We start from the raw sequence: 54441 nt of genomic DNA on the forward strand, positions 1-54441 counted from the left end.
AATGATATAATAATTTTAAGATTTAGAAAATCACAATAAACTACACGTCAAACATTTAAATTAATGGCCACAGATAAGTGCTAACACTGATTAGAAACAATCCACCCGGATAATATCTCAGAAACTTGCGCATGTTGGAGTCCATCACTGAATAGACGTTCTATTCCACTACATTTGTGAATCAGCAAGATAATTAATTTTCACGAGTTCAAATCAATAAATAAATTTTATAACATAATTGTTTTATCCTTAACGGTTGTTTTTACCATTCCGGTGGCAGTCGTATTACGTGACAAGATAGTTTCACCTAATTAGTGGGCTTAAATTCTTATATCTGGTAAAAAAAAATTCAAAAAGAAAATAATATTTGAGGTAACACCGGGAAAATTTTAATGTGTTTTATCTATTTTACCTTTGTAAATATTTAAAACAAACACGTCTTTTATAATTTTATTAGAAAATAAAGAAAGTAAAATGCTTATCGTTAAGAAAAATAAGATAGGGTGTGAATTGCAAAATAAAGCATACAAAAAGGTCCAAAATGCAAAGAACCCTCTAAAGATGAATCCGCGACTTTTGTAGGATAAAAATAAAAAGTTGAATCAAACTAACACAAAAAAAAAAAAAACATAAGTAGGTTTCACACACTAATTTAGTGCGTGAAAGGATCGAACTGCAAAAATAAAAGTTTGGCCTTTCAAGCACGAAATTCATGCGTGAATGAGGCCAACAAAAACTCATCCGTGAATAGTGTACTAAATTAGTACTAAATATGTCTTCTCCTCCTTATCGCTGGGAATTTACCAGCACCAGAGTTCTGGTCGGCCTTATCTGACGACCAAGTTTTTGGTGTGCTCTTCAGTGCACCCTTAGACCAGGACAAAACAGCATTCTCTAACTTGCTCTTTCGAGCTTCGGGGTCTAATGTATTATCAGCATTTTCTTTATTATCATTCTTTTCACCATCTAATGAAAATCTCAAATTCAGAGATATATCATGAATATCTCTCAACGAATCACTAGGTGAATCTGTTTCTGAATTTTCATCATCATCATCATCGAATCTCAGCCAGCGTGGTTGCCTTGGTTTGCAGCTAGCTATCCGGGAAAGATAAGTTTTACAGTGCTCAGGCCATGAGAAAAGGTGGATATTTTTAAATCCATTTGCCCTGCATTTAGCCCACAATTGCTTATCAGCAACCAACTTCAAAAGAGCATCAGCGATTGCCTGCTGATCATGGGGATCCACTAAGAGACCATTGTCAAGAACCTGCAAATAGGTCGAAGATCAATTTGAATCTAATTTGGTTGGAAGCTAGTCAGAACAGGATGGAAGGCATCAAAGGCAGTATATGACATAAATGCAACAGCATACCCTATGTATATCAACAGGTCCTCCATTTTTTGTGGCAACCATTGGGAGACCATAGGCTGCTGCCTGTTGCAAGGGAGATAAGTGCACAAGTCAATAAAGAAGACTTGCCAACTTATGATGAAGAACAACAATTTAGTACTAATTTAGTACACTATTCACGCATGAGTTTTTGTTGGCTTCATTCACGCACGAATTTCGTGTGTGAAAGGCCAAACTTTTATTTTTGCAGTCTGGTCCTTTCACGCATTAAATTAGTGCGTGAAACCTTTTTTTTTTTTTTTTTTTTTTTGTGTTAGTTTGGTTCAATTTTTTTTTTTTTCTTCCTACAAAAGTGACGAATTCTCTAAAGATAAATACTATATATTTTTCAAGATATTGTGAGTATTCAACAAGGACTAGGACACTCCTTTAATTTTCCTTTTATATATCCATTGATTAGTACTCATATGGCCAAATTAAAGTAAACATGGGGCTGGAGGATCAGACGAGCGAGGTGGACTCTTCCTATTGTAGAACAAATGGCGACGTTTTTCAAGGTACAATGGCTTTTTTTGCTACTATGAGTCTTTTTCTCCACAAGTGCATTAATAATCGCAGCAAGTTCCTATAATTTGTCAGATCGTCTATTTTATTATTTTTTCTTAACAATCACTTTTCCCTCTACATTTCTATGCGTCTTAATGGGTTGTAGATTGGAGATGGAAAGGGCACACTACAAGAAAAATGCGATTTTTCTTTTTATAATTTTTCATACTTTCCATTCGGTGTTTGAATTAGTCGGTACAAATTTCCTATGTCGCTTGTTGCAAATCTACGTTCTTCTTATAGATTATTTGGTAATTGGTATTTCCCAGTTTCTAGTTCCATGTGTTGATTATTGTTAAGGAAGCCAATTTTCTTGTATTATATCTTTAATTTTCGTTGTTTCTATTTTCTCGTTAATTTCTCTCTATGTTTTTAGTTTAAGTGTATTAGTTTTACTAAATATGAAGTTTAGGAAAATAAGAAAAAAATTTGAACCTTGTGATCTTAAACCAAAAATGTAATGTAATGTATCAAAATAATCTTTGAATCATGATCTTAAAATTATATCTTTTCAAGACGCTTTTAGTAAAAAAAATAAAAAAAAATTGAGTGTCTACACTAGTAATTACGCTTTTAAAGAATATTTATGATACACTTTTTTTTTTTTTTTATAAATCTATCTTTGATATTTATTTGATTTCTTTTTTGAGAAATTTCTAAATAAATGGACAGTAAATAAATGCCGACATCTCACGAGTAACGAGTGATAAGTCATGTTCCACCATATTCTATTGCCCACTACGGAGTAGTGTATTTAATTTATTTAGCATAAAAGTAGGCAAAAATCTAGCTCAATCTTTTCTCCAAAAAGTGTTATTTGTCTTCTTCTGTGAGCTGTCCACCTTTTGCTTTTATTAATAAAATAAATAAATAAAAGTGTATTATACAATCAAAGTTATCAAAGTTTTCTCGCATTATCTCCTTCTTAATTAATTACATTAATTTGACACATGTACCAATTGGCCAATTATTTCTGAACCTTTTTAATTAATTTCTTGCGCTTAAAGAAACATATCTGGATCCCACAAACCTTCGCCAATGCGTCGAAATATTTGCTTTTCAACCATTCTAATTAAGGGACATTAAGTAGCCGTTTAGTAATAGAATTGTTTTCTTCAAAACATTATTTAATTATATAACGAAATGATTTTTTGCTTGAGTTGAATATGAGTTTTTCAAGTTTGAAAATCAATAAATTTTTTCACTCACAAAATTTCAAACTTTTTATTCAATTGAAATATACAACTTTAGCTTTCAAAATTCATTCTTCTATGCATATATATATATATATATATATATATATATATATATATATATATATATATATATATATGTATGTATGGCAATTTTTTAACGTGTTTCTCTCTCTTTGGCAAGACAAGTTAAAGTTTTAGAGTTGATAAATATGAAGGTGGAAAATACACTGAGTATGTTGCAATGATCCAAAATGGAAAATGTGAATCCCATAACATGTTCTACCACAGGTTAATATTGAAGCTTTACTCGACAATTATATTAGTAACTATAAGGATGTTAATAAGTGAATCCTCATTATTAGCCAATTTTATTTTAACATGTGCTACCTGGTCTATGGAGTACTTTTCACATTAGGCTTGATATAAGAACCTGGAGAAATAACTTGTCATAAACGATTAAATTGCATTAATTGCACAATTTTTTTACACTATCAATGTATATGGCTTAAAATCAATGAAGAAGACCTAATTACCATTTGGTCCTCATATATTATTCACCTTCTCTTCCCGAATTTGAAGAGAACAATTGATTAATATCTATAAATGTATTCTCGCGTCATTTTGATGTGAGCTAATTGATAGATTATGTAAATATTTTGTAATATTTTGTAATCTCTTATTTAGGTTAGAATATTTTGTAATATTTTATACTCTCCTATTTTAGGTAGGATATTTTTGTATATTAACCAATTCAAGGAATGAAAGGAAACTACGGAAAATAATTCTTTCATGGTATCAGCAGTCTAGGGTTTTTTTTTTCCTCTCCTCTCTCCTCTCCGCTGCCCTAGCTCCGTCGGCTGCCACCTTTTTCCGCCACCATGTCCGCCTCTAAATCATCCTTCCACCCCGCTTTTGCCGTCTCCAACATCTGTAATCACATTCTTGTGGTTCTTGAAATGGAGAATGCACAATACGGCACATGGGCGGAATTGTTTAGAATCCACGCCATATCCCATAGGGTCATACACCATATCATCACACCAGAGAAAGGGAAGCAGGCAGCCTCTCCCTCCGATGACGACAAAGAACTTTGGTCGACCCTTGATGCGACTGTGCTCCAGTGGATTTATTCCACAATTTCGAATGACCTCCTTACTACTATTCTTGAACCTGGAGCAACGGCCATGGAAGCCTGGGATCGCTTGCGTGACATCTTCCAGGACCATCAAAACTCCCGTGCCGTTATGCTCGAACAAGAGTTTTCCACAACTAGGATGGAAGACTTCCCGAACGCGTCTGCGTATTGTCAAAAGCATCTCCGATTAGTTAAAAAATGTGGGGGCTCCGGTTTCCAATTCCCGCCTTGTTCTTCAGCTTGTTTCGGGTCTCACCGACGCATTTAAGGGTGTGGGAACGCAGATTCATCACAGAAAACCATTGCCTCCTTTCACCGAGGTGCGCTCCTCACTCATTCTGGAGGAACGAGAACAGGCGATGCAGGCGGCCCACTCTACTCCTTCGGCGATGGTGGCTGCCACAGGTGGTGAGGGTTCGACTTCTTTTTTTGATACTACTCATTCGTCTGGTCATGCTGTGAATAACAAGGGCAAAAACAACAACAACAACAACAAAGGCCACAATTCTGGTCGTCAGAACGGCGCTGGCCGTGGCAACGCTAGCGGCAAAGGCAGCCGTGGTTGCAGCCGAGGTCCCAATGGCAGAAATCACCAGCCACCGCCAGGCAGCTTCCAAATTATGCTTGGGGATGGATGCCACAATGGGCCGTGCCACCTTGCCCGTATCCATCAACTTGGCCGACGTCTTCGCAAGGGCCCTCGGCCAAACAGCCGGGCAATCTCGGCCCTGCTCCCCAGCCTCCGCAGCAGGCGTATGCTGCTGCCCCGTTTCAGCAGATGTATGCCCCGTCTTATGCTCCCACGGACATCGAATCGGCAATGCATACGATGACTATGAATCCTCCGGGCTAGAAGTGGTACATGAACACCGGTGCCACATCTCACATGACATCCACGAATGGTAATCTCTCGTCTTATTCTATTTGAGCAATCATCATCATGGTATTGTTGTTGGTAATGGTCATTCAATTCCAATTCACGGTTGTGGTCATACTCATTTGCCTCCCCCAAACCCTCCTTTATCGTTGAAAAATGTCCTCCGCGCCCCAAAACTCATTAAAAACTTAATCTATGTTAGAAAGTTCACTACTGATAACTCTGTGTCTGTTAATTTTGATCCATATGGGTTCTCTGTGAAGGATTTTCAGACGGGGATGCCACTAATGAGATGTGAGAGCCGGGGCGATCTATGTCCCATCACTACCACCATCACAAACACAGCCAATTCTCAATCAACCTTTGCTGCTTTGTCTTCTTCTCTTTGGCATGATCGTTTGGGTCACCCGGGAACGTTAGTTTGGAATTCTCTTAGGATCAATAAAAGCATTGAATGTAATAATTCTAGTTGCTCTAGTATTTGTCGTTCTTGCGTGCTTGGAAAACATATTAAGTTGCCTTTTGTTCCGTCTAATTCGAACACTTGTATGCCTTTTGATATTATTCATAGTGATTTATGGACTTCTCCTGTCTTAAGTTCCATTGGTCATCGATATTATGTTCTTTTCTTGGATGATTTCTAGAAATATTTGTGGACTTTTCCCTTAGCTAGGAAATCTGATGTCTTTGCTAAGTTTTTAGAATTTCGGGCCCATGTCCGAACGCATTTTGAACGATAAATAAAAAATGTCCAATGTGATAATGGGAAAGAATATGAAAATAATGATTTTTGGCGTCTTTGTGAGTCGAATGGGATGTATTTCCGTCTTTCTTGTCCTCATACGTCCTCACAAAATGGGAAGGTCGAAAGGAAGATTCGGTCTATCAATAATGTCGTGCACACTCTTCTTGCCCACGCTTGTCTTCCGCCTTCCTTTTGGCATCATGCATTGCAAATGGCAACTTACCTACTCAATATTTTACCAAGCAAGTTATTGAACCATAAGTATCCCCTCCATGCTCTATATCATAAGGAACCTATGTACTCGCACCTTCGGGTCTTTGGGTGTTTGTGCAACCCTCTTTTCCCGTCAACTACGATTCATAAGTTGCAGGCCCGGTCTACACCTTGTGTATTTTTGGGGTACCCATAGAACCATCGAGGCTACAAATGCTATGACTTATCATCACATAAGATCATCCTTAGTCATCATGTTGTTTTCGATGAGACTCAGTTTCCCTTTGCTAACTTTCCTACTCCTCAACCCTATACATACGATTTTTTGGATGAAAGGATCTGTCACGCCCCGAACCATGGCCTGGGCGTAACACGGCACTCGGGTCTTGCTTACATGTGTCCGAGCGAACCTCATGGCTTGTTTGTCAACATGGGCATCAAAACAATATAATCTATATGCTGCAATTTAAATGAATCATGAAAATGTAATTTGCAGAATAAAGTCTTGAAGTTATCTCATAGCATGAAAAATCATGAAAACGTAATAGTATGCACGCATGAAAACATAACTGACTCTGTGAACTAACATTTGTCTATGAAACCTCTAAAACATGTTTTAATACTAACTACCAGGACATGGCCTGGACTACCATAACTGAATACTAATGCAAACTCCATGTTGAACCCCGAGAGCAGTGGGGGTCACAAATAAGCTGATAGCTGAAGTGATCCTACTGCGCAGGTGTATGCTCCTGAAAACCGGTATCTGCACCGTGAAGTGCAGGCCCCGGGCAAAAGGGATGTTAGTACATGGTGAATAGTACTAGTATGTAAAACCTGCTGAAATGAAAAACATGGCATAACATAGGTATAGGACATGAACTGAAACTGAATGTAACTTGAACATGAGCATGAAATGTGAGTAAAGTCTGAAAACATTAAATCAATGGAAATGCATGTATGTAAAACTGCTTGTAACGTGGGGAACGCTATAATATAACCGACAACATGATTCTGGTACTTGCGTCCTACCAGCAGAACACTCACACCTTGCCAGGGGTATGAGATTTAAGTAATAATAAGCATGTAAGGATCCAAACTGCATAATGAAGGTGTTGCCTCCTTGCTGACAACCCTTATCCTACGGTGGCAACGTAGTTTCAGGCTATCTGAGCCTTCTCGGTTAACTAAGCAATTCCCAAAAACATGAACATGATATAGTTGACTAAGAAGCCCATGATTTTCGTGAAATAACTTGTAATCATGATTTCACGAAATAACTTGTAACATGGTTTCATGAAATATCTTGTAAACATGGTTTCATGAAATAACTTGTAAACATGGTTTCATGAAATATCTTGTAATATGGTTTCATGAGATAACTTGTCATAGTCTTGCAAAACATGTTCTTGATTCATGAGTAATAACAATAGTTCATAATTATATATATATAATTGACTTGAAAACATGCTTGTAACTTGCTACATAAAATCATAAAGTTTCATATAAACATAATGAGAACACATGAGGAAGAATTCATGATTCATGGATTAAGCTAGGGTTCCTAATAACTGTAATGGAAGATTAGGAATACAATAACGAATATAGATACAAAATTCATGTACATAAATACATAAATACGGGCTACCAATATGTTGGGTTTAATGCCCTAGGGTTTGAACTTCATGGATATCAAGAAACGGAGCATGGGGAAGAACGTAGAGATTCCCACATGTGGATGGAAGTTCTATATACCTTAATTGCTCCAAAACTTGAATTAGAGACTTGAGTTTTGAAGAAGATTTCCTAAATCTTGATTCTTGAACCTTGAGATGGGTTTTCTTGAACACCCTAGATTAGGGACAATAATTTCTTGCTTAGATTATTAGAATATATGTTAGAATTGAGTTGGAATAATTAGAGTGGGCTTACCTTGGTGTTCTTGATGATGGAGGACGGTACGAGGTCGTTCTAAGGCTTGAAGGAATGAAAAATAATGATGTGAACTAATACGGACGAATATATATTGTTCGGGAAAAATTGGATTTTCGGCCAAGTTAAATACTAGCCGTATTTTGAAATACAGACTACACTGCGTCTCTTCAGTAAAATGGTCATAACTCTTTGCATAGATGTCCGTTTGACCCCCATAATATACCGTTAGAAAGGTATTTCAAAGCTTTACAACTTTCATGAAGGAAGTTTTCCGAAATTCCAGATACGTTTTGAAATACGGACCGTATTTTTAAATACAGGCCGTATTTTGAAATACGGTCCGTTTTTAACAATGTAGCCTCCAAATGTCAAATTCCAGAATGCTCAGAAATCTTTGGTACTAGTTTACGACTTGAAATACGGGCCATATACTAAAATACAGTCACTGTTCATGGGCGTAAACCACCATCTTACAACTGAACAGGGAAATTCCAATTCCCACATTCTTTATCTGATTTTCTAAGTCTAGGATCATGGTCAAAGCATAGGTTAAAGGTACGGGGTGTTACAGGATCTACCCTTATATTTTTCATCACCTCCAAAAATCCGGACCTACCCCCTCCACTGCCTCCCCGTCTGCTGCCCAGCAGCCCACTGCTCCTCCACTGCCTCCCGTCACCGCTGCTGGTCCCACGGTGAGGCAGCCCCAGCTAGCCCGACTGCCAGCCCTCGTCCCCTTGCTACTGTCCAGCCGCCTATCCCCACTCCCCGTCCCACCATGGTCACCCGCAGCCAACGAGGTATTGTCAAGCCTAAACGTCAGTTTAACTTACATACCACGGTTACGAAATCTCCTCTACCTCGTAACCCATTGGCCGCTCTTCGTGACCCGAATTGGAAAATGGCTATGAATGATGAATTTGATGCTCTTGTTAGGAATAAGACGTGGGATTTGGTCCCCCGTCCACCTAATGTTAATGTTATTCGTTTTATGTGAATTTTTACTCATAAAGAAAAGTCTAATGGTGATTTTGAGAGGCATAAAGCCCGACTTGTAGGTGATGGCAAAACTCAGCAGGTTGGCATTGACTGTGGTGAGACGTTCAATCCGGTGGTGAAACCGGCAACTATCCGCACTATTATTAGTCTTTCGTTGTCAAAGCATTGGCCTATACATCAACTGGATGTGAAGAATGCTTTTCTTCACGGTGAGCTCAAGGAAACTGTGTATATACATCAACCTATGGGTTTTCGGGATCGTACACATCCTGATTATGTTTGCCTATTGCGTAAGTCTCTCTATGGGCTTAAGCAGGATCATGTGCTTGGTATAGACGTTTTGCAGATTTTGTGTTTTCCCTTGGCTTCTCTAATAGCAGGTTTGATAATTATTTGTTCATCTACCATGGGGGGACTGAAATGGCATACATTTTACTATATGTTGATGATATTATACTCACTGCATCCTCAGACGCTCTCCGTCGTTCCATCATGGATAGGCTTGGTTCCGAATTTGCTATGAAGGATTTAGGTCCTTTGAATTATTTTCTTGGCATTGCTGTGACCCGTCACAAGGGGGGGGATGTTCCTCTCTCAACGTAAGTATGCTGAGGAAATCATTGATCGCGCGGGTATTTCATCTTGCAAGCCCTCTCTCACTCCGGTTGACACAAAACCGAAGGTCAGTGCTACTTCGGGTGCTCCTTATGAAGATCCCACTCATTATCGTAGTCTCGCAGGTGCTCTTCAGTATCTCACTTTCACGAGACTAGATATTTCATATGTTGTCCAACAGGTGTGTGTCACACCTCGACTTTACTAGGGTGTGATGGGCACCCGACCCCATACTCGGAGCCGAGCGAACCCGCTGACTCTTATTACGTACTTAATTTCCTTAGACTCTTGCATTAATAAGGAGTGGAAAACATAGTAAAGCTTTCATTTTTTTTTCCATCGTACTCAATCAATATAATCTGTGATCATATGGACTTTATAACATAACATAAAATGACACATAGGCTAGTGGAGCCGTTCACAATACCGACATCCTATACCCACGACTCTGTCTGCAAAGTCTCTAACATTTATCGGACATCATGGTACATGTACTCTGACTCGGTAACACTCCAGGAACAAGTGGAGCTTGCCAACTCTGCTGGAATATCTTCTATATTAGCTTCAACTCACCTGGGTGTACCTGCGCGGCATGAAACGCAGCCCCCGAAGAAAGAGGGGGTCAGTACGAGCAATGTACTGGGTATGTAAGGCATGAATAATAACTGTATGGAACATAGAACATGTCATAACATAAAGAGTAACCTGTACATATGAGTGTCGCTTAGGCGGATGCCATGCATACTTACCTGGTCATATCATATCATATCATATCATATCATATCATATCATATCATATCATATCATGTCATGTCATGTCATAGCGCCGAAATACGTCGGCTCGCCCATATATCCCGCGTCCGGGCATCCCGCGTCCGGGACGATATCATGTATCATACTCCAACTGATCAGGTGGTTGTGCGTCTATAGCGCCTTACCTTTCCCCTTACCCCATATGCATATACATGTATCATGTTTATATATCAGCGTCTATAGCGCTCTGGCCCCTTTTTCCCATATACATATACATATATCATATGAGCAGCATACAGGAGAGCCCAAGAAATGCTATAAGTCTATCGGGGTGACGTAAGGTCGGTAACCTCCGATTATATTATGGAATAATCATAATCGCCATGTCTCACCTTGAAGGAACTAAAATTATAAGGCGAGGCTATCAATAAAGAGTAGCGTTAAGAGAAAACATATAGTAAAATCATAAACCTCATATTGCCATATTCATGGTAGGAACATATCGTCAACGTATCTATCGTAGACATTTTCTCATTTTTGACTTCATCATTGTCATTATAAAACACATCCATCATCATTGTTATAAAAGCTTACAAAACCATAAACCTTTTGTTTTGAAAAAAAATACGGACATTTTGGAAGACATTGACGGGTTATCGGAAAAATAATCATTGCCTTGGAACCATAGACTTCTAACCTTTAAAGACAAGGAAAATATGGAACATCTATAAATTCATAACGTTAGGAATCATGCCTTTGAAAGAAAGGGACGAGCCTTAACATACCTGCTCCACGTCCTATTAGCTACGCTTATGTGTCCGAGCTTGTAAGTCTACATTTAAGATAATTCACACTAATGTTAGCCTTTTCATCGTACACTTGTACCATAATTCAAATTATACTATTTTATATTCTGCCGAAAATCGGGCAGCATCTCCCCTGTTTATATGCCTAGCCCAAATTTTTAATTCAGCAGCCAATAACAACAACAACAATACCAACATCAATTATAATGTTTTCAACTCCAAAATATCTCATAAAACAGCCCACACGCTGTTTTCCAACTTTCATAACTAATTAACTCAGTATACAATTATTTAATCGCGTATTCTTCATAAATAAACCGGTATTAGCACAATTAGAAAGAGATTCATACCTTTCTCCCTTTAATATTGCTTAATCTCCACTTTTCCACGCTAAATTTAGGCCACCACACACTGTTATACGATTCTGCACCAATAATTATACGCTCCCCGGACTGAAATTTGGAATTTATACCTGGTTTGGGCAAACTTTTGGTGGAGGGTTGGGAGAACTCTCCAGATTTTTGGAGAGTTTTTGGGGTGTTTTTCGGGGTTTTGGGCTGAAAATGAGGGGGCCTCCCCCTCTTTATAATTGTTTTGGAAGCTGCCAGAAGCAGCTGGAAAAGTGTTCAGCGCGATCGCGCAGAGTTAAATAAATTCCTTCTGCGCGTTCGCGCCCCCTTTGGGCGCGTTCGCGCAGGGTTAAATTTTCTGACTGGATGTTCGTTCAGTAAAACGGTCATAACTCTTGATACCGATATCGTATGTGGGCCCACGACCTATGGTTTGAAAGCTCTTTCAATTATCTATAACTTTTATTTCTGGGGGTTTTCCCAAATTCCAAACTTATAATGCCGTTTTTGCCCTTACAAGTCAGATCATCCGAAAATGTTTCCTTAAATCGTCCTTTTGGAGGGCTTATGCCCATTTTTGGCTTATGGGTCCTTCTTAGGACTTACTCAACTTTCCATGTACTACTTGTATGTATCTTCATATGTCATTTATAAAACTCCGACATGTGGGCCCCACTTAGCCTGCAACAACGAGGACTTTTTGTCAATTAACATATGAACTAATTTACACTGTATGGTCTCCAAATGTCATATATATGCTATTATTACCTTCTTATAACACAACCTTCATTCCGAACTTGATTTTCAAATTTTTGTTCAGCGCGTTCGCGCCACGTGGGGGCGCGTTCGCGCTGTATTGGCCCTTTGGCCTTCTGCGCGTTCGCGCCACTCTCTGGCGCGTTCGCGCAGACCATTTTTCCTGGCTTGCCCATCCAACTTGTAATGTCCATATCTCCTTACCCCGATGTCCGATTGAGGATCCGTTTGTTGCGTTGGAAACCAGACTTCCTGAACTTCACTTCAAACTTTGTTTTACCCCAAAACTCTTAATATACTAGAACATTTCATTTCTTCCATTTAAACCAAAATTTTGTATCAAACATTGCCTAGCTTTCTTTCGAAGCCTCGCAAGCTTAACCTCTTTAATCCTGACGTAACTTTACTCTCCCTTTGGCCCATACTAAGCCGTCTACAGTTTTTGGTAACGCGAAATTTTTCCGGGGTGTAACAGTGTGCTTACATATGCATGATCCGCAGGACGATCATATGCATGCTCTTAAGCGGATTGTGCGGTATGTTCAGGGCACTCTTGATCACGGATTGCATCTCTACCCCTCATCGATCACCGACCTTGTCTCCTACACCGATGCAGATTGGGGTGGCTGTCCGGACACTCGTCGTTCTACGTCGGGGTATTGTGTATTTTTGGGTGACAACTTAATTTCTTGGTCGTCAAAGCGACAACCAACTCTTTCTTGGTCTAGCGCTGAAGCAGAGTATCGAGGTGTGGCTAATGTTGTCTCTGAGTCTTGCTAGATTCGCAATCTTTTATTGGAACTACATTGTCCGGTTCGCAAAGCTACGTTGGTATATTGTGACAAGGTGAGTGCCATATATCTGTCTGGTAATCCGGTGCAACATCAACATACCAAACATATTGAGATGGACATTCATTTGTGCGTGAGAAGGTTGCGCGGGGACAAGTTCGAGTCTTTCATGTCCCGTCCCGATATCAGATTGCAGATATTTTCACTAAAGGTCTTCCTCAGGTCCTTTTTGAAGATTTTCGAGACAGTCTCAGCGTTCGTAAACCTCCCGTTTCCACTGCGGGGGTGTGATAGATTATGTAAATATTTTGTAATATTTTGTAATCTCTTATTTAGGTTAGAATATTTTGTAATATTTTATACTCTCCTATTTTAGGTAGGATATTTTTGTATATTAACCAATTTAAGGAATGAAAGGAAACTACGGAAAATAATTCTTTCACTAATTAATGACACTTATAGTGTTATCCTATATTTTGAAATATCTAAATTTTCCTTAAAAATAAATTAATATTACCTGATTTAATTCTAAAAGACGATCAAAATACCCGCAACAAATCAATGAAGAAAGAGCTACTAGGATCGAAATTATATGTTTATATTAGTTCAGTGGGTTAAATTTATCTAATGTACAAGAAGATATCATTTTAAAGGCAATATTTAGCCCGCTAAGTTAACATAGACAAAGCTTAGAGAGTGACATAAAAAAAATGTCTTAGGTGCCAATAATCCTGTCTTAAAAGGTTAAGGGAGCTTCTGAACTGTGTGCTGAAGGAGAGGAACATTATTGTACCTAAAACCAAAAGCCAAATAAAATAATAATAACAATAATATTCTACTCAGTACTTGTGAAATAACATTATAAATAATTGAAAGATGTAAAACGAAAGGATCCTACTAATATTTGTCGTTGAATATGTCATGCATGACATAATCACCTCATTATAGAAAATAGTATTTTACCCCCATTATATATTGTACGAAGAAATCAAGAACATAATAAACTAGTAGCTAGGAAGCAACGAGCAAGGATCCACATGGTGATGCATATAATTATAAGGTTATATTATTTGAGGAATATATAGCAAGGCGGGGAATATGAAATTAAATAAAGTTTTCAGAGATTTCATCTCAATCTACATCTTTTTTTTTTTTTTTTGGTCTAGCTTTCAATCTAAATCTATTAACTCATATGCTTCTACTTCTAAAGAAGCCAAACTAATCGCTTGGTTTTTCCTTGTGCAGGAAAGATAAAGTTGAATATTGATGGTAGTGTCAAGACACGGCCTAAAGATGCTATTTTTGGAGAAATCTTTAGAGATGATCAAGGAAAATGGCCGTTGGGATACTCCGGTAAGGTGATAACTACGTCCAACCTTACTACAAAATTGTGGAGCATAAAGAAAGGGCTAAACGTAGCTAAGATAATGGGCTGCCAAGAAGTAAAGGTAGAAACTGACTGTCTTCTCAAGTTTATTAAGGATGAGAACATTTAACATCATCATATCAGGGCTATCATTGAAGATTGTAGATATTTATTGAATATCATCAGGCCACTATTAAACAGATCTAGAGAGAGGCAACCAATGTGCCGATTTTCTGGGTATGAAGGACACAAAGCATGATGGAGATTTTATAATCCGAAAAAATGCTGCGCTCAAGAATGTGAAGTTTCTTCTCCTTGCAGACTTAAGCGGGTTGCTTTTGAAAGATTGTAAACCTCATTAGTTTTTTTTTCAATATACCAAATAAACAAATCTTGTATGTTAGATTAATTCTTCTTTTTTAAATCTGAAACTCGAGAAAGAATCAACTAAAACACTCTCCATGATCCTGTTAAGATCATCAAATAATAATTTAGTACTAACAGAATCCACGCATTCTCATTCGACTACTAGGATTACATGTCCATTGGCTTAATCAGAACCAAGTAAATCTACATCTTTTTCTTACGAGTTTTAAGTGCGTGACCTACATTTGTACAGATTTTTCATATTTATCATATTAAGTTGATCTTTATAATAAGTAAGTTTAGGTAGTAAACCTAATATGATAACTTGAAAAATAGGATAATAACCTACTATTAGAGTAGTCATATACCCAAAATAAAAACCTACTATTCCAGTTAAATTGCATTAATTTTGTAAATTTCTTTTTTTTCCACATTTATATGACTTAAAACTTTTTCTTCTTCCATACTAATTTATTACCTGAGTTATTGGTTGCCCATGCCCTGACACCCCCCCCCCCCCCACCACCCCCAAAAAACGCACAAGCCCTTTTAGAATCATCTATTGTATTTCCAAAATATGTTTTATTCTTACACATAGTGCTTGCTTTTTACAGCATTCCATGCTTCACATCGGTGGTCAGATGCGTTAAACGAGAATACAGTAAGCGTTCAATATATGTGCACCCGATTTTGTATAATTTTGTTTTAAATAAAGATGAGTATTAAATCAGGTCTATAGAAATCCTATTTTAGTAACCTAAAATACCGCAGTAAATAATATTGTCCCAATCTAAGTCTATGACACGTATTATCGTCAGTAGACCCCTCGAATTTGTCCATTGGGCTACACCACTATCGAGCCCGAAAGCGCGCGTTGTTGGGTGTGCGAACAAAGTACCACATTAGTAGCTGAAAAGAAAAACGAGCTACTTATAAGGAGTTGGATACTTTTAATGATGTGAGGCCTTTTGGGGAAAACAGTGCGGGCTTGACCCAAAACGGATTATATCACATCATGTTAAGAGTATCTTTGGGCCGTTTTAGCCCAGCAACTTTGGCGAGACGAGTAGGTAGATGGTGGAGTGTGGCATGGAGCCTGACTTAGTGTCTTTGCCCGTCTATGGGCAGGTTTACAACCTTTACCCGTAGCTTTAAATACGCATACACAACATTTGGGCTTCGGTTACGTACCACATTGGTAGCTGAAAAGAAAAATGAGCTCTACTTATAAGGAGTTGGATACAAGAGTATTTTTGGGCCATTTTAGCCCAACACGCGTATCATTTGAACTTGTGTTAAGCATGTGTAATAAAACTCTTCACTTTCCTTATGCATTCCGATTTGGTACTATTTGTCCAAGGTATTATATGCTCTCCTTCTTTACAAGTTTGGCAGCGTAGAAGTTTGTCGGTCCTTCTTTGTAACCCACGCTTGCCTGCCCTCCCACCGTCATGAGCATCACAAATCTGATCTAACGGATAAAGATACTACATATGAATTAATATAAAAAAAAAAAAAAACATTTGTAAATTGTATGCAAGTTAGATCAAAAAATAATCATGCTTCATATTCTCGGTTACCATGTAGTACGAGATATTTTGTCTTTGAATTCGGTGTTGTTGCCTATCAAATAAATTATTACTCTATAGTCTATAATATCGGACAAACGAGTGTATAATATATGGCACTTCGATTTTCAAAACCCAGTCAAACTTTTATTCTCTAGACAGTGATGAAAACTGAAAATGCATATATCCAGAAAACCTTACACCAGGAAAATGAAATATTCAAATGCTAAAAGTATTACTTTGGCGAGGGTGGGCAATTGAAATTAAATTAAAAGGAATATTTATTATTTGAGAAGGGGTATTGATAAAGTCTCGCTAGTCGATTGCAAGTGAGTGGCGGACCTACGTCTATGGGTATGGGTGCTAAGTGCTTCGTCACCCATTGGCTTTGGCCAAAATATTTTATGGTAGGCATAAATAATAATTTAAAAGTTTACGTAGTAGCCATCAGCACCCATTATGAAGAAGTCTTGGTGGGTGCTTGTGGATGCAAAGCTCTCTTGCATAAAGGTTATTTACGTATATACTTTGCATGTCTAAGCTATTCTTTTGTAGGAAGTTCTTATTAGTTTTAAAAGATTGATATATAAAGTATCCCAAGAAGTTGAATAATTGAATTAGAGAAAAAATATATTTAAAATGAGCTTTTTTACTAGATTAGCTAATTGACAGACACGAAAAAAATGACAGGCGCATTTTCCAGACCTACGTATTTAATTGTCTTCTGCATTTACTCAAATATTATTTGAATTTGTTTTATGATCGGTTTGTCTACTTATAATAAAACATCCTAGTAAAAGATTTGATTTTTATGAAAAGATTGATGGATCCAACCTTAACGAGTACCCATGTTTGGTCTTAGTGACCACCGTAAAATTTATACTAAAATTAGTTAAGCACCTATAAGTTGTAAATTCTGAATCCGTCACTGAAATTGCAAGTGTTGTGTGTGGACTAAAAGTGAAAAAAGATCAAGGCAAGGGCAAATTAGTGTTGGAGTTGTAAAATTTTATAATGATACAAAGCAAGAGTGAACTGTATATTCTCATCTGGTTGTTGAAAATATTTATTTACATTTGATGTATGTATTAAATATATAAATACATTAAGACATAATATCATTTATATATATGTTTCATCACTTAACTGTGCTAAATAACATAATATGTGTTACACATAATGTATACTATAACAAAAATCAAAGAAAATACATTTGCAATACTTATTTTTGCTTTTTCATCATAATAATGCTAAACTAAAAAGTACGAAAACTGGTGGCAAGTGCATCTGAAAAAGGGTGTTTAATTGTATAGAACACTCCGACATTTACTTTTCTAGGACGCCTCGTAATGGAAATTAATTAATTAATAATTAATTATAGTTTATGCCTGTAACTGTGTTGCAACAGAAACCATTAGCTCAGTGGCCTCTTGGCAATATGAATTAAGCAACGTTTAGCCAAGAAATCTAGCTAATTCAAGTAATTACTTTTACACTTTTACTAGAAGGACGACGCTAGTTGACATAATTATTGGTAACTACTATTTGGCTACAAATCTTAAGAAGATTTTGATTTGTTTAAACATAGTGGAGGCTCCCACTAATATTATTTTAAGAAAATATCTTTTTTATATTACAGCTTCAACATGCATCAACGGAATATTGCCATCTTACCTTAAGCTGACAAAAAATAAAATTAAAATGCAATTTAATACTCCTTTTATTTCAATTTAAGTGGCGATTATTGACTGAATACGGAGCATAAAAAATGAGAAATATTTTTGAAAGTTATATTATTTGACATGTCGTCATATGTCTTTGTTAAACGAAATCAACAGGAAAAAATATCACATAAAAAAAATATACAAGCTTTGTTAATTTCTTATTTTTCTTGATTGTGGGTCGTTTGGTAAATCATTATGCAAGCATTTATATGTTCGATACAAAAATTAAACAAAAGATACCGAGACAGAATATATAAGGGTTCACACTTTGATAAAACAAATCAACAAACAAAATCAACCTTTCTATTCTTGACGCACCTGAGCTCTTTTTTCTACAGTATATAATTTCTCAGTCAAGATTTCGAGATTTATCATTTCTTATTATAGTAGTACCATATAATAAAATAATCCCACCACCATTCTTCTCTATCTCTTTATTACCAATTTTCAACGCACCCCTTCCTCACAAACCCCCAATCTTTCCTTTATTAAAACTCCTCCATTTCTGGACCTTTTCTCTATTCTTCTTTCTTCTTAAAACTTATACAATTTTTCATTCTTGATCCATAGCAAAGAATATATCATATCTAATGAAGATCCAGTGTGATGTGTGTAACAAAAATGAAGCCTCTTTTTTTTGTGTTGCTGATGAAGCTGCCCTTTGTGATACTTGTGACCATCGTGTTCATCATGCCAATAAACTTGCTAGCAAACATCAACGTTTCTCTCTTCTTCAACCTTCACCTAAACAAGTCCCGGTCTGCGATATCTGTCAGGTATAGTATATAATCAGAACCGGATTCAGAATTTAAAGTTAATTCTATTTTATTTTTATTTTTTTGAATCTTTATATCTATGTTCCGTGTCAAAAATAAGTTCAACTCAATTTACAGCTTTGGTCTAGAGATTAATTATTATTATTTTGGTGTTTATTTACAGGAAAGGAGAGCTTTTTTATTTTGTCAACAAGACAGGGCAATTTTATGCAGAGAGTGTGATGTTTCAATACACAAAGCTAATGAACATACACAGAAGCATAACAGATTTCTTCTAACTGGTGTCAAGATTTCAGCAAATTCTGCCCTTTACTCTTCATCAGAATCACCATCAGAAACTTCATCTACCAATTCTTTGACTACGAAAAATCAAGATTCAACAAAAAAGCCTTTGCCTTTGCCTATTTCTGGTTCTGTTTCCTCTAGTACTGTTCATCAAGAAACGGTAGTGGCAGCTAATATTGGGGAAGATAGTTTAACAAGTAGTATATCAGAGTATTTAGAGATGTTACCTGGTTGGCATGTTGAAGAATTTCTGAATTCCTCTAATATTCCTACTAATGGTTTTTGTAAGGTTTGCATTTTATTCACCTTTCATTTCTATTGCTCAATTGTGTGAAACTTTGAAGTCCAATTGTCTGATCTATTTTTTTTTTTTGGTTTTGTAGATTGGTGATAATGATGTGTTTCCAATTTGGGATACTGAAATTGAGAGCACTCTAAATTCATTCTCACCAGAAAGTATAGGTATTTGGGTCCCTCAAGCCCCTCCAGCTCCTACTCATCAGCAAAATCAGACACAAATTTTTCCTCAAAATATAAACTTTGGGGGGCAAATTGAATTCAAGAATTCAAAGGAGGTTACAAGTAACAAGTCTAGTAGAAAGTGGAGAGATCTTGACAACTCTTTTGCTGTTCCACAGATCAGCCCATCATCTTCCACTTCCTTCAAAAGATCAAGAACTCTTTGGTAGTTAGATCTAATTATCTTTTTCTTTAATTTTGGGTATTTTTGCCTTTTGTTGATTTAGTTTGAGCAAAAAAAAAAAAAAATGAAAAGAAAAAAAATTGAACACCACTTCTCTTTTGTTCTCAATACAACTTGGTTTGTTGTGTTCTTGAAATTATTGTGCTAGTGCAAAGGGCCTCTTTTGCGTTGTAAATATCTTTTATGTTTTGTTGAATCCCATGAAGTGGAACCATAAAATATGTATCAACGTTGGACTGGACCTACAGACACAATCACATGCATGTCGTATTTCAATGATCTTCCTATGATTAGTTATAAGCTACAAAAATCGCAATCTTGTGTTAATATTTTATCGATCTCGTTTGAAAAGCCTTTTACAATGGACTAACTGATCTCCACTAGGACAATCATGAAAGTCTAATATGTTTATATGAATGAGTCAAAGAAGTGACAGTTAAGAAAGGCACTTAAAGAACTTTTAGTTATCCCTTTTGGTCTGGGAATAAGACCAACAAGAGCTTCCAAGAGGGTGATAGTGTACTGCAAAATGATTGTTATCAGATAAGAAGGCCAGACTGGCAAATTCGGATGGATGTAGCGGCCATGTAGGGACTAATAATATTGGAATTCAGTAAAATTAGTAACTTTGGTCCCAATATTTAGATCCCTTTTTCGACTTTGGACCCAAATCCATTCTCATTATTGGACTTTATTGTTAGTCCGGTTACTGGCTGCATCTTAATTAGGGGTGTGTGTGTGTCTCTGTGTGGAGCATTTAGAGCAAGTTGAAAATGCAACTGCCAAATGTTAAAATTTTGTAAATAAAATCTGTTATACTACTGCTAATTCTTAATCAGTTTTACCTACAACTTGCATGTCAAAATTTTATAGAGAGGTCGCAAATTCAAGTATTGTCTAAATTCTAATTAGGAGTAGTAAACTCGAGCAAAATCTACACAATTTAAGGTAAGTAATCTAGACAAATACAATTCAACTTGGAAATTAAAAATTAGAAACGAGGGTGAGTCAGTATGTCACGACCCAACCGGAGGGCCATGACGGGCACCCGGTGCTACCCCACCGGACACCTCCTATCGTACATTCATATTCACAGCCTACTCATGATTTTTCATACATCAACATTACTAATCACATCGGGCAACGACACATTTCTATCATCATCAATAACAATGCCCATGTCCATGTACACAAGCCGACGAGGCTAACAAAATAATATACAAAATATGAACCGACAAGGCTACAACACATCTAATCATACACAACTGTCTACGAGCCTCTAATAAGAGTATGTAACATCATATAGACGGGACATGACCTCGCCATGCCCATATGTATGTACACAAAAGAATAATACCAATAGCTGTAGCTCCGGATGAAATGGAGCTCCTCTATGCAGTCCCTGAACAAGAAATCTATGGATCAAGTTTGTCTCCCTATCCACCTGCGGGCATGACGCAACGTCCACAAACAAAAGGATGTCAGTATGAATGATGTACTGAGAATGTAAAGCATAAGCAACATCATAGTAGGAGCATAAGAAATAGCATAAGATAGAAGAATCGGGAGGTAATAGAACCATTTGTACCTCTAGTGGCCATCATCGTATTTACTTACTTGTCTCTCATAGGGACCTTCTATTTCTAATGCTTACTTATGTACATATACATACATATATATATATATATATATATATATATATATTAGTATCATACCCTACCATGAAGGTTCAGTGCTTCACGTACCCGGCCATGACAAGGCTTGGTGTTATACATTGATACGCTCAAATTACACCGATTAATAGTATAACGCGGACGTTGTCAAATATAGTAACCCAACGAGGTTGGGGTCGAATCCCACAGGGAATATGGTGTGAAAAGGTTACTAAAGTCGTAAATGCTAAGTTCTAGGTCTAATGTCTTAATCCGATAATTTGTGTAAAAGTTGGGTTTTCTATGACTAGTCGCTAAATTATTGGTTTGGTGACTATTTATGGTAAAAGAAACTAAGGTTGTGTCCCCGTTAGATAGAGTGTATGATCATGGGTATTGATCTTGATATACTTGTAATGGATCATTATATGAATGCACTTAATCTCTATGTGAATATCTACTATTTCCCAATAAATAAAGATTATATCTTTCTATGATTTTCCCAAATATAAGAAAGTGATTATGAAGAACGATTAATCATGCCAAGTAAATTCCTCTTATTCCTAAGTGAATTTATTAAACAAAGTTTAAAGCTTTGAGTTCTTGTTAATTATTCTTACCAACCCTAATTATTTTTCCAAATAAATTTAGGGTTTATGGCTTTAATCAATGTTTGCAACCATTAATTATGAATGAAGAATGAAGAATAACTAAACCCTAATAATCCATTATTTGTATATCAATCACAAACTCAATCACAAAACACCCATCATTGGGTTCACAACCCTAGTAAGGGAATTTAGTTACTCATGACGAAGAACAAAAAATAAGAAATTGAAGAATTCATAATTGCTTACTTTGGAATGAAAAAGGAATTGAGAATACTTGAATTGATGTTTGAATCTTCAAAAACTAGAGAGAATTTAATGTTCTAAGTCAAGAGACAAAAATATACTGAATGTTGTCTATTAAAAACCCTACAATGACTATTTATAGGTTTTGGAAATTCACAAGTTACAGATTTGCACTTTGGTCCCGTCATGGTGAAATACGGTCCGTAAACTGGTTTACGGACCGTAAAGTCAGTTCACGACCCAGTCGTCCTTCAGTTGTGACTTCTTGCTTCTTTTGAAATACGGACCGTAAAGTGATTTACGGTCCGTAAACTGCATGGTCGTATTTCAACATCCAACACTTTGACTTTCTGCCAGATGCTCAACTGGTTAAATACGTGATGGAATACGGACCGTAAACTGAAATACGGTCCGTAAACCTAGCTCGTAAACCACCATCTTCTCAGCTTGACTTTCTGGTTCTGTTATCCTTTAACACGACCATGGAATACGACCCGTATTGTAGAATACGGACCGTAAACTTCAATTTACGACCTGGTTCTGCACTTCAATTGTGATTTTGCCGAATCTGTTCCTTTACCTGAAAAAACACTAAAAACCACGTAAAATCACATAGGCTTGCTTAAAAACAAGTAAAACTTATAGTCAAAAAGCATCGATTGTGGCGTAAAATCACGCCACATCATACATACCTGGCCCTACCAAGGCTCAGGGTTATCCGTACCCAACTGCAGAGGTGCGCGCGCGATAAGTATCATATCCGACCATATAAGCTCAGTGCTACATAATAGTCATACATACTTAGACACGTATACATAAGAGTCCATGAGTATCACCAACATCATTTCCATCATCGCTTTCGTTACATCTATCCTTAGAAAATCAACTATCATATAAAAGAGGTAATAGCATCGTGAAAATATCGAGAATCATGAGCTTTAGTAATTCTAGGGATGGGGTCATTTGGGAGACATTATGGAACTCATGAGAAGGTATATAGCAATGGAATCATGTCTTAATGAAAGAAGGGTTAGCCTTACATACCTCTTGGTCTTCTTAACTACTTAACGTTCCCCGTCGAAGCTTGGAGAATCTACATAGATCTATAGAACGAGGCAAGCCTGCAATCAAGTCCATATTAATCACTTCCCATTTCCAAGTCGGAATTTCTATAGCTTGTAACAATCCACCGAGCTTTTGGTGCTCGATTTTCACTTGCTGGCAATTAGGACATTGGGCCACGAATTCCGCTATGTCCTTCTTCATTCCATTCCACCAATATATGGATTTAAGATCATGATACATCTTCGTTGCTCCGGGGTGAACGGAATAGCGGGAACAATGGGCTTCTTTCAATATTTGGTGGCGTAATCCTGCAACATCAAGAACACATAACCTACCTCGACATCGGAGAACTCCATCTCCAGAAATCTCAAAGGACGACTTCTTCTTCTGAGGAAGTGTATTTATGTAATGAAGTAGCATAGGATCTTCGTATTGGCGCTCTTTCACTTCCACTACTAGCGACGAGACCGCTGAATTTTGAATGATAGCTCCCATACTACCTGAGTCCACTACTCGAACTCCTAGGCTAGCTAACTGCTGGAGCTCATGAGCTATCCCTCTTTTCTCTGGCTGAACATTACATAAACTTCCCATGGATCTACGGCTAAGAGCATCAGCCACAACATTTGCTTTCCCGGGATGATATAGGATATTAACATCATAATCTTTCAACAGCTCCAACCATCGCCTTTGCCGCAAATTCAGTTCTTTCTGCTTGAAGATATACTGAAGACTCTTATGATCTGTATAAATATCAACGTGGACACCATACAAATAATGTCTCTACATCTTCAATGCATGAATCACTGCAGCCAATTCAAGATCATGGGTCGGATAATTTTTCTCATTCTTCCGCAACTGTCTTGAAGCATACGCAATCACCTTACCATGTTGCATTAACACACAGCCTAATCCAACGCCTGAAGCATCACAATAGAAAACATAACCTTGCGATCCCTCTGGAAGTGTCAGGACTGGGGCAGAAGTTAATCTATCCTTTAGCTCTTGGAAACTACGTTCACAAACATCTGTCCACTGAAATGTAGCTGATTTCTGGGTCAGCTTCATGAGTGGTGCAGAAATAGAAGAGAAGCCTTCTACAAATCTCCTGTAATAACCTGCTAAGCCCAGGACACTACGAACCTCCGTAGGTGTTGTGGGCCTTGGCCAAGTCTTCACGGCCTCAATCTTCTGGGTATCTACCCGAATGCCATCGGCTGAAATAATATGCCCCAAAAAGGTCATTGAGTTCAACTAAAATTCACACTTAGAAAATTTGGCAAATAACTCTCGAGTCTGGAGAACCTTAAGGACAGTACGCAAATGATTCACATGTTCTGCTTCGGATCGAGAATATACCAGGATATCGTCAATAAACACGATCATAAACAAATCTAGGAAAGGCCTGAACATATTGTTCATCAGATCCATGAATATTATCGGTACATTAGTTAGCCCGAACGACATTACCCGAAACTCAAAATGGTCGTATCTGGTTCTGAAGGCTGTTTTAGGAATATCCTTCTCCTTAACTCTCAGCTGATGATACCCGGATCTCAAATCTATCTTTGAAAATCATTTGGCGCCTTGTAATTGATCAAATAAGTCGTCAATCCTTGGGAGCGGATATTTATTCTTGATCGTCACTTTATTCAGTTGTCTGTAATCAATGCACATTCGTAAGGAGCCATCTTTCTTTCACACAAACAACACGGGTGCTCCCCACGGGGAAGAACTAGGCCTAATAAAACCTTTTTCAAGCAAGTCTTTCAAAGCATAAATACGGTGCTGAGGACCACTAGAACTGAGGGCTCTTCCTCTGCCTCTACCATGGCTGACTGGCGCATGTGAACCTGGCCCCATAGGGCGTATAGATGATGAAGACCCGGCTGCCAATCCTGAATGCTGGACTCTACCCCTTCCACCAACCGAGGGGTAGTCACGCATGATATGGCCTGGCCGACCGCATGCATAGAAAACCTCTGAACCTAGCCGACATTGGCCCCAATGTAACTTTTTGCACTGGGAACATCGTGGCACGGGTGGCCTTGCCTGACCCGAATCGCCTCTGAACTGAGAACCTGAAGCCGAGAAACTCTGACTCGGCTCGGAATAAGTAGATCTATCAAATCTCTGGCCTGTAAACCGTGGAGGCGCACTAGTCATAGAATGGCCTGAATGCCTAGAAAACTGTTGTCTTTGCCCTCTTCTAAACTCACTCGTTGGACCCGAAGATCTAGCCCTCTTGCTATACCCTATATCATGCTCACGCTCACTTCTTTACTGTTGTTGGCTTTCTTCTAAATTCTAGGCATGGGCTTGAATGCGTGAAATATCCATGTTGTCCTGAAGGGACGCATTCAAGCACCTATCCATCAAATGTGGCCCTATGCCTCTCACAAATCGGTGCACTCGGTCACCCATATCCGCTACTATGGCCGAAGCATACCTGGCCAAAGAATTGAAGCGGAGACTATACTCTAAGGCACTCATACTTCCTTGCCTAAGATTTAGGAACTTGTCGGCTCTAGCCCGTCGAACCTCTGGAGGTAAGTAATGTCGGAGGAAGGCATCCACAAATTCTTGCCATACTGGGGGAGGTGCATTGACTCCCAGTGAAGCCGTCCAAACCGTGTACCAATGAACCGTAACATCCCGCAATCTATAGGACGCTAACTATACCGATTCAACATCTGAAGCATGCACCAACCGAAGTGTCCTCAACATCCCATCAATAAAGTTTTGAGGGTCCTCATCCAGCTTTGACCCGGAGAATTCCAAAGGGTTCAAGATAATAAAATCACGGGCTCTTGCACTAACAGCCCTATCACCTTGACCTGTACCTTGCCGCTGGTTCTGAGCGGCAACCAACTGAGTAAGTAAATGAATGGCCTCTTTCACATCTTGGCCTGAAGCATCTGGTGGAGGAGCTGGGGGTGCCGGAGCTGGGGCTGAGGCTCCCTCATGCTCCTCAGAAATAGGCACTGAGTGAGAGTACCGAGATTGAGCCGCATTCTGGGACTCACCTTCCTCTATATCCGTTGGCGGTACTCTTTCAGCCCGCTTTTCTGCCACTGTCTTGTCCTTTTGGGCTGTCGTAGCTTTTCTCTTTACAGACATTTCTGAAATACATAATACACGATTAGAAAGAGAAATCCTTATATCATGGCTCTATCGCACGATCTTACGAAGAAAGAAGGTCATTCATTCCTAAAATGCCCGCAGCCTCCTGTTTATAAGTGTGGCGCGCAACACACCCATAAATAAGACTCTACTTGACACGGTTCGTAGACACACCCTAGGATAGAACTGCTCTGATACCACTTTTATCACGACCCAACCGGAGGGCCATGACGGGCACTCGGTGCTGCCCCACCGGGCACTTCCTATCGTACATTCATATTCACATCTAGGTGAGCCACATGGCCTACTCATGATTTTCCATACATCAACAATACTAATCACATCTGGCAACGACACATTTCTATCATCATCAATAATAATGCCCATATCCATGTACACAAGCCGACGAGGCTAACAAAATAATATACAAATATGAGTCGACAAGGCTACAAGACATCTAACCATACGCAACTGTCTACGAGCCTCTAATAAGAGTGTGTAACATCATATAGACGGGACAGGACCCCGCCATGCCTATATGTATGTACTGTTGACACCCAATTTTGTCCCTCCTTTATTCAATTTTATTTACTCGGGCTTCTAAATTTACTGACGAACTAAATACTTTATTTTCACTACTATTATTTTCGCTACTTTTATTTTTAAAAATTACGAGCATTACTTTATCACAAATTTTAAATGTTCGTCATCGTTTCATTTTCGGGTTTGGAATCGTTAAATTAATTACAAGACAACACTTTGCAAAATATTTATTTTTTCTACACATTAATTATTTATTGTCTTTACATAATATATATTATACCAGTTATTAAATTAGAAGCCCAAAAATAATTAAATAGAGGAGGAAGGATCAACAATTTTCAGCCAAATTAATGGCCCAAAATACAAATACAATATCATTCCCCTACCCAAATAATCAACCCATACATTTTGATTCACCCAGCCCATTACCCATTCTCACCCGTCTGGCCCAAACATTTCACCCGACCAGCCCATTACCCTTTTTTTGACTCGTCCGGCCCACTTTTCCTTTTCTAAAACCCTACCTCTCTTCCTCTTTCTCCTTTTCCTTTTTTTCTTTCTTCACCTCTCTCTCCCTTCTCTCCATCCCTCACCTGCCGCCTCCCCTTCTCTCTCCCACGTTCTCCCCACCACATCTCTGCCATCTCCATGCTTCCACCACACTCTGTCACCCACGCCTCTGCCATCCCCACTTCGTCTCTCTCCCACGCTCCTCTCCTTACTTTAATACAAACAAAACCCTATAAATGGGATCCGAAGTTGAATCGTTAAAGAGAGATTATTCAGTTTTGGAGGGGATTTGGATATTTTAGGAATTGATTCAGTGTTTAGGGACACACACCATTTTCAAACCATAGTTTTCACTTTTCCGGTGAAATTTAGCCGGATATTACTCTAAATCGCTATATTTTCATACAATCAAAATTTGGGGTTTAATCGAAGCATCGTTTGTTCGTCGCCTTCGAGTAGGTTCGAGACCCCGTCGCCTGTTCGCTGCACCTACAAAAGGTCAGTATGTTTTTTTTATATCTTCGAATCTAAAGTTCCTGATATGTTTGTATATGTTTTGTCGACTGTTTAGTATTTCCAATTGGTTTTTCTTGATTCTGCGTTTCTGTGCTATTTAGAGTTCAACCCGGCTTAATCGATTTTATAAGCGTCGTAGCTCTACTCTGTTTTGGTCTGTGAATTACGAAGCATGATTTATTCTGACTATCGAGCATATAGAGTGGTTTTATATGTAATATTATGAGACTTGTTGTTTCAATCGTTAGTTTCTATTTTAGTTCGAAATCTTAGCTCATTTCTGCAATTTTGTGTTGGTTGTGTAGTCTCTTGTTTTCCTGCTATTCGTTTGATGTTTGGGAGCTGTTAGGATGGATCATTAGTTGCTAAATGAGCTTGTTTAAAAGGACTAATTCAAAGTATAGACTAAGTGTTGTTTGAATCATACCTTCAAATCTCTTTCTGTTTTCATACCATGTCACTGATTGTTCGCTAATTTCTCCATATTTCGGGTTGAAAGTTTTGAACCATCAAATGTCTTTTGTATTAAGTAATATACTAAGTTGGAATGGTTTCATAATGTATATCTAGTTTGTTTTGGTAATAGCCAAACTGGGCATTTCTTGATGTTTTGAATGCATAGACAGTTTTGTTAAGTCTTAAGTTAATTTCCTTGTCTTATGTTCAACATGTCTACTATTCCAAGATGTTAGTTATTTGACGTATGTTTCAAACGAGTTCAGGTTTGAGTTAATTAGCCACTCTCTTATCTTTTTTTTAGTATAATATGTAGGTTTTTGATTGGGATAATGACTTTAGAAGGTTAAGATTGAATAACTAAGTTAACGTCAGATTCGGGGTTTTCTTTAGGCTTGAGCCTGGTTGCTAGATTAGGTGTGAATGCTTAAATGGGCTAAAATAACTAAAAAATGGAAAAGATTAGCATTATATTTTTCGTTCACATTCATAATCAGTTGATCATCCATTGATATAATCCTAGTGATGTTTGAATCAGAGTTCAAGTTAAGTTTGTTAAGCGCAATACTTTGTGCTATTACTTTCATTTTTTTTATCAAGGGATTGTCTATTCTTGTTGCCTTATTCTGACTGACTTTAGAAGCCTAGTTATTGGCTGAAAACATATTTATGTGATGCTATTGTCCTTGTATTTCCCCTGGTTATTCTGGTTTCCTACATACTCTGTCCATTCTCGACACTCTTGTCTAGCTGTCGTCTTCATGAGCTGTGTGTGTTCCATTCTTGAGTCGTTCATTTTCTTGAAGATGGCATGAAGTATGGATCTATATCCCATGACTGTAATAACATCTATTTGCTTTGTTCAAAAATCTGCTTTGTATGTCCCTTTTCCTGCCTGTTTTGGATTCATCTCTTGGCATTATATGAGCTCTGACTTGTTTGCCAAGTGACAGCTTGTTTGAATAAATTTTCATAACTGTGTGTTACCTTCCACGTTGTCTGTTCCGCTTAAGTGTGCCAATGAGATTAGGAATCCAGGTTCTGTGACTATGTGCAACCTTCACCTTTGATGATTCCTTGGGTTTAGGCTTATAATTGTCTATGTACCATTCTTTGGCTACATGACTCATATATTTCTGATTCTGTTTCCTGCTTACAAATGGTGATTGTAAGATCCCTATCCAGTTGCATATATCGATGGGTATTTCCAACATTAACTTTCTATACATTCTTATGAGTATGTACACCTAAGATATACCAAAATATACACAGTAGATGCATAATCTACTAATTTATTCTGAGTTATATTTTGCATGTTTAAACTTGTTTATTGATCGTATACTAATCTCTTTCTTTTATTTTTATGCATGGCTATCGCATACGAGTCACTCGGACTCGTCGTCTCTTGCATTTGGCGTCGGGCCAAAGCCCAATGGAATCCTTTTCTCGAGTCAGCCCATCCACAACAAATCTGTTAAATTTCGTTGGGCCGAAGCCCAATAGCAACAGTAGCGGACAATGGCTTTTAGATCGTCTTACTCCTTCATTTTATTTCTTTTGTACATTTAACTTGTATTATATGGCTAACATTTTTGTTTGTTAATTTAGATGAATCCTGGTGACATTAAGGGGTTTAGTTTTAGTAATGGGTAGTTAATTTAAAAAAAAAAAAACTAACAATCAGTTCCATAGGTTTCACTTCCCTTTTATGTTAAAAATGACTTATAGTATCTATAATATTTTTTAAAACAATTGATTCTCAAAACAACATAACAATATATTTTGGCGAAAGTAATCATAATTTATGCTTACTATCTTAGAAATTTAAAGCGTTATAAATTTTTGCACTGACGTTGACTTATTTTTGAGAAATAAGGAAAACTAACTATTTTCATGGATAACCGTTCTAATTTAGTTATTTTCCGACATTGGAAATACGTATTTTTTTAACAATCTTTTCACAACTTGTATTGAACTAATGAGTTTTCCTATAAAATCTTTAAAGTTTTATTACTATTAATCTTACAACAACTTCTTTTAATTTGTTAGTAGACATAACTTACTTTCTCCCATATTTACAAAATGCTACACCATTCCGCACTTTCCCAGTTTATGTACAATTAAACCCCCTTATGCAAATCATTATCTTCTACAAGTCTTATCTTAACGAAGCATGTTATTTCTATTTATAACTTTAATAATATTTAGAAGATATTTTCTTAAATATTTTAATATTACATTTACATCTTAGCCTAATTAAATTTTAGTCCGGACGGTTAACCATTGTTAATGGGTCTTAAAGGGTGCCTAATACCTTCCCTTTAGACTAATTGAACCATTTACTCAAAATCTTAAGTTTCGCAGACCTTAAATAGAGTTAACTTTAAATATAACTTTAATAAACTTTAGGTGTCCTAATTCACCATAAATAATTAGGTGGCGACTCCTTAAATCAAATAAACAATTTGGGAATCTCCAATATGTTGTACTCCGCTTCAACCCGGTTAAAATGGGATATAACATGTACACAAAAGAATAATACCAACAGCTGTAGCTCCGGATGAAATGGAGCTCCTCTATGCAGTCCTTGAACAAGAAATCTATGGATCAAGTTTGCCTCCCTGTCCACCTGCGGGCATGACGCAGCGTCCACAAACAAAAAGATGTCAGTATGAATGATGTATTGAGAATGTAAAGCATAAGCAACATCACAGTAGGAGCATAAGAAATAGCATAAGATAGAAAAATCGGGAGGTAATAGAACCATTTGTACCTCTAGTGGCCATCATCGTATTTACTTACTTGTCTCTCATAGGGACCTTCCATTTCTAATGCTTACTCATGTACATATGCATATATATATATATATATATATATATATATATATATATATATATATATATATATATATATATATATATATATCATACCCGACCATGAAGGTTCGGTGCTTCACGTACCCGACCATGACAAGGCTTGGTGTTATACATACTTGGCCCTACCAAGGCTCAGGGTTATCTGTACCTAACTGCAGAGGTGCGCGCGCGATAAGTATCATACCCGGCCATATAAGATCGGTGCTACATAATAGTCATACATACTTAGACACGTATACATAAGAGTCCATGAGTATCATCAACATCATTACCATCATCGCTTTCGTTACATCTATCCTTAGAGAATCAACTATCATATGAAGGAGATAATAGCATCGTGAAAATATCGAGAATCATGAGCTTTAGTAATTCTAGGGATGGAGTCATTTGGGATACATTATGGAACTCATGAGAAGGTATATAGCAATGGAATCATGCCTTAATGAAAGAAGGGTTAGCCTTACATACCTCTTGGTCTTCTTAACTACTTAACGTTCCCCGTCGAAGCTTGGAGAATCTACATTTAGAAAACAACTCCCAACAACCACAATAACATCCACAACAACTACATTTAGAATGATCTAATGAAAATTGGGCAGTATTTCCCCTATTTCGTCAACTTCCATCATATTACAAAACAACTCCCAACAACCACAATAACATCCACAATATCATAATCAAGTAATCACATTCCATTAAGCCTTCAAAATTCATTTTCATGCTCAACTTATACTAACAACTTCACACCCATTCTTAGCACATTTTCATACAATTCTTCCTCGTCACTATTACTACCTTCCATAGAAAGATCATACCCATATCATACTAAGAATCATGACTCAAGTTATCTTACTACTCAAAAACATCATAAAAGCTACATTTAAACCTCATTTTCTACTTTCCTCTTCTACCCAAGTTGTTCAACAACCAATCATTCATGATAACATGAAATAAGCATGAAAACTAACATTTTATCTCAACTATGTGAAAACCCTAGCTTCAATACTCAAGAATCTCTTATAGTCTACTAACCCTAGCAAGACTTCTAACACATGGGTACCTTGATTCTTGCCTCTTGATCTTTATTTTCTCTTGAGTTTGAGTGGAATATGCTTGGAGAAGGGTTTGGAGCTCTCAAGACTTGTGGAAAATGAAAAATGAAATAAAAGAACAAGAGCCATCTATTTATACAAAAATATAAAAATCAGCCCGATGGACTTATACAGACCACTTATACGGTCCGTATAAGTGGACCGTATAACACCTCCAAGAAAAAGACCCTTTCTGTAAATGTCAAGTTATACGAACCCCCCTTATACGGACCGTATAAGTGGTCGTATAACTCCCAGTTATGCGAAAACTTTCTCTCGTTGGTTCGTTTGACTTCCAATCCTCGTGGAACCTTCTTGGCACTTACATAATACTTCATTAACCATACAATAGGCCCTATAGCAGCCCCTCAAGACATTACCAAATATATATTAGCTCAATTATAGTGAAAACCTTTCCGAACATGACTTATATTTCACTTCCTTCAACAAACTAAAGCTCATATATTCGTACAACTTCAAAATCTTATGGTATGCACCTTAAGCTATCTAATACCTTCCTTAATTTCGTAAGGGTTTCATAATCACCTTAAACTCATGTTAGCCTACTCACAAGGCAACAAAAACAGAAATTTCCGAGGTGTAACACAGTACTATGAGTAGGTCTTCAACGTTGCAATGTGGAACTAGAAGAGTTACATATTATATGTCGTCAAGAAGATAATTGTGTTAACACATAACAATTCAAATTGTAGTATCGCGACACGAAATCTGATGACTTCTATACCACGATTATCGTTAATATTTTCTTACTTCCTTCTTAACTAAATTATCTCAACAGGAGCAAAGAACAGTTACAATGTTGAAAAGTGGACATGTCAAGATGGGGCCAAAAAGTTACTCTCCCAATCAATTTTCAAGAACTAAAAGACTTGGTGAAGTAATAGACCAAAATGAATAGTCACAACCACCCTGAGGACTCCGACCAGACATTTGAAGTAGGGAGAAGGTGGAGCCCAAATCATAATTGGCAAAATGAGGACATATTACATATACGTATATATAGTTGTATTAGTGAACAGAGAGGGACCAAAAGCCAGCAAAAGTGCATCAAATGTTCAGCCAACATGGCAAAACTTTTTGGTGTAAACAGGAACATTTAAGGCCACTAGTAAAGCCAGCTCTGAACGAAATACTACAACATGAGTCTATAGAGCAATGTCAATTATATTGTACTAGTGCTTCGACCATTTCAACTTGCAATTTCATTCCCAATTATCATTACCACGTCTGTATCCTTCTTATTTGTCGAGTATGCCATCACTCTCGTTTTATTAATTGCTACGATCCAAGAGAAGATCCAAGAGAAAGCCAATTTCGTTTTTGAAAAAGGTCCAATAAATTCCCCGTGACATCCGTAATTGCTAAATTCTATCTTCAATTATACTTTGAGTCAGTTCATCCTTTATCGATAAATTGTCTCGTATTAGCCTTTTTATTATAGAGCTCTTACGTGAAATATGTGAACTTCATGTGTCAAAATATTTCGAGAAAGTCTAAAAAATTTCATATCTACTTTTAGTTGTGGTTTAAAATTACCTTTAGGTCGGAGATTCATAGGGGTCAAGGGCAAAAGTTCTCCAATTTCAAATAGTTTAGGGAAAAAATTGCTCATTTTCCATCAGAGCTAGAAAGAGCATTTTTTGAGCTACTTGTGATTAGAATTTATAGGTACGGGCATCTTTAAGCCAATATTGAAATGGAAGGAAAAATTATCCCATTTCGATCGGGTAACTTACCCGCAAGAGGTGTTTATATCAAATAAATCACCTCATTTAATTATAGTTTAGTAGTAGTGTATGTACAAACACATGTAATACATCTATTGATTTGGTGTAGACACCCGATGCAAGTAATTCAAAATTGATCTGTTTTCTGTACTGTATGAGCCATGAGGTTAAAATCCCTTTGACGATTAATTTACAATGTTAAACTTTTAGTATTAGTTCCTTCTTTCAGTTGCTTACGGTTGCAGTTTTGTTAGTGAGAAATATTACTAGTATATAATTTGGGGGAAAAAAGGAATAAGTGGCAATCGAAGCTTTTGATAATCAATTACTATGCATCTACTTTGTTTCCACTGGATATTATTTGCTTCCGTGGATGAAATTTAAAAGGGGTTTCAATGGTTTTCAAAAAACTGACTTAACCGACCGAACCGTACCATATCGAACCGATTTTTAGGTTTCTTTTAATAAAACCAACGGGTTTTATATAAATTTATGACCATACTAAATAATTAGGTAGGTTTTTAATTGTGTAAAATAAACCAAAAAAATACCGAACCGAATAAATTTATTTATGTATAATATATTATATACTAAATTAAAATATATTAAAATATTAAAGTTTTCGGCTTGAGTTTGGGATGATGAAAATGACTACAAGCCAGCAACATAATTAACACCTAAAGTTCCAACTCTGAAACCTATTATATTACTCCTATTGAAATTAAGTTAGTTCTAGCATCTCGAGTAGTAACTAATAAGCTACAAGGACAACGATCTTGGATAGAAAGCTACAAAGTATTATATATTTCCCCTTGTATGATTTTAAATTCTCTTATTGGATACTCAATCTTAGTAGTCTTAGATCTTGAGTCTCATTTTTTATTTATTTTTCCCCCCTCGTGCAATCTAAAATATATTTTTTGTTTTTATTTAACATTATTTTACACTACCGTAAAATAGTGGGATCAATCTCTATTTTTGTCGTCTTTCATCTTTTCTTGATTCATCACCTTTTAATTAGTAAAAATATCTAGAGATTTTTTGTCAAAGTCCTATAGAAGTATGTATCATATTGTGTCTTAAATTTTTCTAGTGACTATAACATGATATTTTTAAAATAAAAAACCGAAACTTAACCGACCCGTGCCGATACTGAAAAGAAAACAGACATTATGGGATGGATTCGAAAAGTCTATTTTTGATTCTACAAAATGAAATAACCGAAAAATTGATACGGTATAAATTTTATAAAATAACCACCCGAATCGTACCATTGACACCCATAGAAATTTACAACTCCAATAGTTACGCATTGGCCTTGCTTGATTCCAATTTATATGGTTTTACCAATCTGTTATTTCACTATGCAACAAACATTTTGGGCATGTAATGTTCGATTGGTCACCCTCTCCTTACATATATATCAACTTTTAACATGGATTATTTATTTTCTGTAGCGTAGAGTTCTCTATTTATGAATTAATGAAATGATCGCCATTAGTGAATTGGCCAAACTTTTAAAAATTCAAAAGCATATCTTCTCAAATAAAAAGACACATTTCATTGAGACTCTAGGTGTTTGACTAGAAAGAAAAAGCCAAATATTGCAGTATTTTGTGACGCGAGATGTAGTTTAAGATATGTGTGCGAATTTTCGCTTATATGCACGGATATGTTTTCATTCACGTGATCATGTTATCTTTCTTTATGAGCGTAATGAGAGACCTTGAGATTCATGATATTATCTATGCCTGAATTGCTAAATCTACCATGGCATACTAGCTAGATTAAATTTGTAGGATGCTTGATATGTTATATGTCGATTATCTAAATAAACTTATAAAATGTATTGACAGTTTATATGCATTGTCAGTTACTTCTTTTCTCCCAATTTAAGTGATACACTTTTCTTTTTAGTCTGTCTCAAGAAGAATGATACATTTATATATTTAGAAATAATTTAACTACAAACTTCCATTTTTACCCTTAAGAAAATGATTTAGAGTCACACAAATATCCATAGCTTATTTTAGACTACAAGTTTCAAAAGTCTTATGTTCTTTCTTAAACTTTATGTGTGGTAAAAATATATCACATAAATTGAGGCAGAGGAAGTATTATATTATTGAGATGTACTACTATTTCTGTGCTTATGAATGATGGTATGAGGTGATGCAGCATCATGTTGACAGTGGACAGTTTGGCTTCACATACAACTGGTTTGGCTATCATTAAGGTGAGTATTTATAACATTGGACGGTTTATCGTAACGCATCGTCCATCGAAGAAAGTATGTTGTACCCTATACCTGTGGCTGATCATCTATTGAAATGCATAGATGGCATCACTTGGTTAAACATAACGGAGAGTGACATGTATATTTGCTACTGACTCATTTATACGTCTTTGCTATTGAGATATATTTATTGTATCTGTAACATATGCATTACTTTAGAAACTTGCAACAAAAGGTATAATAAGGGCGTTGGTCGGTGATCTTACTGGGCCCTTGTGGCTCACTAATGGGTTGGTAAATCACCAATTTAATTATTTGCATAACTTTTTGTATTTTACCCTTGCTTAATGATGATTTAATAGTCAAAAACTAACTTAATCTGATTATTTTTAAGTAAATGAACTTGAAGTATTCAATGAAGAAAGCTAGGAAATTAGATGGAAGAAAATGAAGTTGGAAGCATATATAAAAGTAGAAGGAGACTCATGTGAAGAAGACAGGAAATTTGGCTAAACGAAGACCTCTCGTAGAGCCATTTACAGGGAGAAAATGATATTAAAAGTGCCTAAGTATTGAGCAAGAAGGGAAAGAAAAGACGTGGAGAAATGCCTAAGAGAGTTAACTTATGTCTGCAGTCTGCACTCATGAAGCATATTCGGCTCCACGACTCAGACTCACGATCTCCCAAGCTTTGCAGTAAAATGTGGAGACCAACTTTGATCGTCTCCACGAGGTCGAGGTGTCCTGAAGTTTTATGCATTTTGTTCACTCCATGCCTAAGGCCAGGAACTACTTTCGGGGAACCGAAGTCAACATGATTCCAACCTGAAGCTAAAACGATCGACAAGAAACATTGGTCATCATTCGTGGAGACGAAGGTAGTTCGGCTCCATGAGTGCACCCCGCGGGGGAATTTTGTCTGAAATCTGTAGACTCTATAAATAGATAGCTAGGTCCTTTTTTTTAAGTATTATTATTATCTTGAACTTAAAAGTCATACAATTAGATAACATAATCTTAATGCAACCCAAATTAACTTGAGAAAGTAATTAGGGTTAGTCTATTCATTATAAAAGAAATATTAGCGAGTAATTTGTTGTGATTATCATAATAAATCCAATCAATCAAGCATGCTAAATAGATATTACCCGATGATTTTACACCTAGGCGGGGACAACTTACCTAGGCTTTACTTTTATTAATAAACTTCTAATTTAATTTCTTGCATGCCAAGTGTTTGTTATTTGCTTTATAGTCTTAATTTTGTAGAAGTATTTAACTCTAACACATCTATTTTGAGTTAAAGTAAAGTTTGCTGCTTGCACGCATAATTACTGCACCTACATACCCAAATTCTCCATGAATACGATCACAACTCAACTCCATTCAGTTATTGTATTTGTGACTATTGTTTTATACCTATTAAGTGGTGAAATATGAATGGATCACTCACCATTTATTGTTTTAATTTGTAAAGATTCGACTACTAGTGCCATTGTTGGCCCTATTTGAACCCGTTCGAGGCGTTCTTAGGTTTCACGTGAGGTGAGCAAACAACATCCAATTTAAATAATTTTACTTCCACTTAGGCTGGAACCACGTTTAATTTAATTGTCAAGAAAAGAACACTCACGTTTAAGTTTTGAAACCCTATTAAATAATAAACATGAAATATATTGAGAAGATTTTAAAACAAAACTAAACCGAGATAGAAACGCATGACTACTAGGTTAAAATATCAAAATAATATGAAATGAATGGCTGTAGTCCAAAAACAATTTTCATATCAATAATTTATTTAAGAAAAGAAAATATTCTAATCTAGTTACACAATGAGTTTTATTTTATTAGTTTTGTTTTTCTGGCTTGCCTTTGTGGATTGCGATGATTATCTCTCTGTTTTTACTTTTGGTACAAATTACAAAAATGACTAATTTGTAAGTCTCTATGCAAAGGTCTAGTCAAAGTGTTGGCTTCCTCAATTTTAATCATTTCATATTGTAACCTAAAAAGTTTTGTAGTTGGCATAACCCGGTCAAATAGACATACTCTCAATTTAGATGCTAACATTTAATTAAAATGTCATAATATAACGTGAAGATCCCTTTGTCAAAAAGAAAGAAAGAGTTCATCGAGAACAGTATTGTTTAACAACTTAAAAAAGCAATGGCAATAAAAATCACGATTTAATATGCTAATTATATAATTTTTTCAAGCAGAATAACCGAAATCATAATATGAGAAATGTACAAAAAAAAAATAGAAAAAACAAAATTAGAAAAATTTACTATGGGGATGACACTGTCAAAGTTATCTTGACTATTTAATGAGAAGTAAAGAAGAACGAAATCAACGACGGGCATCCTACATTCAGTAGCCCATTTGGAATTTATCTCATTTCTCACATATTAAATGTAACATTCACTTTTGGTTCTCAAGACTTTACTCCATACGTCAAAACCTTAGTGTTATAACCCTATAAATAAAATATTAATAAATTATAAAAGGATACAAAAGGCAATAAACTTAAATTGAAATATTTAACATCTGTCAGATCAGGATTGAGATTTGAATACATATTTTCATTATATATAAGTGCGGTGGGGGTACGAACACAGCTGCCCCCACTTGTACAATGAGCTTCACAAATTGTACACGCAATGAATGCTTGTACCATGAGGTATATAAGTTGTACACTTTATCCAACTATTTTTATATCCCACGTAGACATATATCATAGTACTTAATATTTTTATTCCTTTCTCATGTATAGACGTATGCACTTCAAATTTAATTTTTTTGACACATTTATTTCCTCCGTGCACTTTTACTTGTTCACTTTTGACTTTTCGTATTCTAGCTAAATATTTATTCTCTTCTCATGTATAGACATATGCAGTTCAATTTTAATTCTCCTACACAAATTTATTTCATCTGTGCAATTTAATATGTTTACTTTTGACTTTTCACATTCTTTAAGAACTAATAAATCCCACATGGATATATGTCATAGTACTGAATATTTATTCTCTTCTCATGTATACACGTGTGCACTTCTATTTTTATTCTCCGACACATATTTATTTCCTCCGTGTACTTTTACTTGTTCACTTTTGACTTTTCACGTTTTTGCTGAATATTTATTTTCTTCCCATGAGCTTCACAAATTGTACATGCAATGAATGCTTGTACCATGAGCTATATAACTTGTACACTTTATCCAACTATTTTTATATCCCACGTAGACATATGTCATAGTACTTAATATTTATTTCCTTCTCATGTATAGACGTATGCACTTCAAGTTTTATTTCTCCTACACAAATTTATTTCGTCCGTGCACTTTAATATGTTCACTTTTGACTTTTCACATTCTTTAAGAATTAATAAATCCCACGTGGATATATGTCATAGTACTGAATAGTTATTCTCTTCTCATGTATACACGTGTGCACTTCTATTTTAATTCTCCGACACATTTATTTCCTCCGTGCACTTTTACTTGTTCACTTTTGACTTTTCACGTTTTTGCTGAATATTTATTTTCTTCCCATATTTCTAATCTAATATATATAAGTGGCTTGGGGGTACGAACACAACTGCCCAAACTTGTACCAAAAGCTTAATAAATTGTACACGCCATGAATGCTTGTACCATAAGCTATATAACTTGTACATTTTATCCAACTATTTTTTAATCCCCACGTGGACATTTCTAATATGTCATAGTACTTAATATTTATTTCATAGACGTATGCACTTCAATTTTAATTCTCCGACACATTTATTTCGTCCGTGCACTTTTACTTGTTCACTCTTGACTTTTCGCGTTCTTGAAAAATATAATATGTGTGTGTCCAAATTTCTTGTTCATTTATAAAACCAAAAGAAAATTAACCCTTTCTAATAAATATTCTTCAAAATAGTCTATTGGAGAGAGACTATGACAAAAGAAAGCAACATGGTCAAGAGTCAAAGGAGGAAAAGAAAGAAAGAAAGGTTTATGTTTATATATCAATGTTAATTATTGTGGAATCTCATTGCTCAACATATATCTCTCTGCTGAGCTCTTTCTTCACTTTTCTTGCTACTTTTGGATTTATTTTTTCCTCTTTTGTGCATAACACGTATGATATACTGTTCTAACGTTGAGGTTCTACCTTTGCAGGCTGCTGTGAAGGAAGAACGGCGTGAGGCACGTCGTATGAAAAAAGAGACAAAGGTGCTATATAAGTGTGAAGCACATCGTGCTCAGAAGGTTGCTGCTTTTACTGGACCATCTGCCATACATCTCATGTGAGTATCCCTTCAGAATTTGTGTTTCAAGTTCTGGCAACGCACACATGCCTATACACTTTTGTAAGTCAGAATTCAAGGAGAATTTATGTGCCTCCGTAGTTTTGTATATCAATGATGGAAAAGAATCAGTAGATTACTAGGACCTTGGGTGAGTTTTGGTTGGACTTAGGGTGCAATTAGTAGAGTCCGATATCCAATTCTTAGACAACCCTTCCTTCTTTCTCCCATTAAGTTCTAACGTCTTTCTAATCATTTTCTTCTACATCATCCTTGCTGAAATTATATCCTTCTGACAACAAAATTGCTGTCCCTGAGGTGTTCACAACCCCTTCTCGTATCAGGGCTTATATTTTTGAAATTTCGTTTGGACTTTGGTGTGAAGCTCATTGTCTTTACCCCAGTTGCAAAAAGATGCTCCGCAGGCTAGTTCAAGAATTCCAAATGCTCCGGCCTTCCCTGTTTACTGGGTCTAAGCTAGTGAAACTTTAATTCACTACAGCATTGCAGTTCCTCTGTCGACAAACAAAAAGACCATGAAGTTTCAAATGCTCTATGTTAAGAACCATGAAAACCAGACATTAACCTTAGGCACTTTTGAGATAACTTGACAGCTAGCTAGATGTCAACATTTAAAAAAGATTTCATCTAGCAATCCAATTCTCAGTGACGATCATCAATTTTGTTATGCTGCAATAATGACTTTCTTGCCCTCTACCCTCAAAGTAATAATTAAACAAGGAGGTACTAGATGTAACTGTTAGTTGGCCTCAAAATTTAAAATTTCATGATGGCAATTTACTTGGGAAATATTTAATCGTGTTTCAAATATAACAATGGAGTAAAAAACTGATAGAATCTTTGGTCTGTTATTCTCTCACAGGTGACATCGTTTTGGTTATGTGTACTTTAAAGTCGAGCAATTGTCGATCCTCTTTTGTGCGCCCGAAGTGGGACCTCTTGATTGGCACGTCCTCTTCAATTAAAAAGATGATGTTCGAAAGCTTTTCTCCTCTTAGATGGTATATAATACATGATAGTTCCTCAAGACAGTTCTCAGCTTCGTAAACGGATGTGCGTGGTCAAGCAGAGTTGCAGCTTGATGCATTTTTGTTTAATTAATTGGTGGAATGCAGAGTGTTGACATGCTATATAGCTTGCTTACAGTTTATGATGTTATTGGAGTTTTAACGTTCTCATTAGCTTTTTTAACAGTTCGCAAAATGTCCTGCATTTAATTTTGAATGAGTTTCATTCCTCTGAAGTTTATCATTGTGGATTGGAATTGGATCCTTGGAATTCCTCTGTTCTTCTAGTGCTCAGCTATATTTGCAATATGTTTATTCATTATAAAAATTTGAAGTATCTGCTCACAAGTAAAACCTGTATATGGGATCATTTCATTTATGGCTTTTGTTGAATGTTTTTCTGTTACAAGGGATAATTTGTACATGAGCTATTGTGAACATAAACTTGTATGCATTTATTTGGTATCATTACATAGCCCGGAATCTGAATCAAGCAGATTACAACACTCTTAGTTACATCATGGCCTCATATCATGTACTATGCTTTATAACCCCAGTAAGGTGGCATAAATGTAAGTGTACCTAAACAATGATTGCTGTTACTGACTACTTGTATGAATTGGAGATTAATAACTGTTTTCAGATCACTTTGCTCTTGGCTCCTTTGGATTGTGGCCTTTCTCATGAGGAATGGGAGCTGGGTCACCTCCGCTGAAATATGGTGCAGGATCCCAGAAGCCATAATACCTTCTTCTGCTTGTTGAGGCCCAACACATTCTACTGCTTGTAGACGCCCAATACCTTCTACACCTCAACATCTTGTGGATTCTTCAATTTTCCAATACTATTAAATATATCACCGTCACACTTTTTTTTTTGGTTCACGAGTAATCTTGTTGAACAAGATGCTGAAACAAGAAGAAACGGCAAAACAGCAAAAGTCACTTCTGATAATATATAAAGGCATGAAAGAATGCTCATCTTGACGACATAAGAATCTCATTACTGTCTCAGGATACGACAAATAAATTATATAAGTGCAGCTCCAACTTAGATACTCTCAATTTAGATACTAATATTTAACTAAAACGTCATAGTATAACATAAAGATTCATTTGCCAAAAGAAAGAAAGAGTTCACCTAAAATAATACTTTTAACAACTTAAAATAACAATGGTAAAAAAAACATGCACAACTTAATATGCTAATTCTATTATTTTTACAAGCAGATACGGAATGTTACTTGTGGTATAAAAATTGCAATCAAAATATGCTACTGCATTGGAACGGAAGGCAAGTCGGATTCATCGACAAACACAAAAGAAAAACCAAACCATACAACTTTATAGAATCAATCTTTAGATGTTGAAGAATAATGTTTAGATGCCAGTCTGCCACAACCTGACGCCTTAAGAATGAGCCCGATTTTTCCCAAATTTGGGCCAAGCTGCTCTCAAGGGGTTGGGTTGGTGGTGAAAAAAGTACATTCAACTCCAGCACTAAAATTACATTAACACAACCTATGGGAAATGACTAGCTTTTTATTTATTTTAAAGAAAATAGTTATTGGACTAATGCACCAGTGGATCGAGAACCGGACTGGTGCATAAGCTGGCCCAATCATCTGTTGGACCCCCAACCTAAGCCCCTAAGGCCCGACTATTAACGGATAATATTTGTTATCCTATAATTTAGGAGTTTGTTATTAGTTCCTATTATTTAGCTACATGCTGGTAGTTTCCAGTATTCTAGTACCTGTTTAATTCATTTAGGACTCTTGATAGTTCCCTATACTTTAGTATTTTTGTTACACTATATCTTATCAGATTACTATGTATCTTAGGATTAGGACTTTTCAGTTCTGTATCGACTCTATATAAAGAGCATATTGTTCATGAATAAGATTATCTTTCTCTTCTACATCTCAAACCTTTATATGGTATCAAGAGATTTTTTTCTCCTCACAGAGTTCTAAGTTCTTATTACCCACCCACCACAAATGGCACCCTCGGTTACCAGTTCCGATGCAACAAACACCACCATAGTTCAATTCAACTCGGTTACCCAGCTTCCGATTAAACTTGCTGGCAGCCATAACTTCTCTCTCTGGAAAGCACAAGTGTCCATGCTCATGAGAGGACACAATCTCTATGGACATCTAGATGGGACTATAGCTACTCTTGTCAAGACCACCACCACAAACAACCAGACAATTTCCAAACCCCGATTATGTTAATTGGTTTTGTCAGGACTAATTGATCCAGAATGCCATTTTAGCATCAGTAGATCCAGCTCTTGCAGCCACTGTAGCTGCTGCAACCACTGCGAAAGAAGCCTGGGATTCCCTTCATACTGCTTATGCCAATAAGTCACAAACTCGCATATTCAGCTTGCGAGATTGCCTTGCTCGTCTCACCAGAGAGAGCCTTCCTGTAACGGACTATCTCAACTAAGTCCGGTCTCTCTGCGATGAGCTTGCGACTGCAGGAGCTCCGGTCACCAACGCCAAACTCACTGTCAAGATTCTCACTAGTCTTGGACCAGAATATCGAGAAATCTCAGCAGCAATTGGAGCACGTGACACCCCGACTTCGTACGAGGAACTGTTTGAAAAGCTTATTGATCATGAGATTTTCCTCAAACTCAATGCTCTGCCTCAATCCTCCACCATAATTACTGCTGTTGTTGCTCAAAAGGCCAACTCACAAACAAGGACCAACTCCACCGACAACAATAGGCGTCAAAACAACCAGCAGCATCGTTCTCATTATGGACAAAATCGTCGCACCAATCCGCAACAAGTCAACTTAGTGTGTTAGTTATGTGACCGACCTAGAAGCTCTGCTCGCGTTTGTCGCTCTCAGTCTCATAATCATTTACAGGCACAAGCCAACTTTGCTGGACAACGAATGCAACAATCTTCCCCATGGATAGTCGATTCTAGGGCTACACACCATGTTGCATCAGATGCCCAAAGTCTCACAACCGTTACTGACTACAATGGTCCGGAAGAAATTGCTATGGTAAATGGTAACACCATACCAATTTCTCACACTGGTAACACTGATTTATATGCTTCTAATTCTAGCTTTCAATTATTCAATATACTTTGTTCCCCTTCCATTGCCAATAACTTGATTTCAGTTTCTCAATTCTGTCGTGACAATAAAACGTCCATTGAATTCTTTCCATTCTCTTATCTTGTGAAGGATCTGGGTACGAGGGCGCCCTTAATTCAAGGGCGGAGTAGAGGATGACTTTATGAGTGGCGGCTAAACAACCCTTCTTCTCAACCGCTATGCAATGTGGTTGTGTCTTTAGATATGTGGCATTGGCGTTTGGGGGCATCCAACACGCCGTACTTTAGATTTATTTTTAAATAAATTTTCCATTCTAGTTAAGAAAGACTCTCTTTCGATTTGTAATTCATGCCAGTCTAATAAAAGCCACAGGTAATTTCTCTTCTACATCTCAAAACTAAGGCCCGACAAGGTTATAATTGGGCGGGATCGAGATGGACACGTACAAAAAAGCATATTCTCCCACCCCTTGACCTAAACACTTTTCTAGTAAAATCTATTTAAGAATATTATGTTATTGAAATGTGTAACACACGTTTAGAGAGATTAATTTAATAAAAAAAATGTTTTTTACCCCATTTATGATGACATTATAACTTATTTGATCAATTAATAAAAAATATGGAATGACCTATCATTTATCTGCCTTTATTTCTAACGTTGTAAAACTCATTGTTATCTCAATATTTGTTAAAGAGAATCACTTCACATGCATGTCAAATGCTTTAACTATATGGTTAGTCTATAAGTTAGAAATACATTCTATTGATGAAAATACTACTTATTTACACTGTGTCCCACCACCTCAATACTATTGGTACGTATCAGTTTTAACTTTTTTTTCTTGTGTTGCTTCATAATCATTTCTCCCCCTCCACAATCATCTTCTCTCTCCATTCACAGGGTCTACTGATTCTGTTGAAAGGTCCGTTCCTCAAAAACATCATCTTTTTTATTAAAAATTGTATCTTTAAGTTATATGATACTATTTCTTTACATTATTTATTGTACAAATTATTTGCACAGAGTAATGATATTGAACTAACATGCATTATCCATGAAGGAAAACATATTTGATTCGTATCAAAATTTGCTCAATTGCGTCAAGTCAGTAGGCAGCCGCAGAAGAAATTATTATTTTCTCAAATATTTCATACCTAATAAATTGTATCTTTAAGTTAAAAATTGTATCTTTCAAAGAGAGGCAGTTAATATTCCACCTCCATCTTCTAATTTATGGACAAGGATTAAAAATTGCTCTTGGACGGTCTGATTTATTTTTATGTCTTGACAAGTATATATTATATCTTATTGTAAGTATTTTCATTAATAGGCGGTGATTTGTAAACTTGTAGGCTTCTGATATTGCAAAAACATTTGACATATGGAGTGTTAATTGTCAAGCAACTTCTGGGAAACTATTGCATTTCACAATGATGGAAATGAGGCAAGGAAATGTTGTAAATGGGGTTTGGCGAGACAATACTCAAAATGGGGTTTGGTATATTCCTCTGGCCGATTTTGTGATCCTATACTTTTCAGTACTTGAGCGGAACAACTACAATGCCATCCGTAATACTGTAAGTAATAATTTATTTATTTCTGTATTATTACTGATCATATGGTTATTATATCAGAATTAATTTTTTTTTGCGTAGTAGATTCCCTTTGTGAGAAATCATGTTAGGAGATCCCGAGTGATTTTGGTTGGAACGGATACTGGTATTTGAAAAATATAATCTTCTTTAATTATAAGTTTCTAAAAATTAATCAGGTCAAGTGGTAAAAAAGAGGAGCCCTTTTATTATGTATTGGAGTGATTTTTACGTAAACATTTTCATTGCAAATGCAGAGAGAAGGACCATAAATCATGTCTCTGAAACAGAGGTAACTACCAATTTTTTAATTTATAAAGTTTGATTACCATAATTTGTATGTTTGAGTTTTTCCTCTCTTTTTTTTTTTTTTTTTTTGTTAGGGATATCGGCTTTCCTACGAGGCTAATTGATATTTGACACAAATATCATGTTTTGTGTCGTATTACAGCTTCTTCTTATGACTTTTATCGCTTAATTCATGACGAAACCGTCGTATTTGAACTTATGTCGTTTCATTTCATGTGTATAGGTACGATGACGACAAATGATGGAAACTGTGCTTGAAATGATTGGAATTCGGAGCATATGTCGATTGGCTGAGATGACGAGTCGAAGACCGCAAAGGACGAACTAAAAGGAGAGTTAATCGACTGCAGATCTTCGCTTTCCTTCCGCATCGCGGAAGGATCGCGAGAAGCTTCAGAAATTCAGGCTATCGAGGCGCATCGCGTGAAGAAAGCGGAACAACCAAACTCAGTCATCAGTGTGCGCGATCCATCCGCATCGCGTGAAGAAGGCGAGAACCTGCAGACCATTGCGCGATCCTTCCGCGATGCGGAAGGAAAGCGGGGATCTACGGATGTTTTCCCAATTAGATTAGGATTTGGATTCCTTATTTATTATTTTTACCCTAGCCTATATATACACGTTTTTATAAGCTGAGAACGGTATTCTGGAAAAAAAGAAGGATTTGTAAGCCACCGTTCTCCTTTTTCTCTCTCTAGGTTTATTTTCTTTTTCATCTTTCTTCAACCCTAGTTTATTCATGGCTTCTTTTGTTTATGATCGAACCATGAGTAGCTAATCTCCTAATTCTAGGGTTGTGGCGAAAGACTTGAAAGTTGATGTGATGACAATTATTATCTATTGATTTTCCATATTGTGGGTTGCTTATTTATTCTTGGTTTTAATTGTTTGATATAGTTAGACACTATCTGTGGTGCGTGGATTGAACTTGAGAAAGGGGATTCACGTACATAATAAGAATAAATAGAGTTTGTTCGATTTAATCGTTTCGCTACTGAGGATAGAGATATACCCTTTAGCCCTACTTAGTTGAATACGGTAAAATAAAGGCATTCTTGTTACATCTGATGACCATAGAGATATAGGCATTAAAGTAACATCTACAGGCTTGTGAGTAATTCGAGAGAATATCATAAAGCATAATTAACCCGTCAACTAGTAACCCAGGAAATAAAATAGGTGGAATTGTCTGAAGATCATCTGGATTGTCGAAAGCCATAACCTTAGATCTTTTTCTCATCTGAAATTTCTTACAATCTTTGTCAACGTAGTCCCAGTCATAAAAACACCCATCACAAATTATTTACTTTTCAGTTTCAGTTAGTACCACAAACAATCTTGATTTTCACTTTCTTGAATAGTTTCATTCGAATTTGAATTAGTTTAACAGTAGAATCTAAGTCTCTGTGTGATCGATATCTGGACTTAACAGTCTATATTACTTGTACGACCACGTATACTTTGTTACGCGGCGCCTTCCTGAGACTTCTTGGAAGGGCGACGTAAGGCTAAGCAACCGAAGATTCCAAAGTTGCTATCCGCCAACCGGGGTCCCCTCCGCACGCTAGACGAGACTGTCAGTGCCGTGCGGGAAAACCAATGTCAGGAACAATTGAGAGAACAGAAAAGTGAATTGAGAATGAGAAAGAAAGAGAGCTTGTTTGCATTAATGAAAATTGATTACAATGAGAGCAAGCGGTGTCGAGGGGGAGAGACACCAGTACAGAGAATTGATTGCTTGCTTGAAAGTTTTGATTATTTGATCCCCCCTAATAATGCTTTAAAAATAAAAACCCAAGTCATAGAGCTAGACATGGTTTTGCTAGAGAAACACAACCAAAATTACATAAAGTAAACTACTCTATAATTACAACAAAAGAGACCTAACTAGAGCAGGTCCATGTGCACCCTCGGTCGGGGCACTGTCATGCGCGCAGGGCACGGTGCGCGCGCGCACTGGGGCGCGGGCGCTAGGTGCTGGGCGCTGGCACTGTAGCTGGGCTGCACTGACATTGGGCGCTGGGCACGCGTTGGGGCACGGCCAGCACAGGGGCGCGCGCGAGGGAAATTGATGGGGCGACATAGGCAGAAGCAACCTTGTCACTTGGGGCGTCCGAGACCACGGGGCCGTCCATGGCGCTAGGCGCTGAGAGGCTTGCCATGGCGCCCTGGGGCGCGCCCAAGGGGTCATGGGGCATGGCTGGAAAGCCGCCCATGACATTCTCCCCCACCTGAGTTGGCGACGTCCTCGGCGCCTTGTTTGCAAGATAGTCATCGATCAGGTGCTTGTAGGCTTTGAGGCTGGTGCCTCTCTCCCATGTATTCTCTTCAGCATCACATCCCAACCATTTCACCAGGAACTCTTGGTGATCTTTTCTTGAGGCATGTATGACTCGATCGTTGAGGATGGCTTCTACTATCTTTTTTCCGGTTGCTTGTGGGCCTCGGATACTGGGTATTGTGAGCTGGCTGCATGAAGGATCTTCTTTGTCTTCTCGAAAAGGCTTTAGAAGACTGACATGGAACACAGGATGAATCTTCCACCAAGCTGGGGTATCCACTCGGTATGCTACCTTCCCAATGCGCCTCTCAATGGACAGAGGGCCAATGTATTTTTGCAACAGGCGGGGGTCATGGACCCCTGCAAATAGGTATCTCTTTGGGATCTTCACCATCACCTTGTCCCTAACCTGATATTCCACAAAGCGGCGATTTTGATCTGCATGCCTCTTCATCCGCTTTTGTGCCTTCACTAGATAGCTCCGCACTATCTCTAAATTCTGCTTCCATTCTTTCGAGAAGCTAGCTGCTCGTGGGGATTTGGCCATGTTTGGGGCATTCACAGTGTGTGGGAGTAGCGGTTGCTGCCCGGTAACAATTTCAAAAGCGCTCCTGTTTGTGCTAGAGCTCTTTTGTGAGTTGAAACACAGTTGGGCCGCATCCAATAGCTTCACCCAATTCTTCTGCGAGCCGGTAACAAAGTGCCGCAAGTATTCCTCCAACATGCCATTGAACCGCTCCGTTTGGCCATCGGATTGTGGGTGAAAACTCGAGCTGTGACTCAATTTAGACCCCAAGCACTTAAAGAGCTGGGTCCAAAAGTTGCTAGTGAAGCGAGAGTCACGATCGCTAACAATATCCTTGGGCAGACCCCAATATTTGACAACATGGGTGAAGAAGAGTCGAGCTGTCTCCTCTGCTGATATATACTTGGGTGCTGCAATGAAAGTAGCATATTTGGAAAACCGATCAACCACGACCAAGATAGTCGTGAGATCTCCAACCTTGGGCAAGCCGGTGATGAAATCCAATGAGACGCTTTCCCAAGGCCTCTTTGGGACAGGTAATGGCTCCAATAGGCCCGCTTGTGTCAAGCGATCGGACTTGTCTTTCTGGCATACTAGGCAAGTCTTCACATACTGAGCGACATCATCTGCCATCTGGGGCCAATAATATGCACGGCGTAGCAGTGCCATGGTACGCTCTTCTCCTGGGTGGCCTGCCCATAGAGTATCGTGACATTCCATTAGGAGAGTTCTCCGCAAATCTCCTCCTTTAGGAACATAAAGGCGGTTTCCTTTTGCCTTCAAGAACCCGTCCTCCATGTAGAACTGGCGAGTTTTCCCTTGACCTGCTAGGTCGACCAAGTACTGTGCCGAAGGGTCTTTGCTGAGAAGATCCTGGATTTGATCTTTTATGGTGGTAGCTACTTCGCTCCCCCTGAGGGTGGCGAGCAAGCATACCGATGCTAGATCGGCCCTTCGGCTAAGTGCATCCGCAACATGGTTGGTCTTCCCACTTCGGTATTCCAGATTGAAGTGAAATTCCGCTAGGAGCTCCTGCCATCTGGCCTGGCGGCCATTTAGACTTGGCTGGGTCATGAAGTGACTGACAGCCGTGTTATCCGTCTTCACCACAAATGGGGATCCCAGAAGATAGTGCCTCCAAAGGCGCAAGCAGTGGACAACAGCCAATAATTCTTTCTTGTGAGCCGCATAGCGCCGTTCTGCATCCTTCAACTTTCTACTCTCGTAGGTCACCGGGTGCCCCTCTTGTAGCAAGACTCCGCCCAAGGCGTAGTCGGAGGCATCCGTTTCCACCTCGAAAGGTTTGGTCAAATCAGGCAAGGCCAAGACAGGGCTACTAGACATAGCCGCTTTTAGTGAATTGAAAGCGTCTGCTCTCTTTGGCGACCAATCCCAAGGTGTGATCTTCTTGAGGAGTTCCGTCAGTGGTAATGCAATGAGGGAGTAGTCCTTGACGAACCGCCGATAAAAGTTGCATAGGCCAAGGAAAGCCCTCACGGCATGGATATCCTTGGGTGGTGGCCAATCTGTGATAGCCCTGATCTTTTGTTGGTCCATCTTGATGCGACCTTCTTCAACAACATGCCCGAGGAAGTCAATCTGTTTTTGGGCAAAAGAGCATTTGGACAGCTTTACGTATAATTCATGCTCTCGCAACCGAGTTAGGAATTTCCTCAGGTGCTCCAGGTGTTCGCCTAACGTTTTGCTGTACACCACAATGTCGTCCAGGTATACTACCACAAATTCATCAATGTATTCTCGAAAGACCTGGTTCATTAGGGTGCAAAACGTGGCCGGAGCATTGGTCAAGCCGAACGGCATGACCAGGAAGTCGAACGAGCCATATCTGGTTACACATGTCGTCTTGGACTCGTCTCCTTCAGCAATGCGGACTTGCCAATAACCTGTCTTCAGGTCTACTTTGGTGAACACTGTGGCTCCGCCCAGTCTATCAAACAAGTCCGCCATTAGTGGTATGGGATACTTGTTCTTCACGGTGATCTTGTTGAGAGCTCGATAGTCAACACAGAGCCTTAGGGTACCGTCATGTTTCTTTTGGAATAGTACAGGTGACCCATAAGGTGATTTGGAGGGAACGATGATCCCCGTGTCCAGCATCTCCGTCAATTGTCTCCGAAGCTCGGTGAGTTCGGGTTGTGACATTCTGTAGGGTGCGCGGGCAGGTGGCTTCGCGCCAGGCACCAATTCAATTTCATGATCGACCGTCCGCCTAGGCGGGAGTCGCTTCGGCATGTCTTGTGGCATGACATCCTCAAACTCCTTCATGAGCTCCTTCACAGGCGTTGGAATGGGGCCTGAAGAAGACTCAATCTCTTCATTGCAAAGGGTAGCCAGGAACGTGGGTTCTTGTCGATGGACCCCCTTCTTCAGTTGCAATGCAGAGATATTTCCTGATGCCATCTTTATGGTTGTGCACGGGACAATGCAAGGTTTGGCCCCGTTTGCTCCCATCATCAGAAGCATGTCCGCATAGGGTATGGGAATGATGTTAGTTTGCCTCATGAATTCCAACCCCACTATCAAGTCGAAATCGTCAATGATTACAACCCGCAAGTCGAACTTACCTTCGTAAGGACCCATCTTTACCGGCACTCCTTTGGCTATTCCGCCCACCAATTGGGGTGGCGAGTTGATAGCTTTGACACGACCCTTACCCTTTCCAACAACTAGACCAAGGCGTTCTACTTCTGTGGTGGCCAAGTAGTTGTGCGTAGCACCTGTGTCTATCATGGCCTTAATAGGCTTGCCATTTACTCTCAAGTCGACAAACATCAGGGTCTTCTCCTTTCTGGGAGGAGGCCCGTTGCCTGCCTTTGCTTTTCCCTTCTTGGCAGTTGAGCTTGGGTCTTTCTTTTTGCATATGCCGGCACTGGTGCCTTCTACAGCATTGGAAATGGAACAAACAAGTGCATTGAAGGCACCTATTGGTTCTGTCTGATCCGCATCATCCTCATCATCCGTCCCATCATCCAAAATTTGATGGGCGTTCATCTGTGCCTGTGGGCATTCATTGTTCCAATGTGGTCCGCCGCAATGACGACATCCTGAGGGGGGCTTCCGCCCCCGATCATTATTATGAGATGCAGCACTATTGCTGCCTGAGGAAGAACCTTTTGATTTGGTCGCACTACGATCTCCCCCACTTCTGCTGGGGCCAGCATTGTAGGATTGGCCACCTTTGAATCCCCCACGGGCTGGTGGTTGAGGTTTATCCTTTCGAGCATCCACTTGATAGTCACTGAGGCATTCCGCAGCTTGGATGGCCTTGGGCAAGGTATCCACCCTCTGTCTTTGTATTTCCATGCGGGCATAGGGTTTCAAGCCTTCCATGAACGTGAAAAGTTTGTCCTTGTCGCCCATGTCCCTTATGTTCAGCATGAGGGCAGAGAACTCGCGGACATAATCTCGGACTGACTTCGTTTGCCTGAGCTCCCGAAGTTTCCTCCGTGCATTATACTCGACGTTCTCGGGGAAGAACTGTAAGCGGATGGCTGCTTTTAGTTCTTCCCATGTCTCAAGAGCATCCTCGCCCGCTTTTATGGCTTCATATTTAACACGCCACCAGAGTTTGGCGTCGCCTTGTAGATACATGGCAGCAGTTGCGACCTTCTTTGGCTCTTCCAGTTCGCCCACAGCGTCAAAGTACTGCTCGATGTCAAAGATAAAATTTTCCACTTCTTTGGCATTTCGAGAACCCTGGTAGGGCTTTGGTTCAGGAATCTTGAGTTTCTGGGGTGCCAGGGCAATGTTTGCCGCGCCCCCAATGTGATTGCCCCCTCCTCGGAGTAGGCCTTGTAAGGCAGCATTGACAACATTGATCTGATTAGTCAAATTGTCGATGGTTACTTGCATGGCAGTCAGTCGATCTGCCTCCTGAGTCCTATGGGCTAGGTCCTCATCTCTTTGTGTGGCGGCCGCCTGTGCGGCTGCATCAGTGTCAGTAGCAATGTTTACAATGTCTTGTTCGGCCTGCCGCATCCTGCGGTCCAGGTCCTCCACCCTTTCAGGCACGGGTCGAAATCTGTTGACCGCCGTTTCCAAAATCAAGAGGCGGTCTCCATGGTTCACCATGGTCAGAAAATGATGACAATAGCAACGTGTTCCCTCGTCCGATGTCGAGCCTAAGCTCTGATACCAACTGTTACGCGGCGCCTTCCTGAGACTTCTTGGAAGGGCGACGTAAGGCTAAGCAACCGAAGATTCCAAAGTTTCTATCCGCCAACCGGGGTCCCCTCCGCACGCTAGACGAGACTGTCAGTGCCGTGCGGGAAAACCAATGTCAGGAACAATTGAGAGAACAGAAAAGTGAATTGAGAATGAGAAAGAAAGAGAGCTTGTTTGCATTAATGAAAATTGATTACAATGAGAGCAAGCGGTGTCGAGGGGGAGAGACACCAGTACAGAGAATTGATTGCTTGCTTGAAAGTTTTGATTGTTTGATCCCCCCTAATAATGCTTTAAAAATAAAAACCCAAGTCATAGAGCTAGACATGGTTTTGCTAGAGAAACACAACCAAAATTACATAAAGTAAACTACTCTATAATTACAACAAAAGAGACCTAACTAGAGCAGGTCCATGTGCACCCTCGGTCGGGGCACTGTCATGCGCGCAGGGCACGGTGCGCGCGCGCACTGGGGCGCGGGCGCTAGGTGCTGGGCGCTGGCACTGTAGTTGGGCTGCACTGACATTGGGCGCTGGGCACGCGTTGGGGCAC

General features: G+C 38.1%; 2 protein-coding genes and 1 long non-coding RNA gene across 3 annotated transcripts; 2 read left to right on the forward strand and 1 right to left on the reverse strand.

Moving 5' to 3' along the window:
• Positions 1–467: 467 nt before the first annotated feature.
• Positions 468–1779, reverse strand: LOC132623724 (probable sucrose-phosphate synthase). The gene is made up of 2 exons (XM_060338531.1): positions 1376–1779; positions 468–1270 (listed from the first exon to the last, which is right to left on the reverse strand). Exons 1-2 carry the CDS (start codon positions 1415–1417, stop codon positions 767–769), a joined length of 546 nt encoding a protein of 181 aa, XP_060194514.1. The 5' UTR covers positions 1418–1779; the 3' UTR covers positions 468–766.
• A 16671-nt stretch (positions 1780–18450) lies between these two features.
• On the forward strand, positions 18451–20176 carry LOC132628082 (B-box zinc finger protein 21-like). The gene is made up of 3 exons (XM_060343788.1): positions 18451–18931; positions 19095–19505; positions 19600–20176. The coding sequence occupies exons 1-3, from the start codon at positions 18746–18748 to the stop codon at positions 19903–19905; spliced, it is 903 nt and encodes a 300-aa protein (XP_060199771.1). The 5' UTR covers positions 18451–18745; the 3' UTR covers positions 19906–20176.
• Positions 20177–40533: 20357 nt separating this feature from the next.
• On the forward strand, positions 40534–42250 carry LOC132628084 (uncharacterized). The gene is made up of 3 exons (XR_009578030.1): positions 40534–40588; positions 40758–40885; positions 41769–42250. It is a non-coding gene; the product is annotated as an uncharacterized LOC132628084 (long non-coding RNA).
• The last annotated feature ends 12191 nt before the right edge of the window (positions 42251–54441 follow it).

This window comes from Lycium barbarum, chromosome 2 (genome assembly GCF_019175385.1).
Source record: "Lycium barbarum isolate Lr01 chromosome 2, ASM1917538v2, whole genome shotgun sequence".
Lineage (NCBI taxonomy): Eukaryota > Viridiplantae > Streptophyta > Magnoliopsida > Solanales > Solanaceae > Lycium > Lycium barbarum.

Excerpts from the sequence above, each read along its gene's own strand:
- LOC132623724 (XM_060338531.1), bottom strand. The coding sequence starts at position 1,417 with ATGGTTGCCACAAAAAATGGAGGACCTGTTGATATACATAGG. Across the intron at positions 1,271-1,375 it reads GACCTGTTGATATACATAGG|GTTCTTGACAATGGTCTCTT; the intron begins GTATGCTGTTGC and ends ACCTATTTGCAG.
- LOC132628082 (XM_060343788.1), top strand. The coding sequence starts at position 18,746 with ATGAAGATCCAGTGTGATGTGTGTAACAAAAATGAAGCCTCTTTTTTT. Across the intron at positions 18,932-19,094 it reads CGGTCTGCGATATCTGTCAG|GAAAGGAGAGCTTTTTTATT; the intron begins GTATAGTATATA and ends GTTTATTTACAG. Across the intron at positions 19,506-19,599 it reads CTACTAATGGTTTTTGTAAG|ATTGGTGATAATGATGTGTT; the intron begins GTTTGCATTTTA and ends TTGGTTTTGTAG.